Below are 72089 nucleotides of genomic sequence, written 5' to 3'. Positions count from 1 at the left end.
GTTGACATGTAGGGTGTTTTAACCCTCCTCTCAGATTTAGGGATTTAGTTGAGCACCTTTAGATGGGCCGGACACGCCTACCCTCTTCAGTTGGGGTTGTAGACGTTGTCGGGTGCCTAAAGGTGGTCTTCCTAATAAAGAGGAGAGTTGGGGCACACTAAGTGTTCGATAAAATAACTAGATCCGTAAAAATGCAACTTAGGCATTTTAATACTACAGTTAAATGCATTAGAAGCGTTTAAAACAGTAAATCAGTTTATTTTAGCTGTATGGGACTACGGTCCAATGGGTGGGCTCCCACAGTCGCCTCTAGGTTCAGACAACCTAGCTCTAGGTTCAGATAACCTAGAAACAACATGTTATATCAGTTAGCTATAGATATCAGTATTTTATTTTCAGTGGCACTGTACTGGATTAGATATCCATTGGGTTGGACCACAATCGTCCCTAGGTTCAGATAGCCTAGACAACCCTGCTAAATTCGGGACTTGCAACCCCGGGTCTAGTAGGGATGCGCGCACAGCAAGTACAGTTGCCGGGCCCAACAGCATGTTTAGTATTTTCACTTATTATGTATTAGATTTCAAAACTCAAAATCAGTTATGCTAGTTGAGTTTGTTCCAGTTACAGATTTAGTTTCAGTTAGTTTAGCCTATATTCAGTTCAGTATTCATTTGGTTGCTTTGCCATGATTCAGTGCTTATGCCATGCTTATATGTTATGCCTTACGATTTCAGTATACCATGTCTTAGTAAGTTCAGTGCATATTTTCAAATAGCATGATTTAAAAGCATACTGCATCGAATGCATGATTTTGTGAGGTAGATGGTTTCTTACTAAGCTTTTGGCTTACAGATACTATTTTCCTTATACTGCAGATACAGGTAAAAGGAAAATGGACTAGCAGAGGAAGCTGGAGGGCAATGCAAAGATGGTGGGTGTGTATGGAACTGGAATCAAAGGTCCTTAGGGGACGTAGCAAATTGAGCATTAGACTTTTAGTATTTACTTTAGCATTTTATTATTGGTTTTGGTTTACATGTTCTAGGCACTTTTAGTTGTGTGTGTTGCCATGAATTCCTAAACTATGCCTTATGTTAAGTTAGATTACTAGTTATGTCGTTAGAATGCTATTACGTGTTGTTAGAATAGTTATGATGCATTAGTTAGATGTTATGTGGGGTTTTGGCACGCCAAAGTGCTGAAATCAGAGTTTTCCGGGGTGAAATCAGACCCTGATCGGTCTCCGGACCGATCAGGGCCTGGCCGTGCCACTGGATCGGTCAGCCGACCGATCCAGCCAGGTACAGTATGCTACTGTATCCTCCTGGATCGGTCAGCCGACCGATCCAGCACGAGACAGTAGCCACCAGGAGATTTCTAGGTGCCTGGATCGGTCAGCCGACCGATCCAGACATACCTGGATCGGTCGTAGCGACCGATCAGGCCACACTTGGATCGGTCTGCAGACCGATCCAGGTGCGTACAGGAGCGATGTAGCTTCGGGATCAGACAACCGACCGATCCAGGGCCTTGTGAACGTACCAGTATCAGCAGATCGGTCTGTGGATCGATCTGAAGGGGGGTTACCAGTTGTAAATACCTCCCCTAGCCAGTGTACAACTCCAAGGTACAACCGGAATGTTAGTGTCAGAGTTAACATTAATTAGATAATTAGTAAAATTTTAATTAGCCCAGCTTTCCGCACAGTATAGCACAGCATAACTGTAGCGATTCGACCTTACAGCCTAGTAGTAGAAGGCGGGTCGTTACACATCCTCCATGAAGTGGCAATTCATCAAGTCAAACTTGATGTTTCAACTTCCCATTTTGGTCAAGTCAAAATTGACCAAATCTCTTCCATGTTAAGTTGAATTCATTCTTTGATTCAAGCCAATTTCAATCTAATGAATCTCAATTCATTAATATAAATTGACTTAATGAATCAAATTTAAATTAGACTTATTCAACAATTGAATCTAATTGAGTCTAACTCAATAAGTCTAATTTAAATCAATCCGAATCTAATTGGTTCATCATATGAACCTAATCTCCATCCACTTGTTCTTTGTGTGTGACCCAATAGGTTCTTGTAACGTTGGCAATGTTTCTAAACTCCTTTAAAAACATAAGCAATGAGCGGTATCTAGCAATACATCATTGCTACCCAAGTTACAAGAATGTTGAGATCCAACATCACCTTGTGACTACTAATTGTGACTCCTCACAATATATGACAAATGTCCTTCTATCCTAGACATCTAGATTGATCAATGTGAGGCATAGACCGTGTCATCCTCTAATCAATCTAAATCTTGAACTCCAAGTAGACTCACTCGATCAAATGAGCTCAACATCTCATGTTAACTCATTTGGGCATGGCCATGCACTTCGTGGTCTCACTCTATCAAGAATACCGATGTCTCTCCCGTCATATAGGAGGGATAGATCCCATCTACATCACTCACATCCCTCCGCATAATTTGTTACATACCCAGTAATCGCCTTTATAGTCCACCCAGTTACGGGTGACATTTGACGAAACCAAAGTACATAACTCCTTATGTAGGGAACCATGGTGACTTCAGGTCTAAGGACTAGTAGTCATACTAATAGCCACATGAGAAAGTATATGACACTCATATAACGATCCATGATACTTTCTCATGGCGGGTCATTCAGTATACATTCTCTAATGTATACCCATGTGTCAACTTGATATCTCTATATCAATGACTTGTGAGATCAAGTTATCGAGTTGACCTACATGCTAGTTTTATTGCATTAACATTGTCCCTGAATGTTAATACTCGACTAGGAATGATTTAGAGTAGTGTTCCCTATATCATCTCACTATCGATTCAACCAATCGATTGATATAGGTAAGAATCTTCTACTCAAGGACGTTATTATACTTAGTTTATTTGGCACCAATACAAGTAAGTATAATAACCAAAAACCAAATGCCTTTATTTATATAGAATATGATACAACAAGTCCAAAATACAATCATCAAATGATTGGCTCTAGGGCTCTAGCTAACATTCTCCCACTAGCACTAGTGCCAATCAGTATAGGCTCTAAGCCCAAATGACCTAGTGTGACCATCATGCTTCCTCTGTGCCAAAGCCTTGGTCAAGGGATCTGCGATGTTAGCCTCTGTAGGTACTCTGTAAATCTTCACATCTCCTCTCTCGATGATTTCTCGAATGAGATGGAAGCGCTGTAGTATGTGTTTGGTTCGCTGGTGTGAGCGAGGTTCCTTCGCCTGTGCTATAGCTCCATTGTTGTCACAATAGAGTTCAATAGGGTCAGCAATGCTAGGAACCACCCCAAGTTAATGATGAACTTGTGAATCCAAACTGCCTCCTTTGCTACCTCTGATGCAGCAATATACTCGACCTCTGTCGTAGAATCAGCTACTGTGTCCTGCTTCGAACTCTTCCAGCTCACAGCACCACCATTAATGTAAAATACGAACCCCGACTGCGATCTATAGTCATCCTGGTCGGTCTGGAAGCTAGCATCACTGTAACCCTTTACAGCTAGCTCATCATTGCCTCCATATATCAAAAATATTCTTTAGTCCTTCTTAAGTACTTAAGAATATTCTTGACCGCTATCCAGTGACTTTCACCTGGATCTGACTGGTATCTGCTCTGTTAGGACCAAAAGTAGCTAGAGGGGGGGTGAATAGCTCGTCGCGTTCGCTCGGTGCTCGGCGTTGCTTGTTCCTTCAAAGATGTGCAGCGGAAAATACAGAAACAAATACAACAACGCTAACACGGTTGGTTTACTTGGTATCCACCTCACAAGAGGTGACTAATCCAAGGATCCACACCACGCACACACACACCCTCCACTAAATAAAACTCCTTTTCGGTAACTACCGAGGGCGGAGAAACCCTACAAGACTCAATACAAGAAGAGAGGGAAAAGATACAAGAAATACAAGCTTACAAGCTTACAATGAGTACAAAAACCCTAACCCTAGCTTCTCTTCTTGGCTTTGATCCGCCTCTTGACTTGGAGAGCTTCCAAGATCCTTCAAGAACTGGCGATCTGAGCTTTGTGAGCGCTGTGGAGAAGTTGGCGAGAGCTCTGGAGTGAATCGGAGAAGCGATACCGCAGCCATCGAACGCCTGCAGCTATAAACGACGCCAACGGTCGGATCCCGATCGATTCGAATGTTCCCAATCGATCGGGGAGGCTTTGGATCGATCCACGGATCGATCCAGAGCACGTGCTCGAAAGCGCTGGATCGATCCACGGATCGATCCGGCGCTTATCGCGCGAAGCAGCATCGATCACTGATCGATTGGGACCTATGGATCGATCCACGGATCGATCCGACCATTTTGGGACAGGTGCGGATCGATCCACCGATCGATCCAGAGCCTGGATCGATCCACTGATCGATCCAACACTTGATTTTTGTCCAAAACCAAGTCCCAAACCTCCCAAACCAACATCCGGTCAACCTTGACCTGTTGGTATGTCATGCCTAGCATCTAGTCACTCCCTTGACCTGCTAGGACTCCCTTACCAAGTGTCCGGTCAATCCCTTTGACCCACTTGGACTTTTCTCTGTGCCAAGTATCCAGTCAATCCTTTGACCTACTTGGACTTTTCTTTCATGCCAAGTATCCAGTCAATCCTTTGACCTACTTGGACTTCCCAGCACCAGATGTCCGATCATCCTTGATTCATCTGGATTTTCCCTTGCCTGGCTTCACTCACCAGGACTTTCACCTAGCTTCACTCACTAGGGTTTTCCATCTGCCTAGCTTCACTCACTAGGACTTTCACCTGGCTTCACTCACCAGGATTTCCATCTGCCTAGCTTCACTCACTAGGACTTTCACCTGGCTTCACTCACCAGGATTTTCCATCTGCCTAGCTTCACTCACTAGGACTTCCTTCTGCCTGGCTTCACTCACCAGGACTTCCTTCTGCCTGGCTTCACTCACCAGGACTTTTCTTCTGCCTGGCTTCACTCACCAGGACTTTCATTTTGCCTAACATCCCAGTTAGGACTTCCCAGTCAAGTATCCAGTCAACCTTAACCTACTTGACTCTTCTTCAATCTATATCTTATTGTCAAACATCTAAATCCAAACCAAGACTCAGCTTGGTTACCCAGGTCAACCTTGACCTGAGGGATATTGCACCAACAATCTCCCCCTTTTTGATGTTTGACAATACCACAATAACACTTACAATCCCATATGTAAGTTAGGCTAATCCCATAGCCTCCTTCTTCATGCCACTAGGTAATGAAAGCATAAATTAAGCTCTTCATTCTCCTCCTAAGAGGGCAAACTCCCTCTAGGTAATGAAAGCCTAACTTACTCCCTTTCATGAATCCTTTCATTCTCCCCCTATGACCTTCCCATAGGTAATGAAGGACTAAGCTTAACCATACATTCTCCCCCTATTGGCACACATCAACCCATCGTTGGACACACATCAACCTATGCTCCAATTCTGGGCACACTTCAATAAATCCATTTGTTGAAGACTCTCCCCCTGAAGAGTTGCTCATCGTTGTTCACAACATCACTCGTTGTGATCAACACGATAATGAAGGTCCCATACCCTTCATTTATCCTTAACTTCTCCCTCAATGTAGACAACTATCCAACCTTGAGCATTATCTACCACTTGAGTGTCCACTTGAAATAATGAGGATATCCACTCCCCATTTCTCCCCATTTCAAGTTTAAATGCTCAACCTTGAGCAAGTTCACGACAGAAGGTTAACCACCTTCCAAGGTTCATGAAAAATAATTTTCATGTCTTTAAAGAGTCCCTCCCCCTAAAGACATGGTGGTAGCTTCTGTCATTGCACCAACAATGACTTGGAATCCCTAAAACATTAGGAAACCCAAATTTAGAAGTTTTGAGGTTCAAATATTCAAAATTTGAAACAACCTCAACCTAAACTTCTACTTAGTCTTCGTTAACCAATCCATCCTTGTTTTCAACATGAAAACACCCTTTGTATGTATACAAATGTATTTAAGGGGTTTGGAATGGTTACCTAGACTCAAAGAGGTTCAAAGATGCTGAAATCAAGCCTTCCCAGCCAAAATCAGCAACTTGGATCGATTGGAGTTGGGTTCCAATCGATTGAACCTTTCTGAATCGATCCACTGATCGATTCAGACTCCCTGGATCGATCGGCTGATCGATCCAGCGAGCTTCTGCTCGCGGGAATTGCCGTTTGAATCGATCCATGGATCGATTCAGGAACTCCAATCGATCCATGGATCGATCGGAGCTCTGATAGTTGCTGAAATTCCATTTCAGTCAACTTCAGAAACCCCTAGAAAATTCTACAAAAATTCAAAAATTATGAAATTTCGTGTAGACATTATTTAGGGCATACTTAATCATGGAAAAATAGCTTTCTATGAAAATACATCATATTTTCAAAGATTGACACAAACTTGAAAACTTGCAAAAACTTTAGTGTTTTTCTTCAAGTTTGTGTCTAACTATTCAATGGTGATTACTACCAAAAGATAGCCTTCACCAAGGTTTTCCAAAAACATTTTAAAAACATTTTCAAAACCAATATCCCATCATGTTCCTTGGGCATAATGCACATGACTTGTACATTAGCTTTCCCAATGATGGGAAAACACATAACTATGTGTTTTGATGAACCTAAAACTCAAAAGAATGCACTAAATCAACATCTTGAGTTTTGTTCATCATCCTAACATCTCACTTGTATATAATATGCACTAAAACACATACAAGTCACCTTATAGTCTTTGTGAGATGTAGATTTTGGTTTTTGCCCTAATCTAGGGATCATGCATATTTATCTAGGCATTTTAGAAATGTTAGACATCCACCCAGGATGTCACTTGTCAATAAGTGTCGTTAAATGCCATTCGTCCTTAATTACAAGGAATTAAACTTAATGCATGATAATGTTATGGCATACATCAAAAGAAAATAATTTTCAAAAGAAAATATCCTATTGCTACATGATGTATGAATGTCATGACATGGTATTTTTGGATTTTTCTTAATAAAACATGAATGTAAAAATAGACATGATGTCATGACATATGATGGGCAAACAATCATGGCAAGATTTAGCATAAATAAAATATACCTAGATTAACTATCTAAGTATCCTTAAAGTCTTAGCTAAACTTACACCTTAAACCTAGATTGCCCTAAAGTGCTTCAAGAGAGTGCCAAAACCTAGATTGGCATTTCTAATTTCCTTGATTTAATGTATGCCAATTGAAAGTAAACATGTCCTCAAATGTTGGCATATTCCATTTTTCCTCAAGAGTAGCACTTTTAAATTAAGGCTTAGTTTGCCTTTAATTTCCTAAGAACATACCAAAATCCCAACTTGGTAGTTCTTGTGTTTTCTCAAATTTGTACCACTTTAAAATAAAATCAATACTTCTCCAATTTAGCACATTTACTCTTTCAAGGAGTAATCAAAAGGTCCATTTCATTTTCAAAGGTTAACTAAAACCTTGAAAATGCTCCTTGAGTGTCAATTTCCTCAAAGTTGGGTTAACTACCCTTCTAATCGGAGTTGACACTCTCTAACCCATCTATGGGGTAGAGAAGATGCTCCTAGGAACCCAACACCTATTGGTGCTCCTTGGATGCTCTAGGTACTCACTAGGGATAACTTCCCTAGATACCTTCCTAGTGACCTTGTTGGGCTTCTTAGAAGCCTTGGTCACATTTTCTAGGTCAACTCTAGGGATAACCTCCCTTGTGACCTTGTTTATGACTTTCTTAGACTTCTTAGAAGTCTTAGTCACATTTATTGCCAAAATACTCTTAGGGATGACTTCCCTAGTATTTTTGGCTTGACCACTAGACCTAGGGTTTGTTCCATAACTATATGGAACTCTATGGTAAGAGGGCACATCCTTCTTAGCCTTTGGTTTGTATCCCAAACCTCTATGGCCATTAGATGACCTTTGTGCTCCTAGACCTAGGTTATGCTCATTTTGCCCTAATAGGATATTTTCCATCCTTTTTAGGGTCTTTTCCATTTTATCAAGTCTTGACCTCAAGACTTGATTTTCTCTCACTAAGTCCTTAGTATTTGACCCATGAGCATTTTTGTTTCTAGGCTTGTATCTAAAATCCTTAGAGTTTTTGCCTAGGTTTTTACCTACATTCCTAGCCTTAGGGATAGTAGTTTTGGCATGTAGGGCCACATGCTTTTCCTTAAAGCCCTCGTGCTTCCTATTCTTATGGTAAATCGCATTAAAATGATAAAAATTTGACCTAGCATGCTTTTTACCATTTTGCAAGGGAATAGGCTCAATGAAAGTTACCTTCCTTTTTACCTTGGAGGCTCCCCCTTGACTAGTGCCCCCTTGAGCCTTGACCACCTTCTTCCCCTTAGGGCATTGACTTCGGTAATGCCCCTTTAGATTGCAAGAGAAGCACACGATGTGCTCCTTGCTCTTCTTTGTTCCGGGGATGGTCTCCTTGAGCTTCTCCTTGCCCTTTTGTGCCACTTGGCCCTTCTTCTTGGCCAATTTAGGGCATTTGCTCTTGTAGTGCCCACTTTCCCTACACTCAAAACATATTATATGATTTTTATTTTTAATTGAAACATTTATACCTTCTTGTATAGGGATGGCACTTGCTCCTCCATTTGATATTTCTTGAATTTCGGAGGTGGCACAATCTTCTACTTCTTCACTTGACCCGGATGTAGAAGCTTCTCCTTCTTCTTGATCCGGCGTCACCAAGAATTGCTCCCCCTCAATCCTAGAGGTGGAGGCTTCATCATTTTGAATGTGAAACAAGGAGTATGCTCCCTCCTTGTTCCCTTCGGTGCATTCCCTTGATGATGAAGCTTCTTGGATTTCCTCTTCTTCGGAGGTTGAGCATCTCTCAACCTCGGAGTCCTCCTCTTGGTCTTGATCCAATGAGTCGCCCTCTTTGGATTCTCCTTGATTTGATACAGTGGAGGGGATCTCATGAATTCTTGTCAATTTGCTCCAGAGCTCCTTGGCATCTTCAAACTCTCCAATTTGTTCCAAGATGTTGCTTGGCAATAAATTGACCAAAAGCTTAGTCACTTTGTCATTGGCCTCACATCTTTGGATTTGGTCTTTGCTCCACTTGCTCCTTTTGAGTACTTTGCCCTTGGAATTTGTGGGAGCTTCAAAACCTTCCATGAGAGCAAACCATTGCTCTATCTCCATCATAAGAAAATTTTCGATTCTTGATTTCCAAGAATCGAAGCTTGTAGATGAATATGGTGGAGCCACCCTTGTGTCAAATCTAAGTCCATCTTGGAATTGCATCTTGAAGTTGAGCTTGATAAAATCTTGAACTTGAAGAATTTGCTCCAACTTCTTCACCCTCTAGCTTTTCTTGTTATGCTTGACCCTTCCGGCGATGATTCCGGTGAAGAGCGGCCTTGCTCTGATACCACTTGTTAGGACCAAAAGTAGCTAGAGGGGGGGGGGGGGGGAATAGCTCGTCACGTTCGCTCGGTGCTCGGCGTTGCTTGTTCCTTCAAAGATGTGCAGCGGAAAATACAGAAACAAATACAACAACGCTAACACGGTTGGTTTACTTGGTATCCACCTCACAAGAGGTGACTAATCCAAGGATCCACACCACGCACACACACCCTCCACTAAATAAAACTCCTTTTCGGTAACTACCGAGGGCGGAGAAACCCTACAAGACTCAATACAAGAAGAGAGGGAAAGGATACAAGAAATACAAGCTTACAAGCTTACAATGAGTACAAAACCCTAACCCTAGCTTCTCTTCTTGGCTTTGATCCGCCTCTTGACTTGGAGAGCTTCCAAGATCCTTCAAGAACTGGCGATCTGAGCTTTGTGAGCGCTGTGGAGGAGTTGGCGAGAGCTCTGGAGTGAATCGGAGAAGCGATACCGCAGCCATCGAACGCCTGCAGCTATAAACGACGCCAACGGTCGGATCCCGATCGATTCGAATGTTCCCAATCGATCGGGGAGGCTTTGGATCGATCCACGGATCGATCCAGAGCGCCTCTGTGCTCTGGAAACGCGCCTGGATCGATCCACGGATCGATCCAGCGCTTATCGCGCGAAGCAGCCGCGTCCCAATCGATCCACTGATCGATTGGGACCTCTGGATCGATCCACGGATCGATCCAGAAGCTCTCTGTTCGCTGGGACAGGTCTGGATCGATCCACTGATCGATCCAGAGCCTGGATCGATCCACGGATCGATCCAGCACTTGGTTTTTGTCCAAAACCAAGTCCCAAACCTCCCAAACCAACATCCGGTCAACCTTGACCTGTTGGTATGTCATGCCTAGCATCTAGTCACTCCCTTGACCTGCTAGGACTCCCTTACCAAGTGTCCGGTCAATCCCTTTGACCCACTTGGACTTTTCTCTGTGCCAAGTATCCGGTCAATCCCTTTGACCTACTTGGACTTTTCTTTCATGCCAAGTATCCAGTCAATCCTTTGACCTACTTGGACCAGATGTCCGATCATCCTTGATCCATCTGGATTTTCCCTTGCCTGGCTTCACTCACCAGGACTTTCACCTAGCTTCACTCACTAGGGTTTTCCATCTGCCTAGCTTCACTCACTAGGACTTTCACCTGGCTTCACTCACCAGGATTTCCATCTGCCTAGCTTCACTCACTAGGACTTTCACCTGGCTTCACTCACCAGGATTTTCCATCTGCCTAGCTTCACTCACTAGGACTTCCATCTGCCTAGCTTCACTCACTAGGACTTCCTTCTGCCTGGCTTCACTCACCAGGACTTTTCTTCTGCCTGGCTTCACTCACCAGGACTTTTCTTCTGCCTGGCTTCACTCACCAGGACTTTCATTTTGCCTAACATCCCAGTTAGGACTTCCCAGTCAAGTATCCAGTCAACCTTGACCTACTTGACTCTTCTTCAATCAATATCTTATTGTCAAACATCTAAACCCAAACCAAGACTCAGCTTGGTTACCCAGGTCAACCTTGACCTGAGGGATATTGCACCAACATGCTCGTCATGCTCAAAGCATACGAGACATCAGGTCGAGTACATAGCATAGCGTACATGATAGATCCTATGGCTGAGGCATAAGGGATCTGATCCATGCAGTCTCTCTCCTCTCTAGAAGAGGGTCCTTGAGTCTTCGAAAGACTCACGCCATGTGACATCGGCAGAAATCCCTTTTTGGAGTTCTGCATGACAAACCGAAGGAGTACCTTGTCAATGTATGTACTCTGACTTAGGCCAAGCAATCTCTTAGATCTATCTCTATAGATCTGTATCCCTAAAATCCGGGATGCTTCACCTAAGTCCTTCATTGAGAAGTTACTCCCTGGCCAGGTCTTGACAAACTGAAGCATAGGGATGTCCTTCCCAATGAGTAGTATGTCATTCACATACAATATGAGGAAGACAACTATATCCCCTACAACCTTCTTGTAGACACAAGGCTCATCTTCGTTCTTGATGAAACCAAACTGTTTGATTGCATCATCGAATCGAAGATTCCAGCTCCGAGAAACTTGCTTTAGTCGAGAAATGGACCTATACAGCTTGCATACTCTGCTAGTATGTTGTGGATCGACAAAACCCTCAGGTTGTGTCATGTACACATCCTCGAGTAGGTTTCCATTCAGAAACACGGTTTTGACATCCATCTGCCATATCTCATAGTCATGGTAGGCTGCAATAGCAAGCATGATCCAAATGGACTTAAACATCGCTATTGGAGGAAAGGTTTCATCATAATCAATACCATGAATCTGCTTGAAACCTTTAGCTACCAAGCGACCCTTATAGATAAGTCCATCCATGTCAGTCTTTCTCTTAAAGACCCACTTACACCCAATGGGTTTTACCTCTTCAGGTGGATCAACCAAAGTCCATACTTGGTTGGTGTACATGGAATTCATTTCGGATCTCATGACTTCTAGCCATTTCTCAGAATCTGGTCTTATCACAGCTTTCTGATAGGTGGTAGGCTCATCCTCTATGAGCATAACGTCATCATGGTCAGACAAAAGAAATGAGTATCTCTCATGCTGACGACGTACCCTATCAGACCAGCGAAGAGGTATGTCTACTTGAACTGGTTGTTGTTCCTCAACCCTTTGTGGAACAACATCATCCACAACACTTTGTGGTCCCAGTTCAACTTCCATCGAGGCAACAGTGCTAGGATCCGCATCTTGAACTTCTTCAAGATCGAACGTGCTCCCACTAGTCTTTCTAGAAATAAAATCCCTTTCTAGAAAGACCCCAGTCTTTGCCACAACTACCTTGTGCTGACTGTGAATGTAGATGTAATATCCCTTAGTTTCCTTGGGATATCCAATAAAATAGCACTTGTCAAATTTGGGTCTTAATTTTCTGAGACTTGACGTCGAACATAAGCCTCACAACCCCAAATTCTCATGAAAGACACCTGGGCATCTCTCCCAGTCCATATCCTATATGGTGTCTTTATCACGGCCTTGGATGGAACTCGGTTGAGTATAAAAGCTACCGTGTCTAGAGCATAACCCCAAAGGTATGTCGGAAGATCTGTGTGACTCATCATCGATCGCACCATATCTAATAGGGTACGATTCCTCCTTTCGGATACACCATTCCACTGTGGTGTTCCAGGAGGAGTGAGTTGGGATAGAATCTCACACTCACCTAGATAGTCACGAAACTCATGGCTAAGGTATTCTCCACCTCGATCGGATCGAAGTATCTTAATACTCTTGCCAAGCTGATTATGTACTTCATTCTTGAATTCTTTGAACTTTTCAAAGGATTCTGACTTATGTGTCATCAAGTACACATAACCATATCTACTGAAGTCATCAGTAAATGTGATAAAGTACCTATAACCTCCTCTAGCAGCGACATTGAAAGGGCCACATACATCACTATGTATGAGTCATAACAAATCAGTCGCTCTTTCGTTGTGCCCACTAAAGGGAGTCTTGGTCATCTTGCCTCGTAGGCATGACTCGCATATCTCATATGATTCTAAATCAAATGAGTCCAGCAAACCATCCTTATGGAGCTGGGATAAGCGCTTGTCATTTATATGACCTAAGCGACAGTGCCAGAGATAGGTTTGGTTCAGGTCATTTGACTTGAACCTCTTGGTATTTATGTTATAGATAGGGCTCTCAAGGTCTAGAATATAGAGTCTGTTTATCAGAGGTGCACTACAATAGAACATATCGTTTAAATAGATAGAACAACATTTGTTCTTTATTGTAAACGAAAATCCTTTCTTGTCCAAGCAAGAAACTGAAATTATGTTCTTAGTCAAGGCAGGCACATAATAACAATCATCTAATTCTAGTACAAGCCCAGAGGGAAGAGATAAATGGTAAGTTCCTACAGCAATAGCAGCAACCCGTGCTCCATTGCCTACTCGTAGGTCTATCTCACCCTTCGTCAATGCCCTGCTATTTCTCAGCGCTTGTACATTAGTACAAATGTGCGAAGCACATCCGGTATCTAATACCCACGATGAAGAAATAGAGAGGTTGACTTCTATAACATGTATACCTGAAGTAGAAATCTTATTTCTCTTCTTCTTAAGATCTTCCAGGTATTCTTTGGAGTTCCTCTTCCAGTGCCTTGCTTGTCCTTGATATAGGTGACAAAGATGTTCAACCATATCGTAAGCGCTCATCAACTCATGTTGCTTCTGAAGCTCTGAGTTCATGGTTGCGAGCATAAGACAGGACACATCTAATGCGTCATCTTGATGCTTCTTGTAAGCATCTCGGTCTGCTCGCGTGGAAGTGGCAGGAGGAGCCTCCGGAATGGGCTGCTCCAGAATGTACAGTTTACGTTCTTGGGTGAGAACTATTCTCAGGTTCTTGTACCAGTCCAGGAAATTTGCTCCGTTGAGCTTGTCCTTCTTAAGGACAGATCGCAGAGAGAAGGTGTTCGTATTCGACGTCATGGAAATTCTACAACAGAAATAAATGCATAAATAAGTATTATATTCTTAATCATTTAATTAGGCCTTTAACTAAATGATGCTCCCACTGAATTCTATAATTCACGTGGGACAAGATCCATATCATACTAACCCTTGAGTTAGCTTTGGCTAATACGCCCAAGACTTAGTATAATTGGTAGGTAACGATTACCAATTACATCTCTATGCAACTCTTGTTTATAGGATAAAATCCGCATTTATATTAAAACTCAAGTTAGCTTTGGCTAATACGCCCGAGAATTAATATAAACGTGATTTTGTCCTACCTTTCTAACCATTGGAAGAATGTCTATAGTTGTACTCGATCCAACCGAGTAAACTAGGAATACTCAATCTGATTGAGTTTGTATTCACCCATGCGTTGATAGGCGGGACCAAGATTGTCCCTCCGTACCCTACCAAGATAGTATGTGTTGCTCTGCTTTGGCAGATTCAACAACAGCATGCGATCGAGGTAGTGGTAGGTATCACGGCATAGTAGGCATTACGAGTTAACGCGTTTTAGATCTAATCTAAACGATGATGCGTATCATATACTCGATAGATCCAATCTAATCGAATGGTGCATCATGTGCACGATTTAGATCTAATCTAATCGCTAGGCACTAATTAACTACTTAATTAAACATGCATCACATACATATAAGTAATTAATTAAATTTTATGATTAGTCATGGCCCTACTATGATCTTCTCAAGCCAATGAGAAGATCGGATGGTCAACCTAAGGTCAACTTCTCAAGCGCCTTCCTTTTGACCACCTTGTGTTGCTCGCGCCTTCCTCGTAACTCCGTCTCGAGTGGACCTTCCACAGCGCCAATTTTTGTACATTACAATTTTTGAAACTCGAGTTACATTCGAGTCTAAATCTAATATACAACAAGAATATAATCAGGGAAGGCACGACGCGCAGGTCGCGAATAAAAATAAAATAAAATAAAATACAGCACACACATCACATAACGACACACAGGTCGTATTATGAATTACAACACATTTGCAAATCTAATTTGGATCGTTTGGCCAATGACTATCACAAAATTAATATATAATTCAAAATTATATATTTCTGTAATTTTTCTGTAATTTTTCATAATTTTACAGATTTTATGAGTAAATTTTTCCCGGCGGTCCCGATTAGCGATTTCGGGATCAATCGCGGAGCAAATCCCCTTGCGGGGTTAGGGGCAGTACCCCTACCCGCGATCTAACCATCGCGAGTTGCTCCTAAGCGATCCAAGAGCGCCTTATCCTGCTGTCCCAAAAAGATTTGGGTCGAAACGATGCCGTTTCGGGAAAAACTTCTCGGTAGTCGAAGCCTACAAGTGTATAAACACTTGTGCTTCGCTTCTACGAGAAAAATTACTCTTAAAACTATAAAAACCATAAATTTACAGAAATGTACAGAAGCTTTAATTTTTCATAAAAATTAAATTAAACTCGTACAAGCTTCGCACGTGGCTCTGATACCACTGTTGGGTTTTTAGGGCCGCGAAAATCGCGTTTTCGTGTCGCGAAAATCGCGTTTTCGTGTCGCGGAAACCCCGAATCACCCTAACCATTGGATCTCGTGCGAAGAAAACTTTCCGAAAACATGAGTACAAGTTTTAAACTACGATCTACAGTAGATCTACAAAGGAAAAACATTTTACCTTCGAAGCGTGCCCTCGCAAATCCCGCTCGTCCAATGGTACGCCGGATCTCGAAGTTGTCAACGTAGACAACTCTCTAGTGATATCCACACGAACAAGGTGTGTTCTCTAACACACAAGGATGGAGAAGAGAGCACCCAAGTGTGCTAGCACTTTCTAGGGCTCTCGGGTAGGATTTAAAAAGGAGAGAAAGGAGAGAAAGAAAAAAGGAATCTCACATAATCCTCTAGTACCCTCCTTTGTGACCTTCACATAATCCTCTAGGTACCTTTCTAGGTACACCTTCTCCCTCCATGAAAGCTCACGGCAACAGCAAGAGAAAGGAGGAAGAGAGCTAGGAGGAAGGAGAAGCATTCAACACCACTTGAATGACACAAAATGAAACCTCCTACACCATTAGTGTGGCCGGCCACACACATGTAACCTCCCCATTTAATGTGGCCGGCCACATTAAATGGAATGGGAGGTGTAACCTCCATGAGGTGGCACACCTCATGAGGTGGAGATGATGTGGCTGCCATGTAGGATGAGTCATCCTCCATGAAGTGGCAATTCATCAAGTCAAACTTGATGTTTCAACTTCCCATTTTGGTCAAGTCAAAATTGACCAAATCTCTTCCATGTTAAGTTGAATTCATTCTTTGATTCAAGCCAATTTCAATCTAATGAATCTCAATTCATTAATATAAATTGACTTAATGAATCAAATTTAAATTAGACTTATTCAACAATTGAATCTAATTGAGTCTAACTCAATAAGTCTAATTTAAATCAATCCGAATCTAATTGGTTCATCATATGAACCTAATCTCCATCCACTTGTTCTTTGTGTGTGACCCAATAGGTTCTTGTAACGTTGGCAATGTTTCTAAACTCCTTTAAAAACATAAGCAATGAGCGGTATCTAGCAATACATCATTGCTACCCAAGTTACAAGAATGTTGAGATCCAACATCACCTTGTGACTACTAATTGTGACTCCTCACAATATATGACAAGTGTCCTTCTATCCTAGACATCTAGATTGATCAATGTGAGGCATAGACCGTGTCATCCTCTAATCAATCTAAATCTTGAACTCCAAGTAGACTCACTCGATCAAATGAGCTCAACATCTCATGTTAACTCATTTGGGCATGGCCATGCACTTCGTGGTCTCACTCTATCAAGAATACCGATGTCTCTCCCGTCATATAGGAGGGATAGATCCCATCTACATCACTCACATCCCTCCGCATAATTTGTTACATACCCAGTAATCGCCTTTATAGTCCACCCAGTTACGGGTGACGTTTGACGAAACCAAAGTACATAACTCCTTATGTAGGGAACCATGGTGACTTCAGGTCTAAGGACTAGTAGTCATACTAATAGCCACATGAGAAAGTATATGACACTCATATAACGATTCATGATACTTTCTCATAGTGGGTCATTCAGTATACATTCTCTAATGTATACCCATGTGTCAACTTGATATCTCTATATCCATGACTTGTGAGATCAAGTTATCGAGTTGACCTACATGCTAGTTTTATTGCATTAACATTGTCCCTGAATGTTAATACTCGACTAGGAATGATTTAGAGTAGTGTTTCCTATATCATCTCACTATCGATTCAACCAATCGATTGATATAGGTAAGAACCTTCTACTCAAGGATGTTATTATACTTAGTTTATTTGGCACTAATACAAGTAAGTATAATAACCAAAAACCAAATACTTTTATTTATATTGAATATGATACAACAAGTCCAAAATACAATCATCAAATGATTGACTCTAGGGCTCTAGCTAACAGTTTTCCCCTTGATATACTTAATGCAGATTTCAAAATTTGGCATATTAAGGGAATTGAGAATTCCTAATGACATTAACCTTTCTAAGCGTTGTTTAGAGATATACCCTAAACACCTATGTCACAACATGGATGAATTCTTATTTGTCATACCATGCTTCACACCTATACTATGCATCATAAAATTATCCGTATGAGTTTCAATGTCCAATCTATACAGCTTGTTAATCAAGGAACCAGTACCACACAAGATAGAATTTTGAAAAATACTAAATTTTCCATTTCAAAATGAACAAATGCATCCAAATTTGTCTAAACATGAAATAGAAATTAAGTTCTATTTAAAAGATGACACTACAAAAGTATTTCCCAAATTTAAAAGTACATTGTTTCCCAAACAAACTCTAAAGACACTTATTTGCCTCAACTTTTGCCTTGTTGCCTGTTCCAGTATAGATGAATCTTTCGGCATCAGTTGGCATTTGGCTCGTGAGGCAACCCTACATAGTTACACTTATATGAGTAGTTGCATCAGTATCTATCCATCAAGTGTTATTAGGTACAATAGCTAGGTTGACTTTTGAACTAACAAAGTTGAGAAGTATAATTTTTTTAGCACATCAGTTGGCATATCTAGGGCATTGCTTCTTCATATAACCTTTCTTTTTACAAAAGAAACAAGTTGAGTCTAAATTTTGTTGCTTTTGCACTTTAGGCCTTGAAGCCCCAGTCACTGCAAGTTGTTTACCCTTACTTTTACCATTACCCTTCTTCTTTTTCTTGTTTGAATATTGAAATGAGGATGCATAGCGAGTACTTTGAGATGTGTCACCTCTTAATCTCTCTTCTTCCTGTACACACTAAGCTATGAGCTCATTTAGTGCCCATTTCTCCTTTTGAGTATTTTAACTAATCTTAAAAAGAGTGAACTGTGTAGGCAAAGAGATCAAGATGAGGTTCACAAGGACACTTTCAGATATGTCTAACTTTAATGCATTAAGCCTTGTAACCAGGTTAGACATCTCCATGATGTACTGCCTAATGTTACTCTTCCCTGTGTACCGTATGAACACTAACTTTGTGAGAAGCGTAGTAGTCTCGACCTTTTCGTTCTAGGCGAATCAGTCCATTGATTCCTTAAGGAAGGTTTTAGCATCCTCTTTCTCAGTTATCGAACCCCTTAGTGATTCTGGTATTGACATTCTCATGATCATCAGACTCATGCGATTAGAGTATAGCTTGCATATGGAGTATCCTTTGTCATCCATGGCACAAAGTGTTACAAAGGAATGTGAGACCGTTGGATTGAGAGACCCTTAATATGCTTAACTGACAAACTGACTGAGCCCCTTCCGTAGTTCGATTGGTTGTCGCTCATAGGAATGACCAAATCAAATTTGAGGAATGTTGTGAGAGACTCGTCCTTCACTTAATCGCTTTAATTGGATCAAGTGTCTAGTATGTCTGGTCAGACGATAAGTCTGATTGGCTTAATTACTTAGTCAGAATAGATGATCACGTTATCCCCAAGTGATGAAGAAGGAATCAACTTGGTCGGTCGAAGGAATCGACAATGTTATCCCCGAGTGTTGACCCTTTCTTGACTTTGACCGCCATGTCAACTGGCCTTTTATACTTTGACCAGACTTAGGGACCCCACCTTATTTACCGCATCACCTTGAATTAGGCATTGTGAGTTTTTAAAATTTATATAACCTTACTTAAATTTAACACAAACTTATTATTATACTTATGCCTGCCATATTCACTCAATGACAACTTCAATATGATTTTGGGACTCCTTAACTTTGACCCTATTAAAAACTCCAAATTCTAAATATTATATGGTTGTCAATGTCTTTGACCTAAATTTACTGATGGATTTAATGATATCAAATTCAATCCAAACTAAAATTACAATAATCTTGAGACTCTTAAGCGTATCATCATGCATTCTAACTTTAGTTCTATACTTTATATTACATGCTATGAGCTTTTGAAAAGGAAAAAAAATCAATATCGTATAATTTTATCAAAAAATACCTAATGGTTTTAGATTTATCATATTTACTCAAGACAATACGTAAGTATTCCTCGGGCTTTCGCGACTCTAACCATATTTAATTTTTTCCCCCAATTTAACTCCAACACAATCATCAATAATTTTAACTAATCCACTTAAAATTATCAGATTCAATTCAAATAAGGAATAATTTATTCTTGGAACTCTTCTTAGTGTAATCGTATCCTTCCATCTTTGTTTCACATCCTATTTAATCTGTTGTGATTTTTTTTTTTCAAAGAAGATAAATAATAGTTTTAAAATCCTATAAAATGTGTGTTTTTCATATTTTAAATGTGTTTTGGTTGCTCGGGTAGATCATAGGAGGGATATTTTAGAAAAATAGTTAGCTATTTGGTAAATTAAATGAATGATATAATAAATTTTACAACAACAATTGATATATCTATATATATAGAAATAAGATATACTTCCCTACTTTTTCATTAGGTAGTAAATGAACTGAATATTTATAAACAAGTTTAATATTTAACTTAGTAAGAACTTATTTATTTTCGTTCAAAGATCAAATTAAATTAATAGGATATTCCCAAAAAAAAAATTTAAATGAATAAGGTTGAACAACTCATTTAACTAAATAAATAAATGTGAATACATATGTGTTCAATTCATTAATATTTGTGAACAATATTTATGAACATGTATCAAATTACTAAATAAATAAATTTATATTATTAAGTTCAATAATTAATCAAACAAGTTTAATATATAAAAAATTTAAACAATTAAATAAACTTGAATTTAGAATTGGATTACATCTAAACAAATTAAATTCAAACTAAACTCAAACCATGCTCAAATTTAAAAAAAAAAATCAAGTCAAACTTGAATAATTATTTTAATGGCTTGATTTATTTTATGTTTGACTCAACTTGATTCCCATGCATGATTTCATCCGCTGGTGTCTCAATCACTTTTGGATGCCCATAGTCTCTTTAAAATAATTATACTAAAATATATTTTAAATAAAAATATAATTAGTGAAACTCACTTGTCAAGCAAAGGATAATAATTTTATAGGACATTTTAACATGTAAACATGGCAATCGAGTCTAGAGGTGTAAACTAATCATGTCAAGCCGGATTCAGTCATGCTCAAACTTTTTTATTTACCTATCAAATTTATTTATTAAGAATCTGATTGAGTTAATAGTATTGTTGTTCTTATAAATAAACAGGCTAAATATTTATCTAATGTATGAAGTTTATATAATAATTATTATATATTTTAAAATATTATAAATAATCCATTTTTATTTGATGTATTTAATAAAAAATAAAAAATAATAATTTTATAATTAAAATTAAATAATTTAATAAACAAGTTTATTCATAAATTGATTATATTTTTTTATAAATATTACCAAATTAAATTTATTATATATATATATATATATTTATTTATTTAATTTTAAATATTTTTTGATTAAATGTATGCAATCCAAAAAGGTTAAAACTAAGGGAGTGGCTATCCACACCCCATGGATTACTAAACACACCCCATTTTCTAAATACACTCATCAAACAAATATTTTATCATAATTCTTTCTAAGTACACACCATAAAATTTCTATTCTAAAAACCCTAAAAATCAGACAAAACCTTAGTATCATCTTTCTACCTGTGATTTTCGTCGTCGCTCCTACTTGTGCCATTTTCATCGTTGCCTTTGCCATTTTTGCCATCTCTCTCTCTCTCTCATCTGTCCACTTTGGCAACTCGATTTTCAGCCGAATCAAACAATGTTAGTGCTCGTTCAAATCATTATATTGTTTTTGTTAGATTTTGTGTTTAGGTTTCAAGTGTTCATGAAAATCTCTCGAATTTCAATCGTGCGTCGTTCTTCCCTGGTTTGTCGCTTGTTCATTTACAATTTGTCGAACGCACCAAGATCTGTTCAGTCATGGTCTACCGAATGTAACACAATGTGTTCGATCAATGAACACTGAATGAAACACTAAACATTCGACCTCTAGCAGCTGAACACTGACAAATTTGTTCGGTTGTGTGTTGTCGAACACATTGTGTTTTGTTCCATTTTGAGTGGTCGAACATCTCTGTTTCTTTTCAATACATGTTGGTTGTATATTTAATTCACTTGTTTCTTTTGTATAGTAAAAATGTTGAAAACATTTTCAAGGAGGAATAGACCAACGACTTCTAACAGAAAGTGTCGACAAGAGAGACTTACATGAGAGGTACAATCATTACAAGAAGAGGTACAATAATCACAAGTACCCCCAAGAAGAGGTACCACAACAAGAAGATATGCATGAAGAGGTATCACCACAAGTACCACTACAAGAAGATGTGCATGAAGAGGTACCTTCACAAGAAAATTTACCTTCAGGAATGAATGAAGGTGAAGGAGAGCACGATCCCGTTAGAGGGAACAATGAAGATGATGAAATATTACGTGAACCATTTCCAGGTGGTCCAAATGATCCATCACTGTTGTGGGATTTTAAAATACATGTATAACTATCTTGGATACATTTTGATATGATTTTGCATGTATAACTATTTTGGATATATTTTTGGAGTAGTTTTATACGAAGAATGTTTGTTGGAAGAATTATTATTTAGAGTTTGTAAATATGAATATGTTTGTCAGACGAGATTGATTGGTAAGTTTGTCAACGATTGGTGAGCTAAAAGCTAAGACCCGTGAGCAAAAAAATGTATTAATCGATTGACTAATTAATTAAAAAACATTCAATCGATTGGGCAATCGATTGAAAAGCATACTCATGCGAACAGAGTGCTTTCGAATCGATCAGTTGATCGATTAGATTCCTAATTGATTAGCCGGTCGATTGAGAAGTATACTCGTGTGAACAGAGCGCTCTCTAATTAATCAGTTGATCGATTGAATTCCCAATCGATCAGCCGATCGATTGAGAAGCATACTCGCGCGAACATATCACTCTCTTTCTATCTTTTTTTTTCTTTTTTCTATTGTTGGGCCTGATATGGAGAGATATCAGACCCACATTGAGCCTGATATGAAGAGATATCAGGCCGAACATGGGTCTGATCTCCTATAACAGAGTTGAGAAAAAAGAAAAAGAAAAAAAATAAAAAAATAAGAAGAAAAAAAAGAATTTACTTGTTTTTTTCAAAACCTTTGAACAACCACTAGAAATGTTGAAAATAATAGTGGAGAGCATATTTAAAATTCTTGTAATTTTAGAAATTCATAGGACTTGAAATGATTGCAATATGAGGTTTCTAGGTCGATTAGTGGATTTTGGTCAAAATCCACTAATCGACCTAGAGACCTCAGATTGTAACAATTTCAGGTCTTGTGGATTTCTAAAATTTCTAGAAGTCTAAATATGCTCTCAATATTTTCGACATTCCTAGTGGTTGTTCAAAGGTTTTGAAAAAAATAAATCTCTCTTTTTTTCTATAGGGTTGAGAAAAAAATAAAAATAAATAAGAAGAAAAAAGAGAATTTATTTTTTCCAAAACCTGTGGACCACAACTAGGAATGTCAAAAATAACAATGGAGAACATATTTAAACTTTTTGTAATTTAAAACCAAAATCCACTGATCGACATAGAGACCTCAGATTGTAACCATTTCAAGTCCTGTAGATTTCTAAAATTGCAAGAAGTCTAAATATGTTCTCTATTGTTATTTTTGACATTCCTAGTGGTGATCCAAAGGTTTTGGAAAAAATAAATTCTCTTTTTTCTTCTTCTTTTTTTTCTTCTGTTGTTGGGTCTGATATCTCCTCATATCAGTCTCACTTTGGGCCTAATATGAAGAGATATCAGACCCAACGTGGGTCTGATCTCCTATAATAGAGTTGAGAAAAAAGAAGAAGAAAAAAAAAACTTTTTTCAAAACCTTTAAACAACCACTAGGAACGCCAAAAATACAATGGAGAACATATTTAAAATTTTTGCAATTTTAGAATATCATAGGACTTGAAATGATTACAATCTGAGGTCTCTGGGTCGATTAGTGGGGTTCGATCGAAACCCACTGATCGACCTAGAGACCTCAGATTGCAATCATTTCAGGTCCTGTAGATTTCTAAAATTGCAAGAAGTCTAAATATGTTCTCCATATTTTTTGACATTCCTAGTGGTTGCTCAAAGGTTTTGAAAAAAATAAATCTATCTTTTTCTTTTTTCTTTTTTCTTTTTTTTTTTATTGTTGGGCCAGATATCTCCCCAAATCAGGCCCACATTGGGCCTAATATCCTATAATAGGGTTGAGAAAAAAAATAAAAAAAAAGAAAGAAGAAGAAAAATGAGAATTTATTTTTTCCAAAGCCCTTGGACCACTACTAAGAATGGTAAAAATAACAATGGAGAGCATATTTAGACTTCTTACAATTTTAGAAATTTACAGGACCTGAAATGGTTGCAATCTGAGGTCTCTAGGTCGATCAGTGGGTTTCAGTCCTATAGATTTTTAAAATTGCAAGAACTTTAAATATGTTCTCCATTGTTATTTTCGACATTCCTAGTGATTGTTCAAAGGTTTTGAAAAAAATAAATCTCTCTTTTTTTTTATTTTTTTCTATTGTTGGGTCAGATATCTCCGCATATCAGGCTCACATTGAGCTTGATATGAAGAGATATCAGGCCCAACGTGGGCTTGATCTCCGATAATGAGAAAAAAATAAATAAAAAGAAGAAAAAAGAGAATTTATTTTTTTTCAAAACATTTGGACCATACTAGGAATGCAAAAAATAACAATAGAGAGCATATTTAGACTTCTTGCAATTTTAGAAATCTACTAGATCTGAAATAGTTACAATATGAGGTCTGTAGGTTGATCAGTGGATTTCAACCCCACCACTAGGAATGCTAAAAATAACAATGGAGATCATATTTAAGACTTTTTTCAATTTTAGAAATTTACAGAACCTGAAATGGTTGCAATATGAGGTCTCTAGGTTACAATCTGAGGTCTCTCCATTGTTATTTTGGGTATTACTAGTTGTTGTTCAAAGGTTTTGAAAAAAAATAAATCTTTTTTTTTTTTTTCTGTTATTGGGCTTGATATCTCCCCATATCAGGCCCATATTGGGCATGATATGGAGAGATATCAGACCCACATTAGGCTCGATATGAAGAGATATTAGACTCAACGTAAGCCTGATCTCTTATAATAGGTTTGAGAAAAAAATAAAAAAGGAAGAAGAAAAAAGATAATTTATTTTGTCCAAAACCTTTGGACCACCACTACTAATGCCAAAAATAAAATGGAGAGAATATTTAGACTTTTTACAATTTTAGAAATCTACAAGACCTAAAATGGTTGCAATCTGAGGTCTCTAGGTCGATCAGTGGGTTTCGACCGAAACCCACTGATCGACCTAGAGACCTCAGATTGCAACCATTTCAGGTCCTATGAATTTCTAAAATTACAAGAAGTTTAAATATGCTCTCCATATGTTCGACATTCCTAGTGGTTGTTCAAAGGTTTTGAAAAAAATAATTTTTTTTTCTATTGTTGGGCCTGATATCTTCCTATATCAGGCCCACATTGGACTTGATATGAAGAGATATCAAACCCACATTGGACCTGATATGAAGAGATATCAGACCCAACATGGGCCTAATATGAAGAGATATTAGGCCCAATGTGGACTTGATTTCCTATAATAGGGTTGAGAAAAAAATAAGAAAAGAAGAAATAGATTTGATCATCCATAATGAATAATTTACACTTAGCATGCAGTAACATGTTTTTTTTTTCTAAATTTAATGGTGATCATCTAAATAAATAACAATCTCGATGATTATCTAAATTGTTATCAAGTCAAACAGTGATCATCCAAAATTAGTAATAATTTCAATGATCATCCAAATGAACAGTGTCTATGCTATGAACTACGTTACTATTTCCTAACATATGATTATATAGTGCAAGTTGATGAATATACACAATATCTCATCCCACTGCGCATGGAAAATGACATCGATACCACTTGTGAATAACGGGAGGTAATGGATGACACTCACGTAAAAAAACCTATATATGAAAAATGAATAATTAGTAATGCAATAAATTATAAATTAAGATATTTATATTGTTGAACTAAAAATAAATGTACCTGAATAAAATGATTTCCATTCACATGTGCAATACAAATACATTTTGAAGGCTCAACCACGGGAATCTACAGAGGGAGAAATGCATAACATAATTGAGCAGACAAACTAACCAGGGCAATATTATATCTTGATGAAACAAGATAACTCATTTCCGACAAAGTCATTCAATGTGAGAGTGACGCTGCTTCATCAAAACAATCTAACATTACTTCTTCAACACGACCGTTTTCATTGAATATTTCTTCATATAATATTTTGAAATATGTGATCTCAATAAGGTCTCGTTACACCCTCGACTATGCATTCTCACCAAAACCAAGTAGGCCAACAATGGAACGAAAACCACAATGACCATCACTTGGCACATCTTTAGTGCCAACAACATACTCGTGGAGATGAGATGGTAGTTAATCAATATAACCAATAGTGGAAGTTGAACGTGTACGATGACGAACAATCTATTCAAAAGTGATATCAAAAAGTCAATCACTTTTGAAAAATTCAATAATTATTAAATATATTAAAAAAATAGATGTCGTTACCTTTAGCTTCTGCCTCCTCATTCTAGACAATCCTGTAGGTTGTGGAAATGTCAGCCCACTAATAATTAAAATATTTTTCACTAGCGAACAACTATCTTTGATAGACTCAACATACTCAAAAGCACTCGGGTCACACTTGGTTGATTTTATTTATTTAGCTTTCGAAGTTTTGGGTCGACCATGAGTGTGAGTGTTTACCTCTAGCACTTGCAGTGAGGTTGTTGTTGGATTGACAATCTCTCTTAATGTCCTTAACATTAACAATCTCTGTGAATCATTTTCCATTAAAAAAATCATGTTAACATCACCAACCACCTCAGACCATCGACTACCATTGTCATCCCTAACATTAATCGCCTTACTTGCCTCCATATCTAACTTTCTCCAAAACTTGTCAACACTATCTAATGGGATTGGCATGCACACCCGAGTATATTCGGCAAACACATGTGCACAAGGTTAACCACATGTCTTCCGCAATACACAACCATACAACAAAGTATCTACGCCAGTCACACTTATACCCTTCATTTCATCAAAAATCTTATCCAAAGTTGTAATTGAAACTACACCTCGCAAAAACTTGAACACGGATGGTTTGTATCGATGTTGAACTACATTAATACTCTTTTCAAATGAATATTTGATTGCGGTGTGAGATAACTCAAATAAAGAGTGAATTTTAGTCCAACACGTCTCAAAATTACTCTGACTCTATCCAAGTTGCCTCTTCAATTTTGCATGTGTACTCTCAGCCCTATTTGTCGTTGTGTTGACAAAATACATGACATTATTTGTCTATCAAGACACAAATCTTTCTTTGAAAGGATGAATCCATTGATTTGTTATTTACTGAATAACATTTGAATGGTTTAAATAATCTTGTTGGAATCTCCTAAACAACTTATAAAATGTAGCTTCATTTTCAGCTAACATCAATACATTCCATGAAGATATAAAAGAATCCTATTTCTCCTTGGTCCGAAATCCCTTTTTGCAATTTGCTAATATATTCCTATTAATATACCACCGACACAATAAATGCTTTGAAGTGGGAAAAGTACTTTCGATCACGTTCATCAATGAAATCTCTCGATCGGTTATAATTACGTTGGGTAAAGATGAGTCGTCCATCAATGACCTCAAAATATGCAATAACCATAAGTAGTTATCTTCATGCTTAGACTCCAAATACACGCAAACAACGGAAAATGTCAAGTTTGTTGACGTCACACCAACTATTTCAAATAGCGGTAACCTACATCGATTTGTCTTGTACATACAATCCATCAACAATACACTTGGAAAAGCACACAACAAGTCAATACTCTTCGGGTGAGCAAAGAAAATATCCTTCACCGTGTCAGTTTTCTCGCACTCCTGTGATGGTAGAAATAGTTTACTCCTTCAACTTTGCCATAAGGTATTGTATTTGTGATCGACCTCTATGCTCAATTATTTTATACTTTTGTAATGCATTGTAAATAGTCTTCATTGTCGACTTATTTTCATAAAATCTCTCCTTTAACACACTCAATATGTCTTTCGGTCGACTGTGACTCTTTGACAAGTCAACCACCAACTCCTCCTCAGCACGTGATAAGCATCCAGCAAATGAGTGACCTTCCAAATACAATGTGCAAGGATAATTATGCACTCCACAAATAACATTCAAAACCCATGGTCCGTTAATGGATATTTGTATATCTTTAATTAAAAATGGACAACCACACTTCTTTGTTCCAGTAAGTCTCTCCTTACTCACTTTTCAGACCACATTCTTTTCATCTTTCACATTCTCATATATTTCTTCAAACAATTTCTCTTTGGGCTGACGATATTGGCCACTTCGTTCACATGCCAAAAACAACCGAGCCCATCTCCCATTATCTCCACTGGTTGACTTTTTTACTACTATAACCATCCTATTTGCCTTTGCCACTTTTGTGCCTAACCAACTAGTGCACCACGAGATTCAAAACATTCATTCGTAGTGAACACCATTGTATAATCCATCACAATCTCATTATTCATAGGACCAATACCACTACCCTTTGCAGAATGTGTATTTGATTTCTAATAAAAATAAAAAAATATTATAACATTACAAATATAACTTTATAAAATGTAAAAATATGCATTAGTATTGTTCACCCGGTGTTCGCCTACAAATGGATGAACATGAATCACATGTTCGGAACTAAGATACCGAACATATTTAGCTATATTCGGAAATAATCAACTAAATATATTTCGTTATGTTCGGTTTTCAAAAGCCGAACATTGCTCAGACTGTTTGGCCTGGTATGATCGAACATTGCGTGTTTAAATAATTTTCAGACTGTTACAGTTCAAATCACAATGATACAAATATACAATTATACTACACGAACAAAATGAAGAAAACACTTACATTGTTTGTGGGAATTGGATCTTTATTATCCATTATGTTTGATTTGTTACAAAAATAAAGTTTTGAGACATATAAGATATTAAATTGTTAGGGTTTAGATAAAGAGAAAAAAAAAGAGAGCCAGAGAGGGGGCGGAGGAAGGAGAAAGAGAGGAGTGAGATATAAATTTTATAAAGAGGGTGTTTTAGATATTTTACTTAAGGATATTTAAAAAAAAAATTAAGATGCGTTTAATGATCCATGGGTGTGGATAGCCGCTGCATAAAACTAATCGACCAGATAAAAGCGTGACGACCGCGTGGCTGTCATGTTCCTTATCCCCGCCTCTTCCTATTTCCCTCCATCCCCCTTTGTTTGTTCCTTGCTTCTCTCCCTTTTCGCCGGTACTCTCCAATGGCTCTCCGATCCCTTTCTTCCTCCCGGTTCGTTTACCCTAGCCTCAGTGCTCCTTGCCCCACACCGTCAAGAGCCCATTCCGTCAGAACACCAGGTTCTTCCGCTTTTCCCCCAATCTCTCTCTCTCTCTCTCTCTCTCTCTCTCTCTCTCTCTCTCTTCGATTTCACTGCACTAACTCATAGTTTATTAGTCAAATATCATTTAGTTACATTAGCATAGCCAATACAATTTAACAGAAAAAAAATTGTGAATAGGCAGAGATAGCAGCTTATGGTCAGCGCATGAGTGTAGCCTTGTGGGTCAGTGACCAAGCCTAAGGTCAATGAATGAGTTGTAATCAAAATATTAATAGACAAAAATACTTTTTTTTTTCCATGTGTAGCCGACTCGGTCTTCTACTAAGATATGCTCAGGATCTTATAGAATCTTAACCTCGAAATGTTTTTTTCTCTATTACTTATCGCAATTGTTCAGTTTGATTAAATTAACATTTGTTTTTTCTACATTTCTTTTATATGTTTTTATCACTTCTTGGCAAAAATCCTTAAGGGCATTGCTTGCCAAAGTAGTCAGTTGCTATGTGGAAACAAGTAATACATTTTATTGTAAGAGGTATGACCATACATTAACTTCATCTCACTAAGAATATATATCATGTATCCAATAGAATGCAAATATCACCAGGTTCGCTACTTTTTTTTTGGATCTAACTGGTCTTTTTTGCCTTTGGAGGGTGTCACCATAGGTATGATCTTCAAGCTTGATGTTACTGATCTTAAGTGGATGTTTGACTTGGCTAGTACTAAACATCTTATCAATATTATTTCCTTGAAAAATTATAATTTGGAGCTAGTCCTATGTTTTCTATAGACAACCCTGAAAATTACAATGTTAGTCACTTGTTTTGTCAGACACTCAAATAAGCTACATATAAGAAAAATGTAATAGAGTTTTGGTAGGTTGTTGTTATTGGTTGTTAGACTGATATTTAGTCTCATTGGCCACGTTCATTTTAATGCAAGACCAACCAGCCTTTAACTTTTGCATCCAGTTTAAGCTTGTCCTCTTCTTGCCGTAGAGTGTGTAGAAGATTGGGCATGTGCCTCTGTCTGATTTCTCTCTTTTCAGTGAGTTTAGAATTATTTGCACTCCATACCTAAGTCTAGTAGGAGTCTTCAAGAGGTATTCTTTACCCAAGTCGCATCTGTTACTATTAGTTTGCATTAAATTTATTATATTTATGTTCTCAACTGCCAAGTCTTTTTGGAAAAGCTTGTTTTTTTTCCTAACATCATAAACCATTTTAATTCTTGAATTTCTATTGCCTCTTGTAGATTATATTATATATGACCTAAAAAACTTGGTGCAAATGATCAATGTTATTAAAGGGAATTTGAAGTGGCCCTAAAGATCGTGAGTGTAAGGACAGGAAGAGATTCATAAGTTCAGAGTGTGGAGTCTCTTAGATCCTACAATTTAATTAAAATATTTTAGAATTATATTTGACATTAATAATTTATTAATCTGTAAATTCTATGAGAACAATTTCAACACTATCTTTCTAATATCATGAAACATTATTAAAAATAATCATATCATAAATATATAAAATACAGTACAATTCTTAGTGTTTCATATTTATATAACAAATAAATGATGAATGATAATTATAAGATGGTTAATAATGACAATAATTAAAAAACTCCTACTTGGGAGCCAAAAAGTTTTATATAATTGAAAATTTTCTCAAGCAATAATGACATGAAAAAATTATTTTTTTACATAAATATCAATCTTTAAAATTTCTAATTATTAGAGTTATTATTCCCTAGGTAGTCCTCTCTACCTTGATATAGTTTACCATTATTTTTTTTTTAACTTTTGCACCCCTTATGTTGGTATATCTATGCTTGTATCCTATATATGTATAATTTAGTCCACAACATTCTTCCTTAAGCTTGCTATAAATATAGTTAATTGTAGAATCTCTTAAAGACTTAGTGAGAAAATCAGGTCATTGATCATTTGACTAATAAAAGAAGTGTGCTTTTTCTTGGATTGCATTTTTTTCTTGGACAAAGTGATTATTAATCTCAATATTTTTTATCTTCTCATAGAAGATAGAATTAGAAGAAATTTGTATAATAGCTTGATTATCATAGTTTAATTCATTGGCCCTCTTAGAATATTGCCTAGCTCAATCATTCACTATGTGAACAACTCATGTAAAAGCATAGCTCTGTATTCTCTCTACTAGATCTGGGTACAAAAGTTTGCTTCTTGTTCTTCCAAGATACCAAGTTCTCTCCAAGAAAGAACACAATACTTTGATATGGTTATCCTATGTGTTGAATATCCTACCCAATTAGTCTTGGTATACCCTTCAATATGTAGACAACCTCGTCCAAGAAATAGGACACCTTTTCTCGGATCATTCTTGAGATATCTTGGAATTCTTAAACCTGTTTTCCAATGGTTGCGACATGGAGCCTTAAAGAGTTAACTAATTACATTTACAATGAATGAAATATCAGCCATGGAGATTGTAAGGTAGTTTTAGCTTTCCAACTAATCTCCTATATTTCCTTGGATCAAATAACCACTCCCCTTATTTGAGCATCAATTTGACATTAGGATATGCGGGAGTTTCAATCATCAACTAGCTTTGCTCCTAATATACCAGCCTCCTCAAGTATGTTCGACATATATTTCCCCTAAACGATATAAATCTCTCCTCTACCAAGCATGCTAAGAAAGTACTTTAGGTTGGTAAGAATTTTAGTTTGGAGGTGCAGACTTCTTCACTTTGTCTAGAGATGTTTTCTCTTTGCTCAAAGATTAGAGAGTTCTCATACAAGTATACCTAAAGACATGTGGCGGGAGTAAAAAAGAGCATCATGAGGAAAAGGATTTGTGAAGAGGATTTGACTATGAATCAGGGATTAAAATACCATGCTGAGTTGGTCGAAACGGGTGAAACATCTTGTTCCGCCTACCGATCGGCACCAGCACAACACGACACCCTGCTTCGCGGCAGCAGAGAGGCGTCGTACAACCTCATGATCGTTGCGGAGGGGTTGTGGGATGCCGTGGCCACAATAGAGGGGCCGTGCAACCCCCACGACTGCAGCGGAGGCGCCGTGTGACCCCCGCGGCCACGGAGGAGCCGTGCGACCCCCGCGACCACGGAGGCGTTGCACGACCTCCGCGGAGGCGCTGCGCGACCTCCGCGGAGGCGTTGCGCGACCTCCGCGGAGGCGCCGCACGACCCTTGCGGGGGTCACGCCTCGTGGAGGGCCGCGTGACCCCCGCGTTCACCGTGGAGGGGCCGCGCGACCCTCGTGTTTGCCGCGGAGGAGCCGCGTGGCCCCTCGCGCGACCCTCGCGTTCGCTGCGGAGGGTCGTGCGACCGTGCAACCCCCGCGATCGCACCAGAGTTGAGCGAACTCGCGATCGTGTAGTAGAACATGTCTGTGGTGGGTGTTATTTTAATTAAAACTTAGGTTAATTACTTTAATCAACTCCTAGCTATGATAGGGATAGTATAAAGAGATTTTATTAAACCTTAATAAAATTATTTAATTAATTTATTTTAATTCAAAAAAAATATGATAATTTATTTATTTATTTATCTATTTTCATATTTATTTCCTTTTTTTTAAAGATTATTTTTATATTTTAAATATTTATGTTAACGTGATACGATACCGAAATCGTATTGTTCTGGTCTAGGACCGAAACCTCGGGTCAAGATATTAAACCATGCTATGAAGCACAAAACAAGACATGCAATTTATAAGGTGACATGTATGGACTTCCATATGAAGTAATAGAGAACTGTGTCTTATTAATAAGATGTTTATTTTTCCTCTCAACACCACCATTTTGTTAAGTTGTATGAGAACATGAAGATTGTTGGAGGAGATATTGGTTATAGAGAAAGGATTGAAAAATATGAGAGAAATAGAGAGAAAGGATTAAAAGACATGAGAGAAATATTCCTTAGTTAGAATGCTCTTTGAATAAGAAGAGTGAGTAGTCATTTATGAAGATAACAAAGTATTTGGCCAAGTGTTGAGTAGACACAAACCAAAGCTCTCAAACATCAAAATGTACTCAGGAAAAGGGTGTAAAAGTGTATTTATGGATACCTGGAGGAAAGGAAGATCAAACATATTTTCATAATTGATAAAACTTGCATTTAAGATTTTGAACATTGGTAAACTAGGAACCATCTACTGGAAGTTCTAGAAGCTAGGAAGTACTAAACAACTATGTATTTAAAATGGAGAGAGGTCAATAAGTTCAGATGAATGTGGAACCATAATGAAGTGATACAATCCTTAAGACTCTTAAGTCTTAACCATAATGAAGTGATACAATCCATGTACTCCTAGTTTGTAAATTCTAACTGGAAACAAAATCAAGAATAAATGTTCAGAACAATTTATCTACTTATTAAGTTTTCTAACAGGTAGTAGATTTTAATGTAATTTAAGGTATCTGGAGAACCAAAGAAAGTGCTAAAGATGGTGCAGGTGTGATGTTGGCAACTCCCTGGATAGATGAGAGTTCATCTGGTAGAGTGAGTGACACTCATAAGATGAGATGTAGATATAAGATCAGACAGGAGAGATATTAGCAGATGTATGCTTAGAAGCTATATAATCCAACATTTTGACCCATCAATGTTTGTAATAAAAACTGATAGAAGCATCATCATCAGTTAGAGGTGACATGGACAAAGTTGACACGTTCTGAGATCTAGTAGTTTGCCACTTGAGAAAACATAGATATTCCTTAATTGGTATGTCAAGGGTTGGTCTATAGGTAAGAGTATCATGCTTAAGAATGCACTTAGATTGATCCATTCCTCAAGGGATCACTTGAGAATGTAGCTGGAAGAAACGAACAACACTCATCCGAACTTGGTAATCAGAAATTTCAACAGAACTGGAAGATCTGCTGGAAATATGACACAAAACAGATCCATTTCCATTGATTTTGGAGGTCTGAAGCAGAGCTGAAACAGGTTTCAGATCTCGAGATGCAAAATCGCTGGATTGCTCTGCTGAATTATAGAAAAAGTGGAACATATTTGATTGGGGAATATGGTGGAACCAGACAACTTTGTGGCCGGAAGAAACAGATATGCAGATTCTGGAAGAAGAGAACTAAAATTATGCTGCAAGAAAAAGAATGGTGTGATCCAGAAGTTGAAATCTGGAACAATGGAGGCTGAGACGCTTGTGATGGAGAGGGCCTAGATCGTGATCCCTAAAACCAAGACAGAAAGGCTTATCAGAGTCCCTTGAGGAAGTAGAGTGCATGCCCAACCAAAGGGATTAAGAGCAGCAGAAGAGGAGGAAATCACAGTTCCTGTTTTCGGACAAGAAGGAAGTGGGATGGCTCCTAGAAAGACTTGCTACAGAAAGAAGCTTTCCACCATGAAGGAGGCATCAACCCATGGAAAGAATCATGTGGTGGAAGACTGGACATGAAGGAAGACTCATTGGCGGGAAGCTAGTTGGCGGAGCAAAGAATTTCATCTCTAATATCATGTTAATTAGGGAAATTGCCCCCACGGGCTGGATCAGCTGGAAGGGTGCCTGACGCTTGCAACGGAGGTTCAGGGGTCGAGGGTCGCCAGTTGCACACGGGCGTAAAATCTCGGTCTGCTGCGCTTTAAATTCCACTCGACCCCCAGTCACCCCTCCTGCCCAGCTTAACTGTGATTTACCCCCTTTGGATATCTGTGGGGCCGGACCAAGGGGGCCGCTAAGGTGGCGGTTCCACCTTTTTTGCAATGTTAATTAGGGAAATTATTAGGGTTATTTTTTCCTAGCTAGGCTCCTGTACCTTGATATGATTTACCATTATTGTTCTTTTACATTTACACTCCTCAAATTGGTATATTTACACTTGCCTATTCTATCTATGATTTCGTTCTCAACAGTTATAATGAAAACAATATTGGAATATGCTTTGATGTATCATGATTAAATTTGTATCACAATTGAGCCTTGGTTACAATTAACTTTGAGCATGGTTGGCAAATTTGAACAATCCCTATATGGATTAGTTGAGCTGGATCGTGATTGACATTGGCCAATTGTTCCAACTGATTTCCTGGATACATTTATGAAATCAAAACAAATGTTGAAATAGCAGAAGAAACTAGATCAAATTTAAGGAGAAATCAAATGGAAATAGAGAGCAATGAGAAGGAATTAACTGACTCGATTTCAAAGAGAACCCATGAGATTATCGCTGCTTGAAACATCCATAATGATTATTGGATTCTAACTACCATCCACGAGGAGCTTATGATGACAACGATAAAAGCAAGTTAAGTGTTGCCAATGGTGTGCTTCATCTATTTGTTAGGTGGAAGGGCTATGTTTTTTTAGGCTAGCACGGGCTATCCAGCCCTTCGGGTCGACTAATCTGGGATGAGCAGCCAGGTCCACGGAAGTTTCCCATCGGCTATCAAGGTAAATCCGGAAGTGCTCGCAATGGACCAACAACCCAACATCCCAAGTTTGTCATCCCACCGAAGGAAAATACCATACAGTGCGTCGAAGCGGGGAATCGAACCATGGGTGCTTAGGAGACTACATGGACGCCTTGCCGCTGTACCATAACCCGGGGTGCAGGTGGAAGGGCTACAGTGGTTCAGGAACAAATGGATATGTAATAGTCTTTTGTACTTTAAATTATGTATTGATTTGGTTGACTTAAGACTTTAGGTAACAAAATCTGATTAAATTTGATAAGTTTCAACCTAATTAAACCTATTTTACCTAATCTAATTTAATTGATTTATTAAAATCAGATTAAATATAATTAAAATTTTGTCAAATCAAAGTTATTAACTAATTTAATTTATTTATTAAAATAGATCAGATTGATGGTAAAGTATCTCTAAAACTTAAAAGAAAGTTTTATAAAATAGCAGTTATACTTACTATGTTAAGCTGAATGTTCTCGAGACATGAGCAAAATATGAGAGTTGCAGAGATGAGGATGTTAAGGTTAATGTGTGGACATACGAGGATGAACTGAATAAGAAATGAAAACATTAGGGTTACGTTTGGTTGGGTGTAATGTAATCTAGCTTGTAATGTAATTAAATTTGTAATGTAATGTAATCTTGATTACATTACTACGTTTGGTAATGTAATGTATGTAATATTTGATTACAAGGGTGATTACATTCTTTTGTTTGGTGTCCATTATTTTTTATAAGCAATGTAATTCGTATTATTATAAAATGACAAAAATATCCTGTGACCTCTACCGATGGCCGCTGCACCTCTGTCGGAGTTTGCGGCAACCATTGACCGGCCGCCGCCACCGTCGGTCGCCGCAGCAGGCCACCGCCTTCGCCAATCGACGGTGATGGGCGACGGCAGGCGGGCGACGACTAGCGGGCAACGGTGGCGGAGGCGGACGGCGATCGGCGGCCGGTGATCGACAGTCGGCAATGGCAGCGGCGGTGGTCGCCGGAGGTGGCGGCGGCAGTGGCGGTGGTCGACGGTGGAGGCGGCCAACGGCGGTGGGCGGCGGCGGTGATTGGCGGTGGGCGGTGGTCAGAGGTGGCCAGCGAGCCACGAGCGGCGACCACCGTTGGCGGCGGTCGACGGTGGCCGTCAGTGGACTAGGGGTATATTCGGCATTTAAATTTTGGTTAAACGATGACCTCGTAATGTAATCGGATTACATAGTATTTATTTTGTAATCTAGATTACAAAACTTCACTACCTTTTGTATTTCAGATTACATTACATTACAAGTTTAAAATTAAACCAAATCAAATAATCAGCTTTGTAATATAATCAGGATTACATTATAAGACATATTACACCCTACCAAACGTAGCCTAAGGGAAAGTTGGGATGGCATTTATTCAAGGACACGTTTAAGATGGTACAATCATGTATTTAGACAATCAATAAATGCTCCAGTCAGGCAATGTGAAACTATAACAAATATGCAAATCAAATGAGTAAGAGGAAAACAAAAAAAAGACTTTGTTAATAACAATAAAACTAGGTAGGATTTATTTAAATATAGATGATGATATAGTAATCGATAGAGCCCAATGATATAGAAGAATCTATATAGCTGACTTTACTTAGTGGGATAAAGCTTGATTGTTGTTATATTAAAACATATCAGAATTTAAGTTAATTAAATCAGAATAATCAAATTTATTTTAACTAATTTTATTTGAGTTAAAATCCTATTTAATCAAATCAAATTTAACATCATGAAAATCATATTTATTTTAATTAAATCTGATTTGATCAAAATCCAAATTAGCTATGGTCATATCACTTTAATTTTTTTTTTAATATCAAATTGAATTAAATCTGATTTCAAAGCAGATTCAAATCAAATTAATTTAATTTAATATATTTAACTAAAATCAGGCTAATCAATTTTAATTCAATTAATTCTGATTTAATTTTTTGCCATGTGACCAAAAGGTTACGGGTTCGAATCCTGGAAACAGCCTCTTGCAAAAAGCAGGGTAAGGCTGCGTACAATGGATTCTTCCCCGGGACCCCGCATGATGGGAGCTTCGTGCACCGGGCTGCCTTTTTTTTTTTTTTTTTTTTTAATTAAAATCAATAACCAAATATACTTACTATCTTTTTTTTTTTGTTTTTAAATTCTCTAGTATCAATATATAGTATTAATATTTCATGGAAAATAAGATGCATTATTCTTAGATTTTCTTTAATATCTTTTGTTTTCTTATTCATTAAACTTTTCTTTTGTTCCTTTCATCTTTTCCATTTTATTTTTATTTTCTTCATTGATTTTGATCTGAGAAAGTCGATTCCTATGTTTTTAGAACGTTTAATACAACCATTGCTCTAATACCAATACCAATACCAATACCAATACCAACAACTGTGGCCCTGAGTTCTTCGTAATGCAACTACTAAATTGTATGATGCATTCAACACTAGTGTATTGTGGAAAAAGAACTTGCCATGAGTGAATTCTTGTATTTGAGGCTTGAATTTAAACTTATGTTCCCATATACTTCTTCATTAAGGTTCAATTTTGGAGTAACAGAAACAGGTCATGCTATGTTTCTTTCATGAGCAGGAAATGTCCATAATGGAAATGTTTACACACATTTTCCCTCATGGAGTTCATCTTTTGCACCTGTATTCTCTTGCAAGAATTTGGGCAATAATAAACAACACAAGAGAAGGTTAGCATTTTTCATATGAACCATTAAAGTAGCTGGAAGTTATCATTTCCAATGATTAAGATTTGCCATATTCTCAGAGCTGGAATCATCAAGTGTGCAACCATTGAAGAAATTGAGGCTGAGAAATCTGTGATTGAGAAGGATGCTGTATGTTGTTGTGACTATACTTCATAAGGCTGCTAGTGTACTTATGATTATATCAAATGTACTCCATAAGTTCAATTTTCCAGAGAGATAGGATGGAGAAGACTATTGAAACAGTCCGAGCAAGTTTCAATGCAGTGAGAACAGGAAGAGCAAATCCTTCTATGCTTGACCGAGTTGAGGTTTGCCACTTATCTTGTAAAGGCTATTTCTGACAAAATCTACTTTCTTTTATTGTATATCATGTTTTGGTTCTGTTAAATAACAGAGATAGAAATTCTTTGCATGTTTTATTTGCTAAATAAAATGAACAGCAGTTCCTATGTCTTCATTTTGAATTTTGAATTTTACAACCAGCCCTATTTCATTCTCTAATAAAAAAACAATTCTAAAAAGGGATCAGGGGAGTTTTCTTATCTTCTTTTTCACCAAGTAATCCTCAAAGATATTCATCCCCTGTACTTCATGTCTTTATGCTGTTTTTCAACCTACACTTTGACAGTAGTTATTATACTTCTGGATGATATAGGATCCTTTTTCCTTATCACACTGAAATTCTTTTCAATGAGACAACAGCAAAAATGCTCTTGAGTTTGTCTTCCTCCTATTTTCTTTGACTTGTTAATATATTTTGTTGTTATGAGACTTCATTTTACTTCCAGGTTGAGTACTATGGTACTCCTGTCAGCTTGAAGAGTATTGCACAAATCAATACACCAGATGGAAGCACTCTTCTTGTGCAGCCCTATGACAAATCTAGGTATATTAGTCAGTTATCCAGAATTTTCTCCTTTTTTTTGTTTGTTTGTTGGGTTAGGAAAAAATTTCTATTTCTCCTGTTTAATAAGTACATAGTTCAAGCTTTATCTAGAATATTTAATTTAGTCTCCCTATAAATGCTTGTTTGATAACTGTCATGTTATTAATAGAATGATATTGTTCCATTACTTCTAACTTGCTAAACAGTTTTCTGATAAAATTAGAGTTTCCTTCTTTTTACTCCTTGTCTCTTGAGGCACATGCTTCCTTTTCTGTCCTCATTATAGAAACCATTCTTGTTAAAAAAAGTTTGCTATTTTTTCCTACAATACTTTCTATAATGCCGGTGATACTGCCTCCATATAGCCATTGTGCAGAATGTGACTTTTATGGCTTCATACGGAATCTTTTGTGCACATAATTTTCTTGTTACCCATCCATCAACTGCAACCTGCTCCCTAGTGGATTGTGCTCTCTTACAATACTTCCAGCCTGAGCAATTCTGTAAGACACATGCTACCTCACAGATCCTCAAGAACATCCAACCCTCCGCTGTGATTCTTAGGAGTGTGATCCTCTATGGTGAGCTACCCAGCAAGACTCGTTTGCCCCACTATCCGGTTTCTCATTGTTTCAAGTTCTCACAACCAGATGTTTTTCTGTCATGGCCCAGGAAACTATAGGAGATCACAAGCACCCCTAGGTTGCTTTTTTGCATAACCTCCATATTGCAGGTCCTGTACAAGTATCCAAACTTCTATCATAAGAATTAGCATTAACCAGGCCCAAGCCCAGAGCTAGTCTAGCATGATTTGGACTAAAATATTTGGCAGTCTATAATGTGGAAACATAAAATAGGTGGCAATAGAAAAAAAGAAAAGGAAGAAGAAAGGTGTAATGCAAAACCTTCATCATTGAATTATTTTGGGAAGAAGAAGAATGGTGTGATAATAAGGCTTCATGGTTGGTGTCATCATGTAGAAGAAAGGTGTAATAAAAAATATCAACATGTAAAAAACAGTAAGATAACAATTCACTAAGAAAACATTGATCTTAAAGTCTTCTTTGCCATCATGATTAAGCCATGTTTCTTGTAACTATTTAGGGTTTAGTACATGGATCCCATCCATCCATTGAGATCTATACAAGGCTGCACCGCTGGTTAAATTCCATTCACTTTAACGAAAAATAATCACAAAATCAAAAAACACATTTTTTCAAGCCCAAAATCCCCCCCTCTTTGTTCATCATCCCCCCCTCTAATTTCATAACTTGTTCATCTTATTTTTTTTTCCTTTCCATCTTTTTATCTATTAGTTATAAAATGAGATTACTCATCTTCTTTCTCTTCTGCCATCTCTTTGCTCATGGTAATTTCATGGTTTAAAATGTCATTTGGTGTCGGTGGTGTTGACCAACATGTGGAACAACCAATACTCATGAGCCATGAGATCTTCACATGCACGACACACGGCTCCTCTCCTCTCCCTTCCAACTCCCCTGCTTCCCCCTTCTCCAAGCAAGTGCCTTAACACATTTTTCATCACGCATGCATCATCAATGATAGCATCACATGGTAATCTTGTAGAATCGCGTATCATGCAACTCTATTAGTTCCTCCTCCTCCCTTCGTGTCGGCATTAAAACCATACTAAAATCCAAGCTCCTCCATCAGCGCCAACTCTTTGGTGCCAAAATTACACAAAAACCTAGTTGACACACGTAAGCCATTATGTCCTACTCTTCTTCTTGTGAAACCGACATAGCAGCGTTCCTTTGTCCTTCTCCACCTTTGGCACATCATCGACATGGTACAACACTGATGACATCGTCTCAAGCCACCAGGAACTAAAATATCGGCTCGACTCATGATTTCAATCTTTTGGTTAATTTCAAACTTTTAATTTTTTTTCCTTGATATCTTCCATCTCTCTTAGAATATATATAAAAAAACTTCCTATCAACATCTCGCTAGAGGTCATTTTCAAACTTTTATTTTCTCTCCTTTGATACCTTCCATCTCTTTTAGAATATTATAATAAAAAAAATCTTCTATCAACATTTCTCCTCTATTCCTTTGCATAGATGTTGGGACCTTCTACATTTTGTCAGCAACCATCCCATACATTCTCTCCATTGATTGCAACCTTAAGAGATTGATTAGTTATTTCTCAATTCTAATAATCCCCTTTGTCTTCTCTTGAGTACATGAAAGAACTTTCATTCTTTTTTCTCTTTTCTTTTTCAGCATCTTCTGCTTCCCTTCCAAAGTAATATTAGGCTTCTTTCTTCTAATATTTCCTTACCTTTTAATTCTTTTACAAGTATTTATTGAAATCCTAATCATTTTTTTATTCTAACCTTTGGATTTGTTCCTTGCATACTTTATATCCCTTCTATATAGTTAGTTTGAAGGAAAGTTAAAGAAAAAGCTCTTTTGAAGCACAAATCAAGTCACAAACTTCAGCATCACATATCTAAAAGCTCTCAACCATTGCATTAATACAAAGTCTTCTCCTTGGCATCGCTGTAGGATTTTTCCTTTTTTGTTTTCTGCTTCATGTAACAAACTAGACATTTATCAATATTTAGACTCCAAGTTGAGAGGGTATATTAAAGTCACAGATAGGGCGGTTATTGCATTATAGATTGTGTGGAAGTTTTTTTCTTCCAATTTTCTTTTCTAATTGTAAAATTTCATATACTATTTGTAACTTTCAGCTTAAAAACTATTGAGAAGGCAATAGTAAGTTCTGACATTGGTTTAACACCAAACAATGATGGAGAGGTGATACGACTAAGCATCCCTCAATTGACATCTGAGCGGAGAAAGGTTGGTTTGATTTTTTATGACTTTTACTGATTTCACATATTTTATATTTATAAAATTATTCATGAGAAGAATACTTGGAAACATATATTCTTCAAAGATGCTTTATTGCGATACCTGTTGCTGTCTCTCATTCCCTCTTCTACCTGGTTACAGACTTATCTTGTGTTTGTTATGTTTTTCTTTGCAGATTAATATTATTCATGAATTTATTTTTAGATAGTTAAGTTCTCGTTGATTCACAAATTGTCTTTTGATTCTGCTTTACTTTATTTATAATCTCATGTAATTTGTATAAGTACAATAAAGAACATTAGTTGATTTGCAATGATTGAGGAGGGAAGGGATGAGCAAGTGCTCGTGTACAACAAGGATGATCGAGCATACCACTTTGGAGAACATAGAACTATAAATATGCTCTCTTCTCCTTCCTTTCTTCTTCTTCTTCCTCCGTCTCTTCCTCTTCTTTATCCTCCTCTTCCTTCCTGTCCTCTTGATTTTGGACATCACCATCTCATATTGACATGTAGATTAGTACTAAACCCATCTCATTCAAGTCCAACACTGAAGCCCTGATACAGAATAAGATTTCTAAACTTGATCTAAGCTATGCTTTGTACACTAGTACTCCTTGTTTTACGAAATAAAAACTGTTATTGGAGTCTCTTTATTTTGGATTATAGAATTTACTGAATTAAACTGTTGGAGTTTTTTTTTTTCTTTGTGTGTAGTGTATTACTTCATCCTTAGCAGAATATTTGCAAATCTGTATATTCTGCTCTGCTTGTATCTCTTAAGCTCAGTTAGGGTTTCTTTAAAAGGATTTAGATTTAGTTGAAACTTGGAAGAGTGTTTAGATTTAAAATGTTGTTTAGATTTATTTGGGAGTTTATTTAGAATTTTTTAAAAGTTGTTTAAATTTATTTGGGAAGTTACAGTCCTTAGATAACTAACTCGTAATTTTATGAAGAATAAGTCTCACTGCTGACCTATAAAAGAGGATAGGATCTCTCATATTAGATCATCTTTCAGTTAATAATATTTTCCCTCTTTCAGTGGACAAGTGTTCCTCGTGCTACTTCAATTGTAATTAGAGCCAAATTTGTGTTCGGTCTCTATTTCTCAATTCTTTCCCACACTGTTCACAGTTGGACCACCAAGCATTGTTTGCTTCCTGAGCCTGTCAGATCAGTAAACCCATAGTACATCTTAGTACTGCCTGAGTTTTCAAAACGTGCTTATGAGGAACCTAGAAACCAGTAAGCATTGGCTTTCTCTTCCAAACATTTGCACAGCCTTTCTGTCAAATTTAACTAATAGATGCAAACATCTTGATTGTTTGTTAACTTGGCATTCAAAATTTTACAAGGAACTATCAGCCTTATGATTGCCAAGATCCTCAAGTCAGATCATCAGTGTTCTTCAAAGGAACCATTAGTTAATTAGAGTGAAAAGTTACAGTAAATAAAAGTTTGTGACATCTTTCAATTTATCTTCACTTAGTTTTGCTGTTCAATATCAAACATGTTTTTTCTAAATCCATTTGTCAATCTCATCATGATCTTCTTGAAGTTGTATTTTTCCCAATTATTTGAGACAGTTGTGCTTTTCCTAACTATTTGAGATTGGTTATATGAATCTTATCCCTCAATTGACCTCCATACAGTTGGGTTATGCCGTTAATAAATTAATTTCGTAGCCTAAGCTTATTTATTTTATAACTTATAACATCAGAAAACTTTTTGTGCTCCATTCCTTTTCACTCAAATTATTCTTCTCGCTAACCTGATTTATATCTGCTAATTTGATGTTTATGTCACTCCGATGTTGGTTCAGGAACTATCCAAAGTTGTTACCAAACTTGCCGAGGAAGCAAAGGTAATGGAGAATTTCTTTTCTTGGCATATGCTTTGCTGATAATGGCATACCAAGTAGTTCTTTTAATTTCACAATTTCTAGTAGGTTATATCCCCAACTATGAATATCACTAGTCTGTAATTTTAGACAATCTAGTTGGTTGTCTACATTTTTATAATTATCAATATTTCTCTTGCCAACTGTTCTGAACTTCGGTAGCTTAATGCCTTAACAAGCAATTCATATTGTTGACATGAGTTCATCTTTGCTTCTTTTTTTCCATGGATTAGGCTCTAGTCTGACAATTATGTGTTGCTTCATTTGGGTTAGAGTAGGGTCGTGAGTTACTGTTCTTTTTATAGTTTTATTCTATTTTTTATTTTTTGGTGATGTATTGAGATGGGGTAACTCTGTCCATATGTTTCTTTCGCAATATTATTCTCTTGCCATAATGCAAAAAAGGGTAATGTATAAGGATGCATTGGGCATTTTGGAATGATTTTTTAAGGTCCTTAACAGTTAAGATTGCAGCTTAACAAGCCAATCAACTGACTTGGGTGACTCTATGTAACAATGAATTTGTCACTAATTATTTTTTTTACTCAACAGTCAACATAGACATTGTATAAAATATACGTACAATTCCTCATCTAATCTTTAATCTGGATTTGTTTATCCTTGGAACCTGACTTGAAGGATCAATTCAAATCTAGCACGTGTACGAATTTTCTGTTTCACTTTGCTTAACAAGAGAACAAGATTTGCAGTCTTACAATGATAACTTTAGAGTAACACAATTTTGAAGGTTTGTACTTCCAACTACATTCAGTCGATGGTTGGACATACAATTACAAATAGGAAAATTCTTTCAGAAAAGTTAGAAACTAATGCAATATAATGTCTATTTATTGAATCTATTTAGCAGTTACCACCATGATTGTTTGTATAAAAGGAAATGAGGCTCTCACAGTTAATCATTTGCAGTCTCTCAAAGGTATCTTTGTGCTTTGGCAGGTTGCAGTAAGAAATATACGAAGAGATGCAAATAAAGCTTACGAGAAACTTGAGAAAGTTTGTGTTATTGGGACTCTTAGCAACAAAAACTTTTTGACTTGAGCTCTTTTGTGGACATCTAATATACATTTTTCTTAATATCTTTCAGGAGAAGAAACTATCTGAAGATAATGTTAAAGATTTGTCAAGTGATCTTCAAGTATGTTGTGTGTCACTATACATCTGAAATGTGGCTATATGTCAGACTGTTTCTTATATTTAAACAATTCTAGCTAATTTTGCCCTTTGAAATGCCTATCAGAATATGTGCTTATGAAATTTCTGTACCCTCTGTCTAATCATTTTGCAGAAAATGACTGATGAGTACATGAAGAAGATTGAGGCCGTCCAAAAACAGAAGGAAAAGGTACAGTCTGATCACTGCCATCAAGTTTCATTAGTGTATACATGGAAAATAGATGCTTTTCTTCACATATCCTCTATCACCAAAACATTTTATTCACAAATAGCCGTTGCTCAATTTACAAAATATGAAGTTTTTTTTTTTGTTTTTAAATCTGCTTTTTCTTTGACAGCGTTGTCTTCTCTCAAGCTGCCTTGATTTCGCGTAACGTTGTTTTTGTTCTTACAGGAACTGTTAACAGTTTAGTGCCCAACAAACCATGTGCATCTATTAACTTCTTTTGCTGGCGATCACACTTCACCGAATTTATGGCGGTCTTAATTCTTTTCCGTGTGTACAAAGTCCTCTTTCGAACTACTGATCATGGTTCTATTAGGACTGGAAGATCGGCATTGCATTTGATGCCGTGAATTCTGTTTTGAGATTTCATCTTTTTTGATTCAGTGCATGATCAAAGTATTGTCCTTGAAGAACTTATCAGCTGTATCATAAAAATATGTTTTACATGAATGACGAATAAATAACAAATAGAAATAAACAAATATAATATAAATACATGTGAAAAAAGATAAGTTTATCGACGGTCAAGATACTTAAATAAGTCAAAAATCCCACCTACCTAATTAATTCCTTTTAAAGCTTAATTTTTAAATTTACTTGAATATCTAAATTATAAAAAAACTAAAACAATGATTATAATGTTTTTTTTTAATTCAAGTTTTAGTTCTTCGATTCCCCCGTTCCAATCCGTCTTCAAAAATATTTTATATCAATATTTTTATGATTTTTTTTTCAAATATAATCGATTGAGATATTAAATTTAGACCCTTGAGAACAAATTTATTACATTCTTTATAATTACGTATTGTTATCAGTTGACTGACGCACGTAGTTGATTAGAATTTACAAATAGAATATAAAAAATTTAAGAGTAGATCGTAAAAGTCAACTGTTCATATAATAGTCGATTGAGTTATATCATTTGTCGACTACTACTAAATATAAAATTTAAAGAAGTAGTTGGGATACTTGGAAAATTGACTATTCAAATTTATTTCCTTTTCTTCCCCGCCACGTGCCTGCGCCACGCCCTTTTTTTTTCTATATATATTTAATTATATATATACGTGTGCTTCACTTCAGTCTCACCACCTCCATCTGGCCAACAATGGGCGACATGTCCAAGAGGAACTGCTGCTGGTACGAAGAGGAGATCGAGCAGAATCTGAGATGGTGCTTTGCTCTCAACAGGTTCATCGTTCACCTTAATTTTTCCTCGATCTTCTTTAACCTTTCCTAATTCTCCTCCTCCTCCTCCTCCTCCTCTGTGATCTTTTATTGCTTGGCAGCATCCTGCACACCGGCTTACAGTTCAAATCACAATGATACAAATATACAATTATACTACACGAACAAAATGAAGAAAACACTTACATTGTTTGTGGGAATTGGATCTTTATTATCCATTATGTTTGATTTGTTACAAAAATAAAGTTTTGAGACATATAAGATATTAAATTGTTAGGGTTTAGATAAAGAGAAAAAAAAAGAGAGCCAGAGAGGGGGCGGAGGAAGGAGAAAGAGAGGAGTGAGATATAAATTTTATAAAGAGGGTGTTTTAGATATTTTACTTAAGGATATTTAAAAAAAAAATTAAGATGCGTTTAATGATCCATGGGTGTGGATAGCCGCTGCATAAAACTAATCGACCAGATAAAAGCGTGACGACCGCGTGGCTGTCATGTTCCTTATCCCCGCCTCTTCCTATTTCCCTCCATCCCCCTTTGTTTGTTCCTTGCTTCTCTCCCTTTTCGCCGGTACTCTCCAATGGCTCTCCGATCCCTTTCTTCCTCCCGGTTCGTTTACCCTAGCCTCAGTGCTCCTTGCCCCACACCGTCAAGAGCCCATTCCGTCAGAACACCAGGTTCTTCCGCTTTTCCCCCAATCTCTCTCTCTCTCTCTCTCTCTCTCTCTCTCTCTCTCTCTCTTCGATTTCACTGCACTAACTCATAGTTTATTAGTCAAATATCATTTAGTTACATTAGCATAGCCAATACAATTTAACAGAAAAAAAATTGTGAATAGGCAGAGATAGCAGCTTATGGTCAGCGCATGAGTGTAGCCTTGTGGGTCAGTGACCAAGCCTAAGGTCAATGAATGAGTTGTAATCAAAATATTAATAGACAAAAATACTTTTTTTTTTCCATGTGTAGCCGACTCGGTCTTCTACTAAGATATGCTCAGGATCTTATAGAATCTTAACCTCGAAATGTTTTTTTCTCTATTACTTATCGCAATTGTTCAGTTTGATTAAATTAACATTTGTTTTCTACATTTCTTTTATATGTTTTTATCACTTCTTGGCAAAATCCTTAGGGCATTGCTTGCCAAAGTAGTCAGTTGCTATGTGGAAACAAGTAATACATTTTATTGTAAGAGGTATGACCATACATTAACTTCATCTCACTAAGAATATATATCATGTATCCAATAGAATGCAAATATCACCAGGTTCGCTACTTTTTTTTTGGATCTAACTGGTCTTTTTTGCCTTTGGAGGGTGTCACCATAGGTATGATCTTCAAGCTTGATGTTACTGATCTTAAGTGGATGTTTGACTTGGCTAGTACTAAACATCTTATCAATATTATTTCCTTGAAAAATTATAATTTGGAGCTAGTCCTATGTTTTCTATAGACAACCCTGAAAATTACAATGTTAGTCACTTGTTTTGTCAGACACTCAAATAAGCTACATATAAGAAAAATGTAATAGAGTTTTGGTAGGTTGTTGTTATTGGTTGTTAGACTGATATTTAGTCTCATTGGCCACGTTCATTTTAATGCAAGACCAACCAGCCTTTAACTTTTGCATCCAGTTTAAGCTTGTCCTCTTCTTGCCGTAGAGTGTGTAGAAGATTGGGCATGTGCCTCTGTCTGATTTCTCTCTTTTCAGTGAGTTTAGAATTATTTGCACTCCATACCTAAGTCTAGTAGGAGTCTTCAAGAGGTATTCTTTACCCAAGTCGCATCTGTTACTATTAGTTTGCATTAAATTTATTATATTTATGTTCTCAACTGCCAAGTCTTTTTGGAAAAGCTTGTTTTTTTTCCTAACATCATAAACCATTTTAATTCTTGAATTTCTATTGCCTCTTGTAGATTATATTATATATGACCTAAAAAACTTGGTGCAAATGATCAATGTTATTAAAGGGAATTTGAAGTGGCCCTAAAGATCGTGAGTGTAAGGACAGGAAGAGATTCATAAGTTCAGAGTGTGGAGTCTCTTAGATCCTACAATTTAATTAAAATATTTTAGAATTATATTTGACATTAATAATTTATTAATCTGTAAATTCTATGAGAACAATTTCAACACTATCTTTCTAATATCATGAAACATTATTAAAAATAATCATATCATAAATATATAAAATACAGTACAATTCTTAGTGTTTCATATTTATATAACAAATAAATGATGAATGATAATTATAAGATGGTTAATAATGACAATAATTAAAAAACTCCTACTTGGGAGCCAAAAAGTTTTATATAATTGAAAATTTTCTCAAGCAATAATGACATGAAAAAATTATTTTTTTACATAAATATCAATCTTTAAAATTTCTAATTATTAGAGTTATTATTCCCTAGGTAGTCCTCTCTACCTTGATATAGTTTACCATTATTTTTTTTTTAACTTTTGCACCCCTTATGTTGGTATATCTATGCTTGTATCCTATATATGTATAATTTAGTCCACAACATTCTTCCTTAAGCTTGCTATAAATATAGTTAATTGTAGAATCTCTTAAAGACTTAGTGAGAAAATCAGGTCATTGATCATTTGACTAATAAAAGAAGTGTGCTTTTTCTTGGATTGCATTTTTTTCTTGGACAAAGTGATTATTAATCTCAATATTTTTTATCTTCTCATAGAAGATAGAATTAGAAGAAATTTGTATAATAGCTTGATTATCATAGTTTAATTCATTGGCCCTCTTAGAATATTGCCTAGCTCAATCATTCACTATGTGAACAACTCATGTAAAAGCATAGCTCTGTATTCTCTCTACTAGATCTGGGTACAAAAGTTTGCTTCTTGTTCTTCCAAGATACCAAGTTCTCTCCAAGAAAGAACACAATACTTTGATATGGTTATCCTATGTGTTGAATATCCTACCCAATTAGTCTTGGTATACCCTTCAATATGTAGACAACCTCGTCCAAGAAATAGGACACCTTTTCTCGGATCATTCTTGAGATATCTTGGAATTCTTAAACCTGTTTTCCAATGGTTGCGACATGGAGCCTTAAAGAGTTAACTAATTACATTTACAATGAATGAAATATCAGCCATGGAGATTGTAAGGTAGTTTTAGCTTTCCAACTAATCTCCTATATTTCCTTGGATCAAATAACCACTCCCCTTATTTGAGCATCAATTTGACATTAGGATATGCGGGAGTTTCAATCATCAACTAGCTTTGCTCCTAATATACCAGCCTCCTCAAGTATGTTCGACATATATTTCCCCTAAACGATATAAATCTCTCCTCTACCAAGCATGCTAAGAAAGTACTTTAGGTTGGTAAGAATTTTAGTTTGGAGGTGCAGACTTCTTCACTTTGTCTAGAGATGTTTTCTCTTTGCTCAAAGATTAGAGAGTTCTCATACAAGTATACCTAAAGACATGTGGCGGGAGTAAAAAAGAGCATCATGAGGAAAAGGATTTGTGAAGAGGATTTGACTATGAATCAGGGATTAAAATACCATCTTGAGTTGGTCGAAACGGGTGAAACATCTTGTTCCGCCTACCGATCGGCACTAGCACAACACGACCTGCTCGGCGAGAGGCGTCGTGCAACCTCATGATCGTTGCGGAGGGGTCGTGGGATGTCGCGACCACAATACAGGGGCCGTGCAACCCCCACAGCCGTAGCGGAGGCGCCGTGTGACCCTCGCGGCCACGGAGGCGCCGCGTGACCTCCACGGAGGGGCCGCAAGACCCTCGCGGGGGTCTAGCCTCGCGGAGGGCCGCGTGACCCCCGCGTCCGCCGCGGAGGGGCCGCGTGACGCGTTCACCGTGGAGGGGCCGCGCGACCCTCGTGTTTGCCGCGGAGGAGCCGCGTGGCCCCTCGCGCGACCCTCGCGTTCGCTGCGGAGGGTCGTGCGACCGTGCAACCCCCGCGATCGCACCAGAGTTGAGCGAACTCGCGATCGTGTAGTAGAACATGTCTGTGGTGGGTGTTATTTTAATTAAAACTTAGGTTAATTACTTTAATCAACTCCTAGCTATGATAGGGATAGTATAAAGAGATTTTATTAAACCTTAATAAAATTATTTAATTAATTTATTTTAATTCAAAAAAAATATGATAATTTATTTATTTATTTATCTATTTTCATATTTATTTCCTTTTTTTTAAAGATTATTTTTATATTTTAAATATTTATGTTAACGTGATACGATACCGAAATCGTATTGTTCTGGTCTAGGACCGAAACCTCGGGTCAAGATATTAAACCATGCTATGAAGCACAAAACAAGACATGCAATTTATAAGGTGACATGTATGGACTTCCATATGAAGTAATAGAGAACTGTGTCTTATTAATAAGATGTTTATTTTTCCTCTCAACACCACCATTTTGTTAAGTTGTATGAGAACATGAAGATTGTTGGAGGAGATATTGGTTATAGAGAAAGGATTGAAAAATATGAGAGAAATAGAGAGAAAGGATTAAAAGACATGAGAGAAATATTCCTTAGTTAGAATGCTCTTTGAATAAGAAGAGTGAGTAGTCATTTATGAAGATAACAAAGTATTTGGCCAAGTGTTGAGTAGACACAAACCAAAGCTCTCAAACATCAAAATGTACTCAGGAAAAGGGTGTAAAAGTGTATTTATGGATACCTGGAGGAAAGGAAGATCAAACATATTTTCATAATTGATAAAACTTGCATTTAAGATTTTGAACATTGGTAAACTAGGAACCATCTACTGGAAGTTCTAGAAGCTAGGAAGTACTAAACAACTATGTATTTAAAATGGAGAGAGGTCAATAAGTTCAGATGAATGTGGAACCATAATGAAGTGATACAATCCTTAAGACTCTTAAGTCTTAACCATAATGAAGTGATACAATCCATGTACTCCTAGTTTGTAAATTCTAACTGGAAACAAAATCAAGAATAAATGTTCAGAACAATTTATCTACTTATTAAGTTTTCTAACAGGTAGTAGATTTTAATGTAATTTAAGGTATCTGGAGAACCAAAGAAAGTGCTAAAGATGGTGCAGGTGTGATGTTGGCAACTCCCTGGATAGATGAGAGTTCATCTGGTAGAGTGAGTGACACTCATAAGATGAGATGTAGATATAAGATCAGACAGGAGAGATATTAGCAGATGTATGCTTAGAAGCTATATAATCCAACATTTTGACCCATCAATGTTTGTAATAAAAACTGATAGAAGCATCATCATCAGTTAGAGGTGACATGGACAAAGTTGACACGTTCTGAGATCTAGTAGTTTGCCACTTGAGAAAACATAGATATTCCTTAATTGGTATGTCAAGGGTTGGTCTATAGGTAAGAGTATCATGCTTAAGAATGCACTTAGATTGATCCATTCCTCAAGGGATCACTTGAGAATGTAGCTGGAAGAAACGAACAACACTCATCCGAACTTGGTAATCAGAAATTTCAACAGAACTGGAAGATCTGCTGGAAATATGACACAAAACAGATCCATTTCCATTGATTTTGGAGGTCTGAAGCAGAGCTGAAACAGGTTTCAGATCTCGAGATGCAAAATCGCTGGATTGCTCTGCTGAATTATAGAAAAAGTGGAACATATTTGATTGGGGAATATGGTGGAACCAGACAACTTTGTGGCCGGAAGAAACAGATATGCAGATTCTGGAAGAAGAGAACTAAAATTATGCTGCAAGAAAAAGAATGGTGTGATCCAGAAGTTGAAATCTGGAACAATGGAGGCTGAGACGCTTGTGATGGAGAGGGCCTAGATCGTGATCCCTAAAACCAAGACAGAAAGGCTTATCAGAGTCCCTTGAGGAAGTAGAGTGCATGCCCAACCAAAGGGATTAAGAGCAGCAGAAGAGGAGGAAATCACAGTTCCTGTTTTCGGACAAGAAGGAAGTGGGATGGCTCCTAGAAAGACTTGCTACAGAAAGAAGCTTTCCACCATGAAGGAGGCATCAACCCATGGAAAGAATCATGTGGTGGAAGACTGGACATGAAGGAAGACTCATTGGCGGGAAGCTAGTTGGCGGAGCAAAGAATTTCATCTCTAATATCATGTTAATTAGGGAAATTGCCCCCACGGGCTGGATCAGCTGGAAGGGTGCCTGACGCTTGCAACGGAGGTTCAGGGGTCGAGGGTCGCCAGTTGCACACGGGCGTAAAATCTCGGTCTGCTGCGCTTTAAATTCCACTCGACCCCCAGTCACCCCTCCTGCCCAGCTTAACTGTGATTTACCCCCTTTGGATATCTGTGGGGCCGGACCAAGGGGGCCGCTAAGGTGGCGGTTCCACCTTTTTTGCAATGTTAATTAGGGAAATTATTAGGGTTATTTTTTCCTAGCTAGGCTCCTGTACCTTGATATGATTTACCATTATTGTTCTTTTACATTTACACTCCTCAAATTGGTATATTTACACTTGCCTATTCTATCTATGATTTCGTTCTCAACAGTTATAATGAAAACAATATTGGAATATGCTTTGATGTATCATGATTAAATTTGTATCACAATTGAGCCTTGGTTACAATTAACTTTGAGCATGGTTGGCAAATTTGAACAATCCCTATATGGATTAGTTGAGCTGGATCGTGATTGACATTGGCCAATTGTTCCAACTGATTTCCTGGATACATTTATGAAATCAAAACAAATGTTGAAATAGCAGAAGAAACTAGATCAAATTTAAGGAGAAATCAAATGGAAATAGAGAGCAATGAGAAGGAATTAACTGACTCGATTTCAAAGAGAACCCATGAGATTATCGCTGCTTGAAACATCCATAATGATTATTGGATTCTAACTACCATCCACGAGGAGCTTATGATGACAACGATAAAAGCAAGTTAAGTGTTGCCAATGGTGTGCTTCATCTATTTGTTAGGTGGAAGGGCTATGTTTTTTTAGGCTAGCACGGGCTATCCAGCCCTTCGGGTCGACTAATCTGGGATGAGCAGCCAGGTCCACGGAAGTTTCCCATCGGCTATCAAGGTAAATCCGGAAGTGCTCGCAATGGACCAACAACCCAACATCCCAAGTTTGTCATCCCACCGAAGGAAAATACCATACAGTGCGTCGAAGCGGGGAATCGAACCATGGGTGCTTAGGAGACTACATGGACGCCTTGCCGCTGTACCATAACCCGGGGTGCAGGTGGAAGGGCTACAGTGGTTCAGGAACAAATGGATATGTAATAGTCTTTTGTACTTTAAATTATGTATTGATTTGGTTGACTTAAGACTTTAGGTAACAAAATCTGATTAAATTTGATAAGTTTCAACCTAATTAAACCTATTTTACCTAATCTAATTTAATTGATTTATTAAAATCAGATTAAATATAATTAAAATTTTGTCAAATCAAAGTTATTAACTAATTTAATTTATTTATTAAAATAGATCAGATTGATGGTAAAGTATCTCTAAAACTTAAAAGAAAGTTTTATAAAATAGCAGTTATACTTACTATGTTAAGCTGAATGTTCTCGAGACATGAGCAAAATATGAGAGTTGCAGAGATGAGGATGTTAAGGTTAATGTGTGGACATACGAGGATGAACTGAATAAGAAATGAAAACATTAGGGTTACGTTTGGTTGGGTGTAATGTAATCTAGCTTGTAATGTAATTAAATTTGTAATGTAATGTAATCTTGATTACATTACTACGTTTGGTAATGTAATGTATGTAATATTTGATTACAAGGGTGATTACATTCTTTTGTTTGGTGTCCATTATTTTTTATAAGCAATGTAATTCGTATTTGCGGCAACCAGCGGCCGCAGCCGTTGCCCTCCTCCGCCGGTCGCTGCCGCCGACCGTCGACAATCGACAATTGGCGACGGAGACAATCGTCGGCGGTGGTCGACGGTGGTCACCGGAGGCGGCGGCTGGCGGTGGAGGCGGCCGATGGCGGTGGGCGGCGACTGGCGGCGGCCGTCGTGGCCGTCGGCAATCGGCGACCGACGACGGAGACGGCCGCCGGCGGTGGCGGGCGGTGGTCGCCGGAGGTGGCGGCGGCAGCTGGCGGTGGTCGACGGTGGAGGCGACCGACGGCGGTGGGCGGCGGCGGTGATTGGCGGTGGGCGGCGACCAGCGGTCGACGGCCGACAGTGGCCACCGGTGGCGATGGCGGTAGGCGACGGTTGCGGTAGACTAGGGGTATATTCGACATTTAAATTTTGGTTAAACGGTGACCTCATAATGTAATCGGATTACATAGTATTTGTTTTGTAATCCAGATTACAAAACTTCACTACCTTTTGTAATCCAGATTACATTACATTACAAGTTTAAAATTAAACCAAATAAAATAATTAGCCTTGTAATGTAATCCTGGTTACATTACAAGGCAGATTACATCCTACCAAACGTAACCTAGATGGAAAGTTGGGATTGCATTTATTCAAGGACACGTTTAAGATGGTACAATCATGTATTTAGACAATCAATAAATGCTCCAGTCAGGCAATGTGAAACTATAACAAATATGCAAATCAAATGAGTAAGAGGAAAACAAAAAAAAGACTTTGTTAATAACAATAAAACTAGGTAGGATTTATTTAAATATAGATGATGATATAGTAATCGATAGAGCCCAATGATATAGAAGAATCTATATAGCTGACTTTACTTAGTGGGATAAAGCTTGATTGTTGTTATATTAAAACATATCAGAATTTAAGTTAATTAAATCAGAATAATCAAATTTATTTTAACTAATTTTATTTGAGTTAAAATCCTATTTAATCAAATCAAATTTAACATCATGAAAATCATATTTATTTTAATTAAATCTGATTTGATCAAAATCCAAATTAGCTATGGTCATATCACTTTAATTTTTTTTTTAATATCAAATTGAATTAAATCTGATTTCAAAGCAGATTCAAATCAAATTAATTTAATTTAATATATTTAACTAAAATCAGGCTAATCAATTTTAATTCAATTAATTCTGATTTAATTTTTTGCCATGTGACCAAAAGGTTACGGGTTCGAATCCTGGAAACAGCCTCTTGCAAAAAGCAGGGTAAGGCTGCGTACAATGGATTCTTCCCCGGGACCCCGCATGATGGGAGCTTCGTGCACCGGGCTGCCTTTTTTTTTTTTTTTTTTTTTAATTAAAATCAATAACCAAATATACTTACTATCTTTTTTTTTTTGTTTTTAAATTCTCTAGTATCAATATATAGTATTAATATTTCATGGAAAATAAGATGCATTATTCTTAGATTTTCTTTAATATCTTTTGTTTTCTTATTCATTAAACTTTTCTTTTGTTCCTTTCATCTTTTCCATTTTATTTTTATTTTCTTCATTGATTTTGATCTGAGAAAGTCGATTCCTATGTTTTTAGAACGTTTAATACAACCATTGCTCTAATACCAATACCAATACCAATACCAATACCAACAACTGTGGCCCTGAGTTCTTCGTAATGCAACTACTAAATTGTATGATGCATTCAACACTAGTGTATTGTGGAAAAAGAACTTGCCATGAGTGAATTCTTGTATTTGAGGCTTGAATTTAAACTTATGTTCCCATATACTTCTTCATTAAGGTTCAATTTTGGAGTAACAGAAACAGGTCATGCTATGTTTCTTTCATGAGCAGGAAATGTCCATAATGGAAATGTTTACACACATTTTCCCTCATGGAGTTCATCTTTTGCACCTGTATTCTCTTGCAAGAATTTGGGCAATAATAAACAACACAAGAGAAGGTTAGCATTTTTCATATGAACCATTAAAGTAGCTGGAAGTTATCATTTCCAATGATTAAGATTTGCCATATTCTCAGAGCTGGAATCATCAAGTGTGCAACCATTGAAGAAATTGAGGCTGAGAAATCTGTGATTGAGAAGGATGCTGTATGTTGTTGTGACTATACTTCATAAGGCTGCTAGTGTACTTATGATTATATCAAATGTACTCCATAAGTTCAATTTTCCAGAGAGATAGGATGGAGAAGACTATTGAAACAGTCCGAGCAAGTTTCAATGCAGTGAGAACAGGAAGAGCAAATCCTTCTATGCTTGACCGAGTTGAGGTTTGCCACTTATCTTGTAAAGGCTATTTCTGACAAAATCTACTTTCTTTTATTGTATATCATGTTTTGGTTCTGTTAAATAACAGAGATAGAAATTCTTTGCATGTTTTATTTGCTAAATAAAATGAACAGCAGTTCCTATGTCTTCATTTTGAATTTTGAATTTTACAACCAGCCCTATTTCATTCTCTAATAAAAAAACAATTCTAAAAAGGGATCAGGGGAGTTTTCTTATCTTCTTTTTCACCAAGTAATCCTCAAAGATATTCATCCCCTGTACTTCATGTCTTTATGCTGTTTTTCAACCTACACTTTGACAGTAGTTATTATACTTCTGGATGATATAGGATCCTTTTTCCTTATCACACTGAAATTCTTTTCAATGAGACAACAGCAAAAATGCTCTTGAGTTTGTCTTCCTCCTATTTTCTTTGACTTGTTAATATATTTTGTTGTTATGAGACTTCATTTTACTTCCAGGTTGAGTACTATGGTACTCCTGTCAGCTTGAAGAGTATTGCACAAATCAATACACCAGATGGAAGCACTCTTCTTGTGCAGCCCTATGACAAATCTAGGTATATTAGTCAGTTATCCAGAATTTTCTCCTTTTTTTTGTTTGTTTGTTGGGTTAGGAAAAAATTTCTATTTCTCCTGTTTAATAAGTACATAGTTCAAGCTTTATCTAGAATATTTAATTTAGTCTCCCTATAAATGCTTGTTTGATAACTGTCATGTTATTAATAGAATGATATTGTTCCATTACTTCTAACTTGCTAAACAGTTTTCTGATAAAATTAGAGTTTCCTTCTTTTTACTCCTTGTCTCTTGAGGCACATGCTTCCTTTTCTGTCCTCATTATAGAAACCATTCTTGTTAAAAAAAGTTTGCTATTTTTTCCTACAATACTTTCTATAATGCCGGTGATACTGCCTCCATATAGCCATTGTGCAGAATGTGACTTTTATGGCTTCATACGGAATCTTTTGTGCACATAATTTTCTTGTTACCCATCCATCAACTGCAACCTGCTCCCTAGTGGATTGTGCTCTCTTACAATACTTCCAGCCTGAGCAATTCTGTAAGACACATGCTACCTCACAGATCCTCAAGAACATCCAACCCTCCGCTGTGATTCTTAGGAGTGTGATCCTCTATGGTGAGCTACCCAGCAAGACTCGTTTGCCCCACTATCCGGTTTCTCATTGTTTCAAGTTCTCACAACCAGATGTTTTTCTGTCATGGCCCAGGAAACTATAGGAGATCACAAGCACCCCTAGGTTGCTTTTTTGCATAACCTCCATATTGCAGGTCCTGTACAAGTATCCAAACTTCTATCATAAGAATTAGCATTAACCAGGCCCAAGCCCAGAGCTAGTCTAGCATGATTTGGACTAAAATATTTGGCAGTCTATAATGTGGAAACATAAAATAGGTGGCAATAGAAAAAAAGAAAAGGAAGAAGAAAGGTGTAATGCAAAACCTTCATCATTGAATTATTTTGGGAAGAAGAAGAATGGTGTGATAATAAGGCTTCATGGTTGGTGTCATCATGTAGAAGAAAGGTGTAATAAAAATATCAACATGTAAAAAACAGTAAGATAACAATTCACTAAGAAAACATTGATCTTAAAGTCTTCTTTGCCATCATGATTAAGCCATGTTTCTTGTAACTATTTAGGGTTTAGTACATGGATCCCATCCATCCATTGAGATCTATACAAGGCTGCACCGCTGGTTAAATTCCATTCACTTTAACGAAAAATAATCACAAAATCAAAAAACACATTTTTTCAAGCCCAAAATCCCCCCCTCTTTGTTCATCATCCCCCCCTCTAATTTCATAACTTGTTCATCTTATTTTTTTTTCCTTTCCATCTTTTTATCTATTAGTTATAAAATGAGATTACTCATCTTCTTTCTCTTCTGCCATCTCTTTGCTCATGGTAATTTCATGGTTTAAAATGTCATTTGGTGTCGGTGGTGTTGACCAACATGTGGAACAACCAATACTCATGAGCCATGAGATCTTCACATGCACGACACACGGCTCCTCTCCTCTCCCTTCCAACTCCCCTGCTTCCCCCTTCTCCAAGCAAGTGCCTTAACACATTTTTCATCACGCATGCATCATCAATGATAGCATCACATGGTAATCTTGTAGAATCGCCGTATCATGCAACTCTATTAGTTCCTCCTCCCTTCGTGTCGGCATTAAAACCATACTAAAATCCAAGCTCCTCCATCAGCGCCAACTCTTTGGTGCCAAAATTACACAAAAACCTAGTTGACACACGTAAGCCATTATGTCCTACTCTTCTTCTTGTGAAACCGACATAGCAGCGTTCCTTTGTCCTTCTCCACCTTTGGCACATCATCGACATGGTACAACACTGATGACATCGTCTCAAGCCACCAGGAACTAAAATATCGGCTCGACTCATGATTTCAATCTTTTGGTTAATTTCAAACTTTTATTTTTTTTTCCCTTGATATCTTCCATCTCTCTTAGAATATATATAAAAAAATTTCCTATCAACATCTCGCTAGAGGTCATTTTCAAACTTTTATTTTCTCTCCTTTGATACCTTCCATCTCTTTTAGAATATTATAATAAAAAAAATCTTCTATCAACATTTCTCCTCTATTCCTTTGCATAGATGTTGGGACCTTCTACATTTTGTCAGCAACCATCCCATACATTCTCTCCATTGATTGCAACCTTAAGAGATTGATTAGTTATTTCTCAATTCTAATAATCCCCTTTGTCTTCTCTTGAGTACATGAAAGAACTTTCATTCTTTTTTCTCTTTTCTTTTTCAGCATCTTCTGCTTCCCTTCCAAAGTAATATTAGGCTTCTTTCTTCTAATATTTCCTTACCTTTTAATTCTTTTACAAGTATTTATTGAAATCCTAATCATTTTTTTATTCTAACCTTTGGATTTGTTCCTTGCATACTTTATATCCCTTCTATATAGTTAGTTTGAAGGAAAGTTAAAGAAAAAGCTCTTTTGAAGCACAAATCAAGTCACAAACTTCAGCATCACATATCTAAAAGCTCTCAACCATTGCATTAATACAAAGTCTTCTCCTTGGCATCGCTGTAGGATTTTTCCTTTTTTGTTTTCTGCTTCATGTAACAAACTAGACATTTATCAATATTTAGACTCCAAGTTGAGAGGGTATATTAAAGTCACAGATAGGGCGGTTATTGCATTATAGATTGTGTGGAAGTTTTTTTCTTCCAATTTTCTTTTCTAATTGTAAAATTTCATATACTATTTGTAACTTTCAGCTTAAAAACTATTGAGAAGGCAATAGTAAGTTCTGACATTGGTTTAACACCAAACAATGATGGAGAGGTGATACGACTAAGCATCCCTCAATTGACATCTGAGCGGAGAAAGGTTGGTTTGATTTTTTATGACTTTTACTGATTTCACATATTTTATATTTATAAAATTATTCATGAGAAGAATACTTGGAAACATATATTCTTCAAAGATGCTTTATTGCGATACCTGTTGCTGTCTCTCATTCCCTCTTCTACCTGGTTACAGACTTATCTTGTGTTTGTTATGTTTTTCTTTGCAGATTAATATTATTCATGAATTTATTTTTAGATAGTTAAGTTCTCGTTGATTCACAAATTGTCTTTTGATTCTGCTTTACTTTATTTATAATCTCATGTAATTTGTATAAGTACAATAAAGAACATTAGTTGATTTGCAATGATTGAGGAGGGAAGGGATGAGCAAGTGCTCGTGTACAACAAGGATGATCGAGCATACCACTTTGGAGAACATAGAACTATAAATATGCTCTCTTCTCCTTCCTTTCTTCTTCTTCTTCCTCCGTCTCTTCCTCTTCTTTATCCTCCTCTTCCTTCCTGTCCTCTTGATTTTGGACATCACCATCTCATATTGACATGTAGATTAGTACTAAACCCATCTCATTCAAGTCCAACACTGAAGCCCTGATACAGAATAAGATTTCTAAACTTGATCTAAGCTATGCTTTGTACACTAGTACTCCTTGTTTTACGAAATAAAAACTGTTATTGGAGTCTCTTTATTTTGGATTATAGAATTTACTGAATTAAACTGTTGGAGTTTTTTTTTTTCTTTGTGTGTAGTGTATTACTTCATCCTTAGCAGAATATTTGCAAATCTGTATATTCTGCTCTGCTTGTATCTCTTAAGCTCAGTTAGGGTTTCTTTAAAAGGATTTAGATTTAGTTGAAACTTGGAAGAGTGTTTAGATTTAAAATGTTGTTTAGATTTATTTGGGAGTTTATTTAGAATTTTTTAAAAGTTGTTTAAATTTATTTGGGAAGTTACAGTCCTTAGATAACTAACTCGTAATTTTATGAAGAATAAGTCTCACTGCTGACCTATAAAAGAGGATAGGATCTCTCATATTAGATCATCTTTCAGTTAATAATATTTTCCCTCTTTCAGTGGACAAGTGTTCCTCGTGCTACTTCAATTGTAATTAGAGCCAAATTTGTGTTCGGTCTCTATTTCTCAATTCTTTCCCACACTGTTCACAGTTGGACCACCAAGCATTGTTTGCTTCCTGAGCCTGTCAGATCAGTAAACCCATAGTACATCTTAGTACTGCCTGAGTTTTCAAAACGTGCTTATGAGGAACCTAGAAACCAGTAAGCATTGGCTTTCTCTTCCAAACATTTGCACAGCCTTTCTGTCAAATTTAACTAATAGATGCAAACATCTTGATTGTTTGTTAACTTGGCATTCAAAATTTTACAAGGAACTATCAGCCTTATGATTGCCAAGATCCTCAAGTCAGATCATCAGTGTTCTTCAAAGGAACCATTAGTTAATTAGAGTGAAAAGTTACAGTAAATAAAAGTTTGTGACATCTTTCAATTTATCTTCACTTAGTTTTGCTGTTCAATATCAAACATGTTTTTTCTAAATCCATTTGTCAATCTCATCATGATCTTCTTGAAGTTGTATTTTTCCCAATTATTTGAGACAGTTGTGCTTTTCCTAACTATTTGAGATTGGTTATATGAATCTTATCCCTCAATTGACCTCCATACAGTTGGGTTATGCCGTTAATAAATTAATTTCGTAGCCTAAGCTTATTTATTTTATAACTTATAACATCAGAAAACTTTTTGTGCTCCATTCCTTTTCACTCAAATTATTCTTCTCGCTAACCTGATTTATATCTGCTAATTTGATGTTTATGTCACTCCGATGTTGGTTCAGGAACTATCCAAAGTTGTTACCAAACTTGCCGAGGAAGCAAAGGTAATGGAGAATTTCTTTTCTTGGCATATGCTTTGCTGATAATGGCATACCAAGTAGTTCTTTTAATTTCACAATTTCTAGTAGGTTATATCCCCAACTATGAATATCACTAGTCTGTAATTTTAGACAATCTAGTTGGTTGTCTACATTTTTATAATTATCAATATTTCTCTTGCCAACTGTTCTGAACTTCGGTAGCTTAATGCCTTAACAAGCAATTCATATTGTTGACATGAGTTCATCTTTGCTTCTTTTTTTCCATGGATTAGGCTCTAGTCTGACAATTATGTGTTGCTTCATTTGGGTTAGAGTAGGGTCGTGAGTTACTGTTCTTTTTATAGTTTTATTCTATTTTTTATTTTTTGGTGATGTATTGAGATGGGGTAACTCTGTCCATATGTTTCTTTCGCAATATTATTCTCTTGCCATAATGCAAAAAAGGGTAATGTATAAGGATGCATTGGGCATTTTGGAATGATTTTTTAAGGTCCTTAACAGTTAAGATTGCAGCTTAACAAGCCAATCAACTGACTTGGGTGACTCTATGTAACAATGAATTTGTCACTAATTATTTTTTTTACTCAACAGTCAACATAGACATTGTATAAAATATACGTACAATTCCTCATCTAATCTTTAATCTGGATTTGTTTATCCTTGGAACCTGACTTGAAGGATCAATTCAAATCTAGCACGTGTACGAATTTTCTGTTTCACTTTGCTTAACAAGAGAACAAGATTTGCAGTCTTACAATGATAACTTTAGAGTAACACAATTTTGAAGGTTTGTACTTCCAACTACATTCAGTCGATGGTTGGACATACAATTACAAATAGGAAAATTCTTTCAGAAAAGTTAGAAACTAATGCAATATAATGTCTATTTATTGAATCTATTTAGCAGTTACCACCATGATTGTTTGTATAAAAGGAAATGAGGCTCTCACAGTTAATCATTTGCAGTCTCTCAAAGGTATCTTTGTGCTTTGGCAGGTTGCAGTAAGAAATATACGAAGAGATGCAAATAAAGCTTACGAGAAACTTGAGAAAGTTTGTGTTATTGGGACTCTTAGCAACAAAAACTTTTTGACTTGAGCTCTTTTGTGGACATCTAATATACATTTTTCTTAATATCTTTCAGGAGAAGAAACTATCTGAAGATAATGTTAAAGATTTGTCAAGTGATCTTCAAGTATGTTGTGTGTCACTATACATCTGAAATGTGGCTATATGTCAGACTGTTTCTTATATTTAAACAATTCTAGCTAATTTTGCCCTTTGAAATGCCTATCAGAATATGTGCTTATGAAATTTCTGTACCCTCTGTCTAATCATTTTGCAGAAAATGACTGATGAGTACATGAAGAAGATTGAGGCCGTCCAAAAACAGAAGGAAAAGGTACAGTCTGATCACTGCCATCAAGTTTCATTAGTGTATACATGGAAAATAGATGCTTTTCTTCACATATCCTCTATCACCAAAACATTTTATTCACAAATAGCCGTTGCTCAATTTACAAAATATGAAGTTTTTTTTTTTGTTTTTAAATCTGCTTTTTCTTTGACAGCGTTGTCTTCTCTCAAGCTGCCTTGATTTCGCGTAACGTTGTTTTTGTTCTTACAGGAACTGTTAACAGTTTAGTGCCCAACAAACCATGTGCATCTATTAACTTCTTTTGCTGGCGATCACACTTCACCGAATTTATGGCGGTCTTAATTCTTTTCCGTGTGTACAAAGTCCTCTTTCGAACTACTGATCATGGTTCTATTAGGACTGGAAGATCGGCATTGCATTTGATGCCGTGAATTCTGTTTTGAGATTTCATCTTTTTTGATTCAGTGCATGATCAAAGTATTGTCCTTGAAGAACTTATCAGCTGTATCATAAAAATATGTTTTACATGAATGACGAATAAATAACAAATAGAAATAAACAAATATAATATAAATACATGTGAAAAAAGATAAGTTTATCGACGGTCAAGATACTTAAATAAGTCAAAAATCCCACCTACCTAATTAATTCCTTTTAAAGCTTAATTTTTAAATTTACTTGAATATCTAAATTATAAAAAAACTAAAACAATGATTATAATGTTTTTTTTTAATTCAAGTTTTAGTTCTTCGATTCCCCCGTTCCAATCCGTCTTCAAAAATATTTTATATCAATATTTTTATGATTTTTTTTTCAAATATAATCGATTGAGATATTAAATTTAGACCCTTGAGAACAAATTTATTACATTCTTTATAATTACGTATTGTTATCAGTTGACTGACGCACGTAGTTGATTAGAATTTACAAATAGAATATAAAAAATTTAAGAGTAGATCGTAAAAGTCAACTGTTCATATAATAGTCGATTGAGTTATATCATTTGTCGACTACTACTAAATATAAAATTTAAAGAAGTAGTTGGGATACTTGGAAAATTGACTATTCAAATTTATTTCCTTTTCTTCCCCGCCACGTGCCTGCGCCACGCCCTTTTTTTTTCTATATATATTTAATTATATATATACGTGTGCTTCACTTCAGTCTCACCACCTCCATCTGGCCAACAATGGGCGACATGTCCAAGAGGAACTGCTGCTGGTACGAAGAGGAGATCGAGCAGAATCTGAGATGGTGCTTTGCTCTCAACAGGTTCATCGTTCACCTTAATTTTTCCTCGATCTTCTTTAACCTTTCCTAATTCTCCTCCTCCTCCTCCTCCTCCTCTGTGATCTTTTATTGCTTGGCAGCATCCTGCACACCGGCTCATCTCAGTATCAGGACATCGCTTTGCTCGACACCAAGCCCTTCGGGAAGGTCAGTGCGCTCCGGCCGGCAGCCGCGCGAGCGGCGTGCACAATTTTTTATGCATAATTCATCGATCGATCTCCACTTCTTGATTGGTTAGTGCAGGTTCTTGTTCTTGACGGGAAGCTTCAGAGTGCAGAAATGGATGAGTTCATTTACCACGAGTCTCTCGTTCACCCTGCCCTCCTCCATCACCCCAAGTAATTAATTAATTAATTACATACTTCACACACGTACGGTTTTACTTTTCTATTAATTTATCTTTAATTCTGTTCGATATATCTATCTTCAGTCCGAAGAACGTATTCATCATGGGGGGAGGTGAGGGTTCCACAGCAAGGGAAATCCTGAGGCACTGCACGGTGGAGATGGTGACCATGTGCGACATAGACGAGGTATACATATATTCCTGTTAATTAAACAATGAAAGACCTGAATAGATAAAATTGACAGGAAGTGGTAGATTTCTGCAAGTCTCATCTTCTTGCCAATAAAGGGGCCTTCTTTGATCCTAGACTCCATGTCGTAATCAATGATGCAAGGTAACTCATTCATTAATTAGCAAGTAATCAAGTAATTAAACGAGTGTTTTGGTAATTATGGAAAAGAGCTGAGTTGGAAAAGAGAGAGGACCAGTTTGATGTGATCGTAGGAGACTTGGCTGACCCTATTGAAGGAGGACCATGCTACAAACTGTACACCAAGTCCTTCTACGAGGGGACCCTAAAGCCCAGGCTCAAGGAGGGTGGAATCTTTGTCACACAGGTCTGAAGGATGCGTGATTCAAAACAAACAGAGTTTTGAAATGAAAAATAACGAGTGCTTTTTTCCCCCTTTTCTTTCCCTTTTTGACTGTTCTAGGCAGGACCAGCAGGAATCTTTTCTCATACACAAGTGTTTTCCTGCATCTACAACACACTCAGACATGTTTTCAGATGTAATACACAAACTCTCACCTTTTCTCTTCATAGTTTTGTGCTCTTTTTGCTCCTGAAAGCTTAACCTTTCTTTGCAGATGTTGTGCCTTACTCTGCTCATGTACCTTCTTATGCTGATACATGGGGTTGGGTCATGGTTAGATATATAATTGACATTCTTATACAATGCAATTAGTTCGACTGAACTATCTGAAAATATATACCTTCTGATGTTTACAGGCATCTGAGTCACCACTGGATCTAGATGCTGAGAAGTTTGACGTGAGGATTAGGCAGAGGATTGAAGGAGAAAACAGATACCTCGATGGCAAGACCTTTGCCTCAGCTTCCATCTTGAGCAAAGCTGTGAGGAAATCGTAAGCAATTAATTCTTACAGATCTGAGTAGTTAATTACTTAGTTAGATGCTAATCCTTTTTGGTTTTTGATCAGGTTGGCAAAGGAAACCCAACTGTACACTGAAGGATCAGCCAAGTTCATTTATGGCCATGGAAACTGCAATGATACTCGAGCTTGAGACTCGGCTTGAAGACCAAAGATGAAAAAGATGGCCATGTTTAAGTCTCAAAGTTGTGACAGAATAAAATTGTGGCTTCGCTGACGACTACTGTATGTTTTTCTCCTGTTTGGTTTCTTTGGTCGACTGAATTGAGGATCGTCATTTCCGGTTATAGATTTTGTTTTGGGAGAAGCATAAAAACTTGTTGATGCCTGCCTCTTGCAAAGCAAGTTTGTAAGCGACAATATGACGTGTCTAAAGTGAAAGAGTAGTCCTAAACATTGTGGCATGAGTAATCCTAAACATGAACTAAATCAATGATGCATCTACAAGATCTAGTTATCAATCATCTATAAGGCTACAATGGCATACGAAGGGCTAATTTGAATCCAACTCCAAAGCCATTGTTCTTTACTTGTCGTCGGATAAATTCCAACAAGTACAGCAGAATGATCTTCAGGGATCGGGCAACAACCATAATCTCATCTCAATGGGGAAGAGAGGAGGAAGGAGAGCATGCTTAATTCAACATATCCAATTGAATCAAATCCCCTCCTCTTATACCTTGACCCATCCCGGTGGGGGACCATCCACATAAAAGACTTATAACCCGTTAACAATACATTAATGTTAAGGAATCGGTTTATTGAATTTACACAATTAATGCATATCGAATAGCATAAATCCCCTTCATGCGTTATGCACTAGATCACTTAATTGAGATTTTATTCCTTAATGACAATTGTTGTGTATGTTGTTAATCGTGTATTAGCCCACCAAATGGAGACTTAATCTTTCATAAAGTACGCATAATATAGTATGCATACCATGAGTATGGGTAAGCATCTTTAGCTCTTAGTTGTGTTTGTCTATGGTAAGGATTTTAAAATATATATTTAAAAAACTCTTCCTTGTTTTAGATCTACCTAAAGAATACTACCGTCTATTAAAGAATATTTTCTAGAATATTTTCTTAGTGAAATTTTCCAGAATATTTTCTTAGTTTGTTTATTTATTGATTTCTTGGTATTTTAGGTTTTTTTTTCTATTTTACATTTGTAATAGTATTTATATACTGCACATATCATTAATAAAGTTTTGTGTATTTAACTCTCAACATGATATCAGAGTACTAAACTTAACATTAATTTTTTTTTTCCGCAAATCCTAGTTGTGCACCGTTGTAGCCACCACCCATTATGGTCACCGTTGTCGCTATCATTCGTCGGCTACCTCTCACGAATGCTCTTGATTCATCCTCTAATCTTGTGGTTCTTAACGTCAATGCTTAGACATCGTTAAAACTCACCACCTCCAATTATTCTACTTTGCGCTTACAATTCATATCTCTTATATTCTAGTATGACTTACTGAGATTTGTTGATGACTTGCGTCTCTGCCTCCTTGCGTAGATAATGCCTATAGACACCACGCTTCCTCAGGAGAATCTTGATCATATTCTCTAGCTTCGCCAGGATTAACTTCTCCTCAATGCTATTGTTGGATCAATGTCTCCTACTTTTATGCAGTTTATTTCTGCATCCACTTCATCTAGAGACTTGTGGTAGATGCTGGAGAAAACCTACTGATCCGGTAGCAAAGGAGGGATCCCGTATGGACAGAGGTTAATGACACGTGGAGGTCAAAGTTGAAAGGTGAGCCGAGTGGGAGGCCACCTTGCCGATCGGCCGCGGCAGAAGGCCAGGTCGGCAAGGAGATAACTCAACTAAGGTTCGAGTTTCCGACGCTCAGGAATCCACATACGACAGTTGATTAGGCTGAGCGGCCGCTCAGCTGGGCCGTAGGCCAACATAGACGCTATTCATCCGAGCATATGACCGAGCGGCCCACTCGCTCATCCCCTTCCCGCCCCGGACGACCAGTATGGCCGAGGCGAGGTCCCACTCTGCCCGACCAGTATGGCCGAGCTTCTCTTCCGCTCGGTCCGATAAAAGACAGAATGTGCAGAAGAGTACAAAGGGGATAGTCAGAGATATCCTTCTCGAGATATGCGCCGTCGGCAGACAGCATGGTCGGCGGCCGGACCAGACAGAGAATCGTACGGTGAAAGTTTCCACTGTCATGTCAGAGATATGCTCGGACGGTTGCGGCATGGCGTCAGGCGTGCTTTTCTGACACATCCACTCTGAGGTATGTTTGGGGAAGCGCGCACGCATCTCCCCGGGGGCCTATATAAGGACCCCCAGACTTCGACGGAGGTATGCAATCAACTATATTGTAGCTACAGTTCTCATTATCTTGCTCCAGCTTTCTTCTCGCCTGACTTGAGCGTCGGAGGGTCGTCGTTGGGAACCCCTTCCTGGTCCTACTTTGTTGCAGGTTCGCCGGAGGTCCACCTCATCCCGACATCTACACGAAGCCAGCAGTGAGTGCCACGTCCCCAGCTTTTATCAACTCATAGTTCGGATAGGATCAAATTGGCACCGTCTGTAGGAACACACCTGAATCCGAGTAGAGAAGATGAAAAGAGCTGGACGACCACACACCATGACACTCTCTCAGGAGGAGCTCGACGCCCTTATTGAGGCAAGAGCGGCAAAAATCGTGGAGTAGCAGCAACAGAGGGCGCTAGCCGAGCGGTTAGCACAACAGGCAGCTTCAGCGTCAGGTGGCCGAGCGGCGGAGGAGGACCGGCCGGAGCAATATTCCACATGGGTGCAAAATAAAGGTCAGACCTGCACTCCAGGGAATGCGCCGCCCGCCCCTATTCCGTTTCACTGAGCGCTATTCCAGACTCCGTCCGAGCTGACACAAGCCAATCAAGGGTCATCAGATGAAGCGCCTGTGAGGGATGCTATGAAGGGGAAGGCGCCTCGGGCTGAGTCATCCCCCGAGAGGATCAATCGACAGTTTTCTGAGGCCATTCTTCAAGACCCACTACCAAGGTACTACACGCCCCCGACGATCGGAGAATATAATGGGACCACCGACCCGGATGACCATCTGGGTAAGTTCGACAACAAGGCCACTTTACATCAGTGTACAGATGGCGTAAAGTGTAGGGTATTTCTCACCACCCTTTCGAGATCGGCGCAATGGTGGTTCCGGAGGCTGCCGGACGGATCGATCACAAGCTTCAAAGAGTTCCGCACGGTATTCCTTCATCATTTAGCGAGCAGCAGGTGCTACCAGAAGACCAGCGTCAGCCTGTTCGCCATAAAACAAGGTCCGAGGGAGACGCTCCGAGCTTACATCCAACGCTTCAACCAGGTGGCCATGGATATCCCGACGGTCACCTCGGAGACCGTGATGAATGTGTTCACGCAAGGGCTTGTGGACGGCGATTTCTTCAGCTCGCTCATCAGAAAGCCGCCTCGCAGCTATAACCATATGCTGCACAAGGCCAATGAATACATCAATGTGGAGGAAGCCCAGGCGGCGAGAAGAAAAGAAGCACTGGTCGAGCCGCCGATGCCAACCGAGCGGAGGCAACCAACCAGCCATTAACCGCCAAGGAGACCTCGAGCCAAAGGATTAGGTCCGCACCACGAATCGAGACCGCAAGTTGTCCAGCATGTGGCGGTTGATCGTCCTAAGCAGAAGGGAAAGGTATGGACTCCCATGTTCTGTTCGCTTCACCAGTCAGCCACCCACAACACCCGGGACTGTCGGAGCCTTTCGCCGATCGCTCACCCCGCGCCTAGGAGCTATCGCCGCCGATCCCCTTCACCTGATCGGCGCCCCTGACATTAGGACACCGGACGACGCAGTGCCAGGAAGTCAACCAAGTGGCAACATCATCATCCGCCAAGGGCCAACCCCCGAGCATCACAGGAGCGAGCGAGGCCCTCCGCTCGGGAGGAGGAAAATCGAAGCAATACCGCTCGTGGCGAAATCAACATTATCGCTGGGGGCCCTACAGGAGGAGATTCTAACAGAGCCAGAAAGTCACACGCTCGGCAATTAAGAATTCATGCAGTGGGCTACAGTCAAGAGCGAGCACAGGGTCCCGAGATCAGCTTCGGACCTAGGGACCTAGAAGGAGTTGAAGTGCTGCACGACGACGCACTCATCATCCGAGCGGTAATAGCCAATTATACTATTCATCATATTTTTATTGATATAGGCATCTCGGTCAACATTATCTTCAAAAAGGCATTCGACCAACTGCAACTTGATCGTGCCGAGCTGCTCCCGATGACAACCCCCTTGTATGGATTCATCGGCAATGAGGTCTTGCCGGTCGGCCAGACCAGGTTGGCTATATCGTTGGGTGAGGAGCCACTACGAAGAACAAGAACCACTAACTTCATAGTGGTCAATGCACCCTCCGCTTACAATGTCATATTGGGGTGGCCCGCACTCAACGAATTCCGAGCGGTTATCTCCACTTTTTGTCAGAAGATCAAGTTCCCCGTGAAGGACCAAGTGGGTGAAGTCCGAGGAGACCAGTTGGCTGCCAGGCGATGCTATGTGGAAATGGTTCGAGCCGAGTCCAGGTCTGCGCGGAAAACACCGCGCCTCGAGGTAAATACCGTAACCGAAAAGCCTCCAACTTTAGTTTACGAAGAAAAAGAAGAGGTACAGATCCATCCTGCCCGACCGGACTCCACTACGTTCATAGCATCCGACCTGGAACCAAGCCAGAAGGAGAAGCTGGTCAAATGTCTCCAACAGAACTACGATGTCTTCGCTTGGTCGACTCACGAGCTGCCGGGAGTCTCGCCAAGCATAGCGCAGCACGAGCTTCATGTTCGGCCGGACGCTCGACCGGTGAAGCAGAGGAAGAGGGACTTCAGCACCGAACAGAATGTCATTATCCGAGCTGAAGTCGAGAAGCTTCTGTAGGCCGGCCATATACGGGAGGTGTAATTCCCAAGCTGGCTCGCAAATGTGGTGCTAGTCTCCAAGCTAGGCAATAAATGGAGGGTCTGCATCGACTTCCGTGACTTGAATAAAGTGTGCCCGAAAGATTTTTACCCCCTGCCCCGAATCGACCAATTGGTAGATTCCACCGCTGGATGCGAGCTGATATGCATGCTGGATGCATATCAGGGCTACCACCAAGTGCCGCTCGCCCGGGAAGACCAGGAAAAGTGAGCTTTGTTACTGCGAACGGGACTTACTGTTACAATGTAATGCCGTTCGGGCTGAAGAACACCGGGGCTACATACCAAAGGCTAATGAACAAAGTGTTTCTGGAGCAGATCGGGCGTAACATGGAGGTATATGTGGATGATATACTTATTAAATCTTTCCGGGCGGAGGATCTTTGTGCAGATATAGAGGAAACCTGTCGAACGCTAAGGACGTACGGAGTCAAGCTGAACCCCCAAAAGTATCTGTTCGGAGCAAAAGGCGGACGCTTCCTTGGTTACATCGTGACCGAGCGGGGTATAGAGGCGAACCCTAGCAAGGTGAAAGCGCTGCAGGATATGTCGCCTCCCAGAAACCTGAGGGAAATGCAGCGTCTTGCCGGTCGGATAAGGGCGTTATCGCGATTCATCTCTAGAACGGCCGACCGGAGCTTACCTTTATTCAAGGTCCTGCGTAAAGCTACCAAGTTTCAGTGGGACGGGGAGTGTGATCGGGTGTTTGAAGACTTGAAAGTCTATCTGAATTCGTTACCTGTGCTGGCTAAGCCGAGCGTAGGCGAGCCGCTCCGTATATACTTGTCATCAACCGAGCATGCTGTTGGCTCAGCGCTGGTGAAAGAGGACGGAGAAGAGCAACCCGTGTATTTCCTAAGCCACATTTTAAAAGACGCTGAGTCCCGCTATACCGGTCTCAAGAAGCTCGCTTTCGCGCTGGTCTTGGCCGCATGGAGGCTTCGCCCTTATTTCTTAGCACATATGATCATCGTCATGACGAACAGCCCGCTGGGAAGAGTGCTCCTAAATCCAAAAGCATCCGGACGGCTCATCAAGTGGACAACGGAGCTCAGTGAATTTGACATCCAATATCAACCTCGCTGGGCGATTAAGTCGCAGTCCTTGGCGGATTTCGTAATGGAGGTACAAAATCCCGAGCCCGAAGCTTTATGGAGAGTATTTGTAGACGGATCATCCACTCGGCTCGGAAGTGGGAT

At 38.0% G+C, this 72089-nt stretch overlaps 3 protein-coding genes across 4 annotated transcripts; all 3 read left to right on the top strand.

The window, feature by feature from the left end:
• The first annotated feature begins 28841 nt into the window (after window positions 1-28841).
• Window positions 28842-45695, top strand: LOC122001345 (ribosome-recycling factor, chloroplastic-like). Its single transcript, XM_042556053.1, has 11 exons — window positions 28842-29045; window positions 38076-38184; window positions 38262-38331; window positions 38415-38510; window positions 38991-39088; window positions 41809-41920; window positions 43754-43795; window positions 44789-44845; window positions 44937-44987; window positions 45138-45194; window positions 45420-45695. Exons 1-11 carry the CDS (start codon window positions 28949-28951, stop codon window positions 45435-45437), a joined length of 807 nt encoding a protein of 268 aa, XP_042411987.1. The 5' UTR covers window positions 28842-28948; the 3' UTR covers window positions 45438-45695.
• A 1216-nt stretch (window positions 45696-46911) lies between these two features.
• Window positions 46912-63701, top strand: LOC122001344 (ribosome-recycling factor, chloroplastic-like). 2 transcript variants are annotated; one of them, XM_042556050.1, is made up of 11 exons: window positions 46912-47115; window positions 56084-56192; window positions 56270-56339; window positions 56423-56518; window positions 56999-57096; window positions 59815-59926; window positions 61760-61801; window positions 62795-62851; window positions 62943-62993; window positions 63144-63200; window positions 63426-63701. In XM_042556050.1, exons 1-11 carry the CDS (start codon window positions 47019-47021, stop codon window positions 63441-63443), a joined length of 807 nt encoding a protein of 268 aa, XP_042411984.1. In that variant the 5' UTR covers window positions 46912-47018; the 3' UTR covers window positions 63444-63701. The 2 variants fall into 2 exon arrangements, with proteins under 2 accessions (XP_042411984.1, XP_042411985.1); XM_042556051.1 differs by lacking the exon at window positions 61760-61801.
• A 638-nt stretch (window positions 63702-64339) lies between these two features.
• Window positions 64340-66235, top strand: LOC122001343 (thermospermine synthase ACAULIS5-like). The gene is made up of 10 exons (XM_042556049.1): window positions 64340-64448; window positions 64547-64613; window positions 64710-64804; window positions 64897-64999; window positions 65058-65146; window positions 65213-65369; window positions 65466-65541; window positions 65620-65678; window positions 65762-65898; window positions 65974-66235. The coding sequence occupies exons 1-10, from the start codon at window positions 64366-64368 to the stop codon at window positions 66056-66058; spliced, it is 951 nt and encodes a 316-aa protein (XP_042411983.1). The 5' UTR covers window positions 64340-64365; the 3' UTR covers window positions 66059-66235.
• The last annotated feature ends 5854 nt before the right edge of the window (window positions 66236-72089 follow it).

Source organism: Zingiber officinale, chromosome 7A, assembly GCF_018446385.1.
Source record: "Zingiber officinale cultivar Zhangliang chromosome 7A, Zo_v1.1, whole genome shotgun sequence".
Taxonomy (NCBI): domain Eukaryota; kingdom Viridiplantae; phylum Streptophyta; class Magnoliopsida; order Zingiberales; family Zingiberaceae; genus Zingiber; species Zingiber officinale.
Note: the sequence above shows the minus strand (reverse complement) of the source record. Positions and strands in the feature narration are given on the sequence as shown.

Excerpts from the sequence above, each read along its gene's own strand:
- LOC122001343 (XM_042556049.1), top strand. The coding sequence starts at position 64,366 with ATGGGCGACATGTCCAAGAGGAACTGCTGCTGGTACGAAGAGGAGATC. Across the intron at positions 65,000-65,057 it reads CCATGTGCGACATAGACGAG|GAAGTGGTAGATTTCTGCAA; the intron begins GTATACATATAT and ends TAAAATTGACAG. Across the intron at positions 65,542-65,619 it reads ACTCAGACATGTTTTCAGAT|ATGTTGTGCCTTACTCTGCT; the intron begins GTAATACACAAA and ends CTTTCTTTGCAG.
- LOC122001345 (XM_042556053.1), top strand. The coding sequence starts at position 28,949 with ATGGCTCTCCGATCCCTTTCTTCCTCCCGGTTCGTTTACCCTAGCCTC. Across the intron at positions 41,921-43,753 it reads TGACATCTGAGCGGAGAAAG|GAACTATCCAAAGTTGTTAC; the intron begins GTTGGTTTGATT and ends ATGTTGGTTCAG. Across the intron at positions 44,846-44,936 it reads CTTACGAGAAACTTGAGAAA|GAGAAGAAACTATCTGAAGA; the intron begins GTTTGTGTTATT and ends AATATCTTTCAG.
- LOC122001344 (XM_042556050.1), top strand. The coding sequence starts at position 47,019 with ATGGCTCTCCGATCCCTTTCTTCCTCCCGGTTCGTTTACCCTAGCCTC. Across the intron at positions 61,802-62,794 it reads AACTTGCCGAGGAAGCAAAG|GTTGCAGTAAGAAATATACG; the intron begins GTAATGGAGAAT and ends GTGCTTTGGCAG. Across the intron at positions 62,852-62,942 it reads CTTACGAGAAACTTGAGAAA|GAGAAGAAACTATCTGAAGA; the intron begins GTTTGTGTTATT and ends AATATCTTTCAG.